This window comes from Eretmochelys imbricata, chromosome 1 (genome assembly GCF_965152235.1).
Source record: "Eretmochelys imbricata isolate rEreImb1 chromosome 1, rEreImb1.hap1, whole genome shotgun sequence".
NCBI lineage: Eukaryota > Metazoa > Chordata > Testudines > Cheloniidae > Eretmochelys > Eretmochelys imbricata.
In genome coordinates, this window is record NC_135572.1 from 213,098,307 (window position 1) to 213,168,826 (window position 70,520).

The 70,520-nt window shown below is 54.9% G+C and overlaps 1 protein-coding gene across 1 annotated transcript; it reads left to right on the forward strand.

The window, feature by feature from the left end:
* The first annotated feature begins 13,318 nt into the window (after positions 1-13,318).
* On the forward strand, positions 13,319-32,601 carry LOC144266665 (syntaxin-binding protein 2-like). The gene is made up of 19 exons (XM_077820157.1): positions 13,319-13,355; positions 15,812-15,861; positions 16,817-16,898; positions 17,499-17,575; positions 18,147-18,228; positions 18,973-19,064; positions 20,208-20,356; positions 20,680-20,764; positions 23,679-23,809; positions 23,953-24,060; positions 25,057-25,114; positions 25,623-25,688; positions 26,415-26,495; positions 26,832-26,970; positions 28,361-28,467; positions 28,984-29,073; positions 31,338-31,423; positions 31,829-31,986; positions 32,522-32,601. Exons 1-19 carry the CDS (start codon positions 13,319-13,321, stop codon positions 32,599-32,601), a joined length of 1,758 nt encoding a protein of 585 aa, XP_077676283.1.
* Positions 32,602-70,520: the final 37,919 nt, after the last annotated feature.

Consider the following 70,520-nt stretch of genomic DNA (forward strand, 5'->3'; position numbering starts at 1 on the left):
GTTCAGATATTGCTACGTCACTGAGCATAATCTTTTTTTGATCTGACCAGCCCAGTTTCTCATGCAACTTTCTTGCCCCCGCTAACGATTCCGCGTCCGTAGGTTTATGGTTGGACATGACAGCCAAGAGTCCACGCGCAAAACACAGATGGGTACCCGTGTAAGTCAGGTCTACTAAACATTGTCTCTCTTTTTTTATGGATGATTTGACTACTGAGGATAGAATTTAAAACTCTATGAGCGGTCCCCACCCCTGTTTTTTTACAACTGTCACAACGAGGTGCAATGTCCCATTGACATGCAACTCTATTGCTCTGTGGCAGCTTTGAGGTCTGATTGAAGAAATCCTCAGCAGACAGCTCATCCCTAGTTCTTCAGACCGAAAACAACGGCTTAGTTAAATTACAGCTCTCTAAATGTAACTGAACATAATCATCAGGGCCTACCCTACCATTAACGTCATCGAGAACTAACTGTATCCCCCTGTGTATGGCTTCAACAACCTGCTGAGCTGAATTTATTCGCTCAAGATTGACAAAATGAAATTCCTCACAATACACCGACCCCCCAAATCTAGGTAATTCACGTTGCCAACTTCTCACTCTCTCCATACACACCTCTGCATTTTCAGGGTTACTTGGGGGTTCCTCTACGGGACCATCAGCGGCATCTTCTACATCAGATGCTATTTGAGAGTCAGACTCTGAGGCGCCTCCGTGAGGGTCATCGGGAGAAGATGGGGACCCATCATTCTAGAGAGCCCTCCTGGGGAATTTTCTAAACCAGACTCTGTGCGAGAGTCTGATTCCACCTCCCCATTTTCAGACATGCCAGTTTGAGAGCCTCCAGTCGAGGGCATCTCTTTTTGTCCCCCCTCCCCATTACCTCTTTAGCTCTTTTTAAAATTTTTACAGTGATCCTGGCCTGGAACTTTTTGGCAACCATTTGTTTGTCCACCAAGTGCTATCCCCCCTTTTGTTTACACCTGAGCTGATGTGTATCCTTGCGGGTGCCCCTTTCCATGACTAGTCACACCTGCGCAGAGCCAAAAATTGAAATATTTTTCAAAAAGTCACCCACCAAAGCTTTTGCTTTGTTGATGTGCTTTCCAGCCCTCCGTTCTTTTAGACCCCCTGAAGATACACCATTCACCGGTATTCTGAACGAAGCATCATATTTTCCCAAACCTTTTTTAGAATACCATTCTTTTAGAACCCCCGAGGATACAACGTCCCTCAGTCTTCTGAACGAAGCATCGTAGGTGGGCGTTTTCACTCACAGTTTTCTCAGGGCTTGGTGTGGAGGTGGCCGCTGAGGAACTGGCGTTGTGTTTGCGTGGTTGGTTTTCACCAGAGTTTTTTGTTTTGTCCTTGGCTTTGACGTAATTGAGGTTTGGACTGCCCTGATGCTTCATCTGCACTCTTGTGCTGTTTTGAGTTGTTAAAGGTCTCAAAGCAGATTTCTGGTTCTTTGGCTGGTCTGGTGGAGCTGTCCCTGTAGCTTTGACTACAGCATTGTCAGGAGAACTGCACATACCCGATTAGGGGGGAAGGGACATATTACAAAACTTAACTTTACCATCTTTCTCACCCACACCGATGTATTTACTTAAAATACAAAACCTCATAACCTCACAAACACAATATATTTACTGGGCTTCATCCATCCATCTGGGGAATTTTTCTTTTCAGCTGTCTCTTTTCTTTTTCTTTTAAGCTTGTTTACCCTCTGGTCTAAGGGTCTCTCATGTTTTCACCGTACGGTGGAGCAGACAATATTATGATGATGATTATGATGATTGATTATTATTATTATTATAAATCACATGAAACTGTCTTGTAAAGTTAAAAATAAAATATTCATTAGGGTGTTTTTCTATTTAAAAAGTCAGAGATTTCAAACAAAATAATCCATTTCAGGCTGCACAACAAACAGGAGTTTTGAGTTTATTTCTACCACTTTAAAACAAAAAACAACAAACCCGCAAACATTTTTTTTAAATACACCTCATTTTGCAAAATAAAAACCAAACTGCTTTTAAAATCAACTTTTAAAATCCAGTTTAAGACACATTTTGCACAGTAAAAAAACACCCTGTTAGTTTGAAACACACCATTACTATTAGTTTGCAGCCATATACTTTAAAAAAAAACCACCTATGTTTTTTTTACACAGAGAGAGAGAGAGAGAGAGAGAGAGAGTTTAAAACACAAAAAGAAAAGGAGTACTTGTGGCACCTTAGCAACTAACCAATTTATTTGAGCATAAGCTTTCGTGAGCTACAGCTCACTTCATCGGATGCATACTGTGGAAAATACAGAAGATGTTTATATACACACAAACCATGAAAAAATGAGTGTTTATCACTACAAAGGGTTTTCTCTCCCCACACCCTACTCTCCTGCTGGTAATAGCTTATCTAAAGTGATCCCTCTCCTTACAATGTGTATGATAATCAAGGTGGGCCATTTCCAGCACAAATCCAGGTTTTCTCCCTCCCCCCCCAAAGAAAAACAAACCCACTCTCCTGTTGGTAATAGCTTATCTGAAGTGATCACTTACCTTGTAAGGAAACCTGGATTTGTGCTGGAAATGGCTCACCTTGATTATTAATGTGTGTGGTGGGGTTTTTTGGTTGGTTGTTTTGGGTTTTTTTGGTAAATATAGTATTTTAAACTTTTAATGGCTTTGAATTGCTAGAAAGAGTGACCCATAGCATTCAAAACCACTCCTGGGTCATATTTAAACTGTCCAGTAGAGTTCTGACAGTTCCTGGGTCCTTTTAAACTGTCCAGTAGAGTTCTGCCAGTTCCTGGGTCCTTTAAACTGTCCAGTAGAGTTCTGCCAACTCCAGGGATTATATTTAAACTGCCCAATAGCATCTGCAAATTCCTGAGGTTTTATTTCATTTCATATTAATCCGAACTCACCCACCCACCTCCCTTACTATGGGTGCACACCCATCAAATTTATCCCTATAGCAACAAGGGTGAGGAATCAAAGTTACCTTCACTATTCAGTGGGGGTGTGGTTAAAACCATTCAGTTCAACAGGATGAGTCAACTCTGTTGTACTCAAACACATGTCTGAACCATCCCTGTTTTGTTTTCGTGTTGTAAGCAGAGGCGGGATGAGCTCTACCCTGACATCTGGTGGTGAGTTGTGGAAAAGGACTTCAGGAGCTGATCTCGTTTGCACAGGCACACCCACCCCGCCTAGCATGAGCCCACAGGAGCCCAAACGGTCGCTTTGGCTGCTGTGGGATCCCCAGTGTCTCTGTTATTGGGGCAGGAAGAATAAAGTGTTGTTATCCTGATTATGTGAATCAAGGACAGTGGAACTGTACTTGGCCTTTTATGACGGAGGGACTCGCCATCAACTAAGTAGCACTCGCTAGGCAAGGGACAAGGATTCCAAAACCCAGTGAACTGAGAGAGTTTGAGGATGGAGGTTTGTGCCTAGTGGTGTGAGCCCCCTTCTGAGGGCCCTAAACACCAATTGCACCTTCTCTCCATTATGTAATATCAGAGAGAATTTTGATTCTATTAGGAGTTTGGTTACAGACTGCAGAGCTGAATTCACTTTGGGTTCATGGTGCCCCAGCTCTGAGCCCCACTACTATTTAACACAGTATTCAGTGATTTCAACTTGTCGTAGGGGAGCTTCAGTGCCCCACTGGTGGGGGCTTGACCTGGTTTTGCATTGTGTTACTGGAATGGAACTCCTAGATACTGAACCTAGACCCTGTTGTTGCCAACTCTGATGGGCAGAAGGGTTACACTGTAAACACATTTCTAGGATTTGTTCCCCTCCCACTTCACAGCTTGTTGCTGTAAATGGGTCTCTTTTACACAAAGACACAAGAGCTAGGTTCTCACAAACCATTTTTTTTTTCAATTTAAAAGTCATACAGCTTCTTGAAAACAAACCCAGATCTCCATTAAAACTTTTAGCTCACTAAAGGGCCAGAGACCTTCTAACAGAAACACAGATAATCACAAAGCCCTTTTCATTCGATTTTTTAAAATGTACAGCGACCAAGTTTGATATTGCATGTTTGTCCCCTCATCATTCTCTCAATTAATCCTTTTAGATTTCTTACAAATAGTCTTTTTCTTAAGCAGGGTTCTGTCAGTTTTTGTGTGGACCAGACGGTCAATGTAACACTGTAAGCAGGCATCTTCCATTTTGGACATTTTCTTTAAAACAGGGTCAGGGTCTCCACTGAATTGCACAGCATTTCTCAAGGTCACCGCTTGCGCTAAATGTTCTTGGGTTAGGCACAGATGTTGCATAACATAACCTATGGCAATAATAGTGTTCAATAAGCTTTCCAAACACAGCTCAGCACACAGGCCCCAGAGCTTGCAGTTTCTATCCATTGAAGTCCAAGTCACACAGGCATGGTGCCATTGGGCTGGGGCATTTATGACACAGCCCTCACCATTTTCAAAAAGCTTTTCCCTAAGACAGTGATGAAGAACAGCATAAACAGCAACGTGTACAATAGTCCGCATAACAGTTTTACGCTCGTGACGTGGCACTGGCTCAGCGAGTTCCATGCCAAGCCTCTCCTAAACTCCTCATAGCCGTCCTCCTCGGAGTCATCTTCAATAATTTCTAGCGGCGTTGAGCAAAAACAAGGCGGGCCTGGTTCACCTTCGCTGTTTGATGCAACGCCGTCCAGGGCCTCCGGGTCCTCTAGAAAGGCATCGTCAAGCTGTCGAGAGATTTTCAGACAAGAAACAAGCGTAAGTTCCCACTGCTTGTTTTTAGATTTACACAACCCCTGGTTCCTAACCCCATTACACCCAATCATCGACCGTCGCTTCTTAATCATTCATTTACCTGAGCTACGTCTTTTCCATTCACCTTGTCTGCCACTGCCTCCCCCACACCATGATGGCCTTCCTCCTCCAGGGTGGCGGATGACGAGAGGCCACCATGCTCATGGGGGTGTCTCATGAGCAGTTGGGCTTCAGGGTCGGATTCTGGCATATCCATCAATGGCTGGGCCAAAGGAATCCCCTTGGCTTCTCTCTCATCCTCTTCAGAACTGTCGCTGCTGTAGCGCTTTCTCCACACAACTCCAAAGGTCCTCGGGGCTAAAACAAAGTCTGAAGGTCTCACAGGAGTGGTAAAGGAGTCCACGTTTCCTCTCAGCCTTTCCAGAATTTCTAAAACACGTCTTCTTGGTAAGAGATGGCCTCCTCTTCCCAGAGTTGGGACTTATGAGGTGATGGTGCTGCACTCTGATTGACAGAGGACGTTGGAAGGGGTCCTTAGAGGGGTCACACGACCCTCTTCTGGGCGGTTGACCCCGTCCCAGAACCCACCCTATTTTGGTCAAATCTCCTTTCGGGGCTGTCCTCTGTGGCCAAAACCCATCACGATTGGTAGAGGGTGGTGGGAGGAGTTCTTAGAGGGGTCACACGAGCCACTTCCTGACGGGTCACCCCGCCCCAGAATTCCCCCCAATTGGACAAATCTCCTCTCGGGGTGGTCCCCAGCGGCTGAAACCCTTCCTGATTGGTATAGGGCAGTGGGAGGAGTTCTTAGAGGGGTCACACAAACCCCGGAACTCCCCCTGATTGGTCAAATCTTCTCTCGAGTCGTTCCTGTCAGGGCAAAATCCATCCTGATCAGCAGAGGACAGTGGGAGGAGTTCTTACAGGGGTCACATGACACACCTTGCTTCCGGACATGTGTCCGCCTTGACCCTGGAAGTAATACTCCCATGAGGTGGGACTTCCAGTGACCTGTGTGCAGGGCTTACAGGGTCAAGGGGTGGGGTTAACGTTTGATTGATGGTAGGGCCTTTATACTACTCGCTCCTGCGACCCAAAATTGGAACAAGAGAGACTATAATACTGGAGAGAAAGAAAGGAATGTTTTAAATGTTTTAAATCCTTGTACTGTGCTGTAAATTCTTTTCCCCAAATTCATTCAAAACATTCATTTGTATTTTTTATTTTTCTATTTATTTTGTTGTTTTATAGCACGATACAGCAACTATAATACTGGCCATTATTATACTTTTATAAATAGAATACAACAACCATAATACTGGCCCGTATTAGCCATTCTCCTACTGCTCAGATGCTGTAAGGGAGAGAAGGATCAGGCCCTGTAAAGTAGGCTGGGTTGATTTTTTATGACTCGAAGTGTTTTTATTACACATCAGGACCTCTAGTCATTCTGATTTAATTGGGGATTGGTCCTGCTTTTGAGCAGGGGCTTGGACTAGATGACCTCCTGAGGTCCCTTCCAACCCTGATATTCTATGATTCTGTGCAGCCTCTGGACAAGCTCAGTGATAAGCATGTACATTACACTGCTTGCTCAGGGGTCATTACTATAGAAACAGCCAAGTACTGGCCCAGATCCTCAAATACACCTGAGCTTTAGACTCTGGGTTGTTCTAACCTACTCTGTCTTGTAACAGCCATTGCTGTACGGGAGATTGCTGTAGCACCGAGGTCGGTAACGTTTGGCACGCAGCCCCCCAGGGTAAGCCCCCTGGTGGGCCGGGCCAGTTTCTTTACCGGCCGCGTCCGCAGGTTTGGCCGACCGCGGATCCCACTCGCCGCGGTTCCCCACTGCAGGCCAACGGGGGCTGCAGAAAGCCGTGGCCAGCACATCCCTCGCCCCGCGCTGCTTCTCGCAGTAAAACAGAAGGTTTATTAGATGAGAGGAACATGGTCTAATACAGAGCTTGTAGGTGCAGAGAACTGGACCCTTCAGCTGGGGGGTCCATTCTGGGGGGCAGTGAGCCAGACAACCACGTCTGCCCTTCACTCCATGTCCCAGCCAGCCCCAAACTGAAACTCCCTCCAGCCCCTCCTCCTCTGGGCTTTGTCCCTTTACCTGGCCAGGAGGGCACCTGATTCCTTTGTTCTCCAACCCCTTTAGCTCTCACCTTGCAGGGGGGAAGGGCCCAGGTCATCAGTTGCCAGGAAACAGGGTGTCGGCCATTCTCTGTGTCCAGACCCCTGCACACACCTGCCCTCTAGGGATCTGCAATGATCATACACCCTTACCCCACCACCTAGATAGTTAAGAACTGCATAGGGGAAACCGAGCAACCACGCACTATTCAGAGGAAACATTAAGAACAGTCCCCCTTCGTCACACTGGGTATGAGATCTTGCTGTTTGTGCAGGGAGCTGGGAGCCCCAGGGCGCCCTGTTTAACCCTGGGACTTGGTGCCTCTCCAAGAGGCCCTGCAATGAGTGTTGAACTGAAACCCAGCCAGCTTGGTTTACATCCGGCCCACAACAGCGTCAGATGGAGCAAACAGGCCAAAGTGAAAGCAGAGCCTCTCCCCAAGCCTCTGGGAAAGACCGACCTGCCTTGCGGGGTGGGTGTGCAATTCCTAGCTTCTCCCTCCCTCCCGCCTGCTGTTAACGGGAGGCAAACAGAGACTGCAATAAACCCCTCTGGTAGGAACGAGCCTGCGCCGCTGGGGAACGGAGCCACCCAGAGCGGATTAAAAGCCCTAGTCCCAGAGCCAGGGCAAGCGCTCTCCTCTGGACAGCGGTTGGGGACGTCATACAGGGCGGCTTTCGGGCCCAGGGTTCTCATCCTGGCGCTTCAGCTGCTAGTTACCTAGGGCCTCCCCTGGGGACTCCCCTCCCCAATCAATCAAAGCCCAAGACGGGGATCTGAAGCTCGACATGAAGTTACTCCTCCGCCAGCTGATGTAACCCACGCACCTTCTGGGTGTGGTGTTGTGTCCCATCGAGTGGCACCAAGACCATTTGAGAGAGAGATAAGATGAGTCTGCTCTGCAGCCGTCGCTACCAGCCAGGGGGCTTTTAGCTCATGCGACAGAGTCATGCACTAAGCTCCAGAGGCCCAGGTTTGATCCCCACCCGCCGACGACCAGGGTCTGTGGGAGTGACGCTGGCGTGGCTGGCAAGGGGCAGCAGGAAGGGTTTCCACTGAGCGTTAAGGGAAAGGAACTTGCTGGCTGTGGCACGGTGCAGCCGGCTGGTTGGCACACCGGGAAAGGAACAGGGAGAAGAGCTCCAGCCCTGGCTGCGTCCCCAGCTCTTGTCTTGGCCTTGTAAAAGGCTGACAGACGTAGTGCGAGGTTTGAAAGCGAACACACCGTGTTCTGGGCCTGCAGCAGCGGCTGGGAAGCGTTCCTAATAAAAAAAACGCCCCGGGATCCCTGTAATCCGCTCCAGAGTGCAGGGGGAGGGGAGGGAGCTGGAGGGCCTTTGAAAACACAGACAGCTTGATGCCAGCCTTCCCTGGCTGCATGAAGCTATTCCTCCAGAACCATGCCACCAAGGGCCCAGTCCTGCAGCGGGACAGCCGGAGGGTTGGTGTCGCTATCCTCCTGTTCTACAGAGGGGGAAACTGAGGCACAGAGCTGGGCCACGTCAGGGCGCGGCTGGGGATGGAGCCCGTCAGATCCTCACGAGCTGCTGTGCAGCGCTAGCCCTTGTGTCTGTGCCAGGTATAAACCCAGGCCCCTTGTGCAGGCCCAGCCGTCCGTCCCCTGGCGGACAGCAGGGCCCATGCAGGAGCCCCCACGCAGCCCCCCACCGCCCTCGGCTGCAAAGCAGCCCCAGCCCCACAGCTGGCCCAAAGGAAACACCTCCAGGGTCTTTCCAGGTGCCACCCAGTCCCCCGGCGCCTGCAGGAAGGTTTGGGGTAATCACGCACACGCTGGGTCTCCCAGTCACCAACACTTTGCCCGGAGCCTGGCTCGGAAGAAAGCGCAGACCCAGTCCAGCCAGCCTTGACGTCCCTCTCCGCGGAGCTCGGAACGCGCCTGGAGCTGCCAGCCCAGTCCTGTCTACTCAGCGAACGGCTTGCTGCTGCTCTTTCCCGGGTCTCCTCCTCCCTCCCCAGCCCTGGAGCCAGACCAACACCCACACACAGGCCAGGGTCACTACCCTTGATATCAGCAGATCTTTGATTGCGTTGGCTACTTGCATCACAGCAGCCCCCACAGTACATTTGCCCACTCCAAATTGATTCCCGACTGACTGGTAGCTGTATGGCATTGCAAGCTACCACAGGGCTATTGCCACTTGCTTCTCAACTGTGAGGGCTGCTCTCATCTTGGTATTCTTGTGCCTCAGGGCAGGGGAAAGCAAGTCACAAAGTTCCATGAAAGTGCCCTTACGCATGCGAAAGTTTCGCAACCCCTAGGAATCGTCCCAGACCTGCAACACTATGCGGTCCCACCAGTCTGTGCTTCTTTCCCAGGCCCAGAATCGGCATTCCATCGCATGAACCTGCCCCATTAGCACCATGATGCCCACATTGTCAGGGCCCGTACTTTGAGAGAAGTTTGTGTCCATGTCCTCATCACTCGCGTCACCGCGCTGACGTCGCCTACTCACCCGGTATCGCTTTGCCAGGTTCTGGTACTGCATATACTGCTGGATAAGGCGTGTGGTGTTTAATGTGCTCCTAATTGCCAAAGTGATCTGAGCGGGCTCTATGCTTGCCGTGGTATGGCGTCTGCACAGGTAACTCAAGAAAAAAGGCGCAAAACGATTGTCTGCCCTTGCTTTCCCGGAGGGAGGGAGGGAACGGGGGCCTGACGATATGTACCCAGAACCACCCGCGACAATATTTGAGCCCCATCAGGCACTGGGATTTCTACCCAGAATTCAAATGGGCGGCGGAGACTGCGGGAACTGTGGGATAGCCACCCACAGTGCAATGCTCCGGAAGTCGACAGTTGCCTCGGTACTGTGGACACATTCCACCGACTACATGCACTTAGAGCATTCGTGTGGGGACACACACAATCAACTGTATAAAAACGCTTTCTACAAAACCGACTTCTATAAATTCGACCTAATTTTGTAGTGTAGATGTACCCTTAGAGACTAACCAATTTATTTGAGCATAAGCTTTCATGAGCTACAGCTCACTTCATCGGATGCATTCAGTGGAAAATACAGTCAGGAGATTTATATACACACAGAACATGAAAAAATGGGTGTTATCATACACACTGTAAGGAGAGTGATCACTTAAGATGAGCTATTACCAGCAGGAGAGCGGGGGGAGAAAACCTTTTGTAGTGATAATCAAGGTGGGCCATTTCCAGCAGTTAACAGGAACGTCTGAGGAGCAGTGTGGGGTGGGGGAAGACAGTGGCAAGAAGATTTTGAATGGCCCCTAACTTTGGGTGCCCACGTTGAGACACCTGGGGCCTAGAGTTCATAGGTGCTAAATACCCGCAGCTCCCAGGGGGGCTTGTGGGCACTTAGGGTGTGTCTACACTGCAGTTATGTGCCCACGGCTGGCCCGGGCCAGCTGACTCCGGCTAACAGGGCTCGAGCTGAGCAGCTGTTTATTTGTGGTGCAGACGTTCTGGCTTCGGCTGGAGCCCGAGCTCTGGGAACCTCCCACCTCGCATCGTCCTAGAGTCGAAGCGCCAGCCTGAGCCCCAAAGGCTACACCGCAGTTAAACAGCCCCTTAGCCCGAGTCCCGGGAGCTGGAGTCAGCTGGCCTGGGCCAGCTGCAGGGGTGTAATTGAAAATCAGCCCCCAGCCGTCTCTGGGTGGGCACCAAAACCTGAAGCATCCAGTGCTGGCCATTTACTCCCTACTGAATCCCTGGACCTGAACTCCATGGGCGAAGCCACCTTGCCTGGCCTGCGTTTGGCTCTAGGCTACATCTACTGGGAGCTTAGCAGGTCCTCTAGATTGGATGTATCGTGAGGGCAGCACCCGGCTCTGGGAAGGCTCAGTAATTGGATGAGTCTGTTCAATTCCACGGATCTGCTTCTAGCCAGGTTGCCGCTTGCGTTTTGCTTGGGTCTGTAAAAGAAAACAAAATCAAAGTGGCTGGTGGAAGCAGCACAATGAACATTTAAAAAGAATCAGTGGCAGAGCTAATAGCGGGCCGGGGGGCAACTGCCCCCCTCAGCAGCCATTAGGTATACGTGTGGTGCCTTTTCAAGCCAATAGGTAGAACTGAAGGTGGAACCACCAATGACCCAGCTGCCTCCTGGTTCCACCACTGCTCAAAATGTAGCTCCGCTGATGCTAAGAATCCAGAGTCTATTGAGCAGGAACATAGGACAGACAGCACCCTTGCTTGGAGAACCCATGCTTTGCAAAATGAGACATGGACTTTCATTCACCCTGCACTGAACTGCAGCCACGTCTGGAGTGGAGCATAGTACCTGCATAACAACACACGGATTGCTCGCTCAGCACGGAAATGCAGATACCTCTGGGGTGGAGCGCAGCAGCGTATCATAGAACATGAGGGTTGGAAGGGACCTCAGGAGATCATCTAGTCCAACCCCCTGCTCAAAGCAGGGCCAATCCCCAATTTTTGCCCCAGATCCCTAAATGCACCCCCCTCAAGGATTGAACTCACAACCCTAGGTTTAGCAGGTCAATGCTCAAACCACTGAGCTATCCCTCCCCCCCACAACACAATACAGGGATCACTCACCTGGCATTGAAATGCAGACAGCTCTGGATGGAGCATAGCAGATGTGCAACAGCACTCAACAACACTACACAGGGATCACTCACCCAGCACTGAAATGATGCCACCTCTGGGGTAGGAATGCAGCAGCTGTTGAACAGCCACAGAGCGACACTCCTCACAGTTTAGAGCAGGATGTGAAGAAGACTCTCACTTCCATTCGAAAGCTCTGGGGGAGTTCACAGAAACAGACCATGCTGTTAACCTGAGCTGAATAGCAGCCAGGACACAATAGATTGGGTCTGCACTGCGGGTAACCAGACAACAGCTCTGCCATGAGGGATTCGTTCTGATTGACGGAGGGAGGGATGGGGCAGGGAGCCAGTCAAGCTTGGGGAACAAATTCCTTCTCCAGGATGCTTTGCTCCAGGATCTTAGAGCCCAGGCTCTACGGCCATTAATTCCTGCACCACCCAGCCGGAAGGGAAGGGCTGGGGAAGGTCTTTGCGCTCCACATGTCACAGGACGACAAGGCAGAACGAACCATGTCACAGAATGAATCAATTGCATAGCCTGGACTAGAACCCACGAATCCTACCTGCCAGCTCTCTGCTCTAACCATTAGACCCCACTCCGCTCGCAGTCAGGATAGACCCCAGGAGTCCTGATTCCTAGACACACACACACACACACACGTTTCTCTAACCCAGTGGTTCTCAACCAGGGTTACGGGTGCCCCTGGGGGTACGCAGAGGTCTTCCAGGGGGTACACCAACAGGCTACACAAAAAGCTTTAGCGAAGTCAGGACAAACTAAAATGTCATACAGACAATGACTTGTTTATACTGCTCTGTATACTGTTGGATGTGTTTTGTTATAGGATTATAGTCTGTTAAAATATGTGTATATTAAATTCAATATGGGGTTTGTAAAGACAGAGCAGCAATCCAAGATGGCTTCTGAACGGCCATCTTGTGACCGCCATCTTGTTGTTTACGGTGATCATGGCCCAGTCATAACTGGATCCAACCGGTTTTTCCCGCCATTGGCAGCTCCCAGGACAATTTTACCTCAGACTGTTTCCACCCCGGCTGGGACTGTACCATGTTTTCCCGCCACTCCGTGCAGGAAGGGCCGGGACTGGCTGAGCAGTGGTACAGTCCGTTCCCTCCGGCCCTCCCCGCCCCCGGCAGCGCTGAAGGACGCCATTCCCGACGGGGCGAGACGGGCAGAGGCCGTTCGCTCCATTCGACCTGCTCCTGTTCCTGGGTACAACACGGGGCCTGGCTGAGGGGGTCTGGGTGGAGGGGGGGCGAGGGGCCTGGCTGATGGGGGGAGGCTGGGTGGAGGGGGGACTTGCAGCTCACTGCGGGGCCCTGACTGGAGTGGGCTGAGGCCCCACTACCCCAACCCGGTCCTCGCTTTAACGCTGCCCGAGGCCCCCGCCTCCCTCTGCGCCCCACGTGACCAGGTGGGGGTTCAGTGGGGACCTCCGTGGCCCTGTCACCGGTCGCCTGCCCATTGGTGCCCAGGCCCAGCCCTCGCAGCGCCAGAAGTGGGGGGCTGCGGCGTTCGGCCGTCTTCAGCCTTGCAGACATCGACCCGCCAGCACCCCAGTTGCTTTATACTGAAATCAGTCACTGGGGGGGCTGGGCCCGTCCATCAGTGACACTAGGGGGGGCTGGGCCCGTCCACCAGTGACTGATTTCAGCGTCGCTAGGGGCTGTCGCCCAGTGTCACAGACGCTCCCCAGAGCATGGCAGGGAGAGGCCAGGGCGTGCCCAAGGTCAGGAGCAGAGCCGGGGCAGAGCCCAGGAGTCCTGACTCCAACCCCACCCCGCACACAGCTGAGTCCCACTTCTACCCACAGGGCTCGAGGGGACGTGGCAAGAGGCGGAGATGGCCCCGTCCGGGCTGAAGGCGGTGGTGCGCAAGAGTGAGTGCGGAGCCGGGGGGTCTGAGTGCGGAGCCGGTCGGGGGCAGGAATCTGGTTGGGTGTGGGTCTGGGGGGGCAGGGCCCAGTTGGGGGGCCCTGGGAGGGGCGCTCCTGGGGGTGTCTCACCCTCGGAGAGGATTAGGAGTCAGTCGGAGCAGAGAGCTCCCCCCCACCTGCCTGTCATACACCAGGAAGGGGAGGAGGCTGTCTGCCCCACCCCCAAGGGCTGCCCCCTCCCATAGGAGCTGCACTTTGCGGGGGCGTCATCGTCGTCATCTCTTTCCATCAGGATGACTCCCACCAGGGCCGGTGCAAGGATATTTTGTGCACTAGGCGAAACTTCCACCTTGCACCCCCCCCCGACAACCTCTGAAAACTAGTAAAGTTAGCATTATAAACAGCCTGTCAGAACGGGTAACGGCTGCGCGCGAGGAGAAAAATGACATCATAGCCGCTTTGTAACGTAGTGAAGCAGTACACTTCTGCCCGGCCCCAACACAGAGCTGGCGTAGGCGATAGCTGTAATGTAGGAGAGAGCAAGTTAAAGCCTTACACTTCAGAAGCCCAACCCACTTCTGTTACTTCAGAAGCCCAGACCCACTGCTGAATCTCCAGCCCAGGCTGCAGTGGACGGGGCCTGTGGCTAAATCCAGACCACAGACTTGGGGTTTAAAAGACTCTTGGAAAGTGGATTCAGTTCTGATGTTCCATGGTTGCCCCCAGAACTGGGACAGAGCAAAAGTGGCCCACAGTTCAGGATGGCCGGTGGTGCTAATAACCCTTAGCTCTTCTCTTAGCTTTTCCTCACTAAATCGCACAATTAGGAGGGCCTGACACGTGACTTTTGAATACTTGGGGTGGGCCATACTGCCCTGGTTCAAGAGGGGTCTCTGAACAGGAATAGCAGGGGGCTGCGGGTCAGGAGTGAGGGGCATCTGCAGAGCCGTGGGGGGGGGGGACCCAGGACTGGAATAGCTGCGGGTCAGGAGTGAGGAGCACCGGCGGAGCTGGGAGTGGGTGGTAGCCCAAGGCTGCCATAGCAGGGGGCTGCGGGCAGGAGTGAGGGGCACTGGCAGAGCTGGGAATCGGGGGGGAGCAAAGGGCTGGAATAGCAGAAGGCTGCGGACAAGAGTGAGGGGCATCTGCAGAGCCGTGAGGCGGGGAACCCAGGACTGCAATAGCTGCGGGTCAGGAGTGAGGCAGAGCTGGTGGGGGACAGACCAGAGCTGGCATAGCAGAGGGCTGTGGACAGGAGTGAGGGGCACTGGCAGAGCTGGGAATGGGGGGGAGGAAAGGGCTGGGATTGCAGGGGCTCCAGTCAGTAGTGAGGGGCACTGGCACAGCTGATGGGGGCAGCGCAGGGCTGGCGTGGGGAGCTGTAACTGCAGTTCAGGGTCAAAATGCCTGGGCGGAGTTGCGTGGAGAAAGCAGGTTCATGTCTGCCTTCACCATGTCTGGATCCAGGCTGTGCTGCCGGCCCCTTACCTTGCACTAGAGCTCCACGTGCCCCGCTGAACGGGGTGTCTGCATGCCACAGGTGTAAAGGAACTGCAGGAAAGCAGCAGGGAGGCCAGTGCGTCCTGGTGCAGAATAGCCCCTGGAGCCTCATTAGGACCGAGCAGCCAAGTCCTGATGGGCTAGAGGTGGGGTAGGGAGAGGCATTGCTTGAGTTATGGTGGAAACATAGTGTGTTGGGCAGTGCACTCACGCACACCAGTTACCGGGAGTGGGAGTGAGAGTGAGAGCACAGGTCAGGGTCGTGGGGCTATTGCCCTACAGGGCCAGCCAGAATCAGGTGCTTCGTAGGGGTAAAACAAACTGATGTAGTATGGTAGCACCCAGGAGCCCCAGACATGGACCAAGGCCCCATTTTGCAAGGCGTTGTACATTATTCATTAGGTGTATTACGGTAGTGCCCAGGAGCGCCAGTCATGGGTCAGGGTACCATTATGCGGGGCACAACAAAAAGATGGTGCTTGGCCCAAAGAGCTGACTATCTAATTGCTTAGCTGGGCCGTGGAAGGTGCCCAGGAGACAGGCCGGTAGTTCTCTGAGCGGGGCATGCCTTGGAGGGGTTCTATGTGCAGGACTCAGGATTTGAAGTCTTTGTTGTGTTGTTGTCCCCCACACACTGTAGAGGGTCCCTGGATCCCCTCCAGTCCAGAGGTGCTGGACAGGATCTGTTCTCTTGCTGCACGGGGCCAGATCCTTAGTTCAGCTGTGCTCGTATCCAGCCTGGCAGAAAGGAAGGGGGATCAGACCCATGGCCCATCTAGCCTGTCACCCCACCACGATCGCCGACTGGGGGCTCGGCTAGGAGCACATCGCTAGCTGGCCTGAAAGCAGCCTCTGAGCCACTTCCCTGAGGGGTCCTTCCACCAGCCAGTGGGTCCTGGCTCAGGGCACAGCCGTCCCATCCGAGCCCCACCACTGATCCTCATCTCTTTCACTCGCAGAGATCCTCAGCGTTGTCCTTCACAGCGTGAAGAAGGAAAGAGAATGGAAGGTAAGCAGGCCGAACCTGTTGCCCTGATGTCCCCCTGGGGATATGCTGTATCCATATATCATGCTCCTCCCCCTCCAGCCTCTTGAGATTCCTTAGGAACCTGAGCTTTTCCAGGCTGGATCAGATCCCTGCTCTGTCTAGCCCATCATCCGTCCCCAGCTAGGCTTGGGTATGTCTGCCTTCCCACCGCGCTGGATCAGACCCAGCTTGTCCAGCTAGCCCCATATCTCCCCCCCACACACACCGGATCAGACCACTGGGGCCAGTGAATCAGCCTGGGTGGGAGGAGGAGCAGGAGAGTGCCAAGCATGGGGGCAGTATGCACCATTGGGCAGGCAGGTTATTGAGCCCCCGGCATGGACTGGGCTGGGGGATGTGGAGCAGCGGGTTAGGCCGGTGCGGCAGAGGGAGCATTCGGCATGGCAGGAAGGTGGTGGAGATGTTGGGCCAATGGCCTACAGGGCTTTCCTAGGGGAACACGGAGACTCCCCTCGTTCCATTTCTCTGTGCCCTGATCCTGGTTCTGTCCGAGGGCTGGGGAGCGGATATCTGGTGGATCGGAGCAGGGGACTGGGAGCTAGGACTCCTGTTCTGTGCCTGCCTCTTGCACTCACCCTGTCACCTGGGCGAAGAGGCTGATCTCCTCCAGTCTAGGAGGATGGAACCATTCTGAATGGCCGGGTGTCCCAGGTTTGTCTCCTACATCTCGTACCAGCCACTCTGCTCGGAGCCGCTCTCCCTGTAGCTCCTCACGCAGTCCTTAGCACGGTCAGCTCAGCAAAGTGCAGGCTTGGTACCGGCCCTGCTGCTCTGCTGTGAAAGGGCTGTGGAAGGGCTCTGCCATTAGCAGTCGCTCTGCTCCCTTGGCTGTGCTGTGGATGATGATGGTGGGCAGCTGGGCTCAGGGCAGTGACTAGTTCATCCGAAGTGGAGCGCTCCCCTCTCGCTACCCCAGGTGCTGATCATGGACCACCCCAGCACGCGCATCCTCTCATCATGCTGCATGATGTCCGACATCGTAGACGAAGGCATCACACGTGAGTGGCCCCTCCCTCCCGTCTGCTCCCCCCACCAGGGCTCCCCTCCCTCTTGGATACACCTCACAGTCAGGGAGTTGACTTGTCTACATTCACGTTTGCATCTAGTTTCCCCGCTTTGCAGCCCCCTAGACGCCCTCCTTGCTATTGGTACCTTCCCAGCCAGGTCTAGTTCCCTTAGCCCGGCGCTTTCAGCCCGTGGAGCCTCTTCACCGCTTTTCTCAGACTCCTGCTAACTCCTCGCTGCTCCTCCCCAATGCTGTGGGCAGGGTCCTGGCTGGGGAGGGCGAATGCTGGCTCCCTGCTTTAGGGTGGAGGAGCCCTTGGGGTTGAGGGGCACAGAGCTGAGCCAGCACTCTAGCGGGGTGCCCCCAGCACAGTACAGAGGGCCATTCCTTCCCTGCTCCATACTGTGGCAGCATCGCAGCCCACGGCCCCACATCGAAGCGGCTGCTGCATTGTTGCCTCTGGAATGCCCCGGCCTGCTGCCAGCGAACATCACTGTGCCCCTTGGCTTCCCCTCCCCACATCCTGGTGGAGAGCGGCTGGGGCGGGTGGCTAGGACACACTGACCCGCGCCCAGTGTCTGCTCTCTCGTAGTTGTGGAAGATATTAACAAGTGCCGGGAGTCAATCCCCAGCCTGGAGGCCGTCTACCTGCTCAGCCCAGTGGAGGAGGTAGGAGCTCGGGCCTGGGGCAACTGGATGGGGAGCAGGGGAGACCCCGGGACAGCTCCTAGTGCTGCCTGGAGGTGGCGCTGTCCGGGGGGGATGCGCAGCACAACGTCAGGATGGGAAGGGCTGGTCGAGGGGTCTGAACAGGTTCCAAACACCCTGCCAGGCTAGCTGGCGTGGCGAAGCTGCAGGTGCCCAGCATGGCGCCCGGGGAGGGAGGGGGCCCTGATGGTAGTTGCCTGGGATTGCTGCTCGGCCGGCTGTTCCCTGGACACTGCTCAGAGCCCACTTAGTTCAGCAGCAAGGCAATGCCAGGCCTCATCTGTGGCCGGGCATGGACACTTCTGTGCCAGCAAGAGATGTGGCTGGGCCCTGAGGATGTCCCGGGCACATGGGCACAAGCCCTGCTCCAGGCAGGGAGGGAGCCCAGAGCTAGGGGGGTGAAAACCAGCCCACCTCCCGATGGCATCATGCTAGGCCCTGAGTCCCCAGGGCCTGGGCATGGGCTGGGCCATTTGAGCAGCAGGGAGGGGCCTCGGCAGGTGCTGACAACCCCCCTCTCTCCGCTTTGCAGTCGGTGCAGGCTTTGATCAATGACTTCCAGGGCACCCCCACCTTCAACTACAAGGCAGCTCACGTCTTCTTCCTCAGCCATGAGTATTGGGGGTCGGAGGATCCCCCAGCTGGGAGCCTGGGCAGCAGCACACTGGAGCCTGTGGGTGGGGGGTCTCTCTCTGCCGGCAGGCCAGTGCGCAGCACCCTGATTATGCTCTGCCCTCCTGCAGGGGGATGCAGCCCCAGCAGGCCAGACTGAATGACCCCACCTATCCCTTCCCCCGCCTTCTCCCCCACGGGCCTGCCTCCAGCCAGCAAGGCTCACAGACACCTGCAGCGTGTGCCCAGAAAGGCGGCCTCTGGCTACCATTCCCAGCATGCATTGCTCCATCAGTCCCAACTCGGTGGGGGGATGGGACACCACCAGAATACCCAGTGTGTCAGGGTCATATCTGCTTCTCCCCATTACAGAGGCAGGGGGAACCCAAGTCCCCGTTCCTCCTTGTGCATCATCCTGAGTTGTACACTCTGGTCACTCAGCCCTGCGGGCAGGCTGAGGGCAGGGTGTGATACAGGGGCTGTGTCGGAGAGATTGTGGCTCCCCCTCGCTGCTGATGCTGCAGAAGGCGAGAACCCGGCATGACTCTGGTTCGGGGGGGCTGGACTCATCGTTGACTCCTGTGTGGCCCTGCTGGCTTGCCCAGGTTCCCCACAAGCGTGCAGCACTACTGCCCCTGCTGTGCCCGTCCTGGCCCCGTCCGTGGGGGCTGGCGCTGTGCTGGGGGTCCTGAGCCCTGTGCCTGTCACTCCCACCCACTGCCTTTGCCTTGCAGCCTGTCCTGAGCCTCTGTTCAAGGAGCTGAGGAAGTCACGGATCACCAAGGTCATCAAAACCCTCAAGGAGATCAACATGGCCTTCCTGCCCTATGAGAGCCAGGTGAGGGGTGGCCGGGCTTTGGAGGAGCAGGTCCACGGGGCGGATGGTGACGTACGACACCACACCCTTATTGTTTCATGTGATTTGGCGGGGGAACCTTTCCCTTCTAGGGCCCCGGGTTTGACGCCAGCACAGGACAGCAGGAACTAGCTGGCTGCTCACACCCTGTGAGAGGTGGAATCGCTGGCTTGCACCTGGTGGGGATGGTAGATGTATGGGGGAGGAGGGCCCTGCCTCCCTGGCTTTACCAGCTCTTACTGATGGTTTATACTAGGCCTGCAAGACAGCCCGATACTCCACACGCCTGCCCTTTACCCAACCACCCCATCCCCTCCTTCTGTCATCAGTGGATTTCGCCCCTCCTGCCCCTGAGGGGCAGGACTGTGGTGTCAGCCCCATTGCATTGATGGGGAAACTGAGGCACAGAGAGACATGAGCCTGGGCTACACACAAAAGCTTTGTTGGTATGGGTTTGTTACAGGGACATGAGAGAAAAAATCCCCCCTGTAACGGATGCAGCTGTGGTGGCAGAGCCCCTGGGTAGATGCCGTTACGCTGGCAAAGCAGTCCTTTCGCCACTCTAGCTGATTTCATCTGGGGTACCGGTGCCAGCTGTGCCAAGAGAAGCTTTGGCTGGTATAAGCTGAGTGTCCTTCAGGAGGCTTTGCTGGCTCACCCGTCCCGTTGCGCCAGCAAACCCTTCATGGGCCGATACTGTTTATTGGTGTCCAAGCACGTTTGTCCCAATGGCTCGTTCTGTTCGGCCAGTGAAATAAGCGACAGCGGCAGACGCGCCTTGATGCCGGGTTTGCCAGTGGCTATGCTGGGGCTTTCGCCAGACTAGAAGCGTCGCCAAGCCCCCTCCCCCAACATTGAGGGCACCTGGGGGTCTGCAGCCAAGTAAGGACCTGAACCTGGGGCATCTTCATCCCAGGCTGGTGCATGAATCTCTGGCTCGCTATCCCTCTACCACAACAGGAGTGGCACTGGCAAAGGGATCTCTCCCTCACTAGGGGCTCGCTACAGCTCCACCAGGCTGGCCTGATCCAACAGCGCATCTTAGGGGCGCGGTATGGGACACAGCTGGCCTGGCTGCAAGCAGTTGGCACCGGGGTCTGATCTCTGCTCTCCCCCGTCCCCAAGGTGTACTCCCTGGACAAGCCAAAGACCTTCCACAACTGGTTCAGCCCCTACCGCTTTTTCGAAAAGAACAAGCAGCTGGAGATGCTGGCAGAGCAGATTGCCACATTGTGTGAAACCCTGGAGGAGTATCCAGCCATCCGCTACAGGAAGTGAGTGTGCCCAGGGGAAGGGGTACCTAGCTATCCCCTATAGGAAGTGAGTGTGCCATGGGGAAGTACCCACTTCAGGAAGTGAGTGTGCCCAGAAGGAGAAGGGTACCTGGCCATCCGCTACAGGAAGTGAGTGTGCCCAGGGGGAGGGGTACCAGCTATCCCCTATAGGAAGTGAGTGAGCCATGGAGAAGTACCCAGCCATCCTTTACAGGAAGTGAATGTGCCCAAAGGGCGAGGGTACTTGGTTACCTCCTACAGGAAGTGCGTGTGCCCCTCGGGGAGGAGCTGTTTCTGACCCACAGGGTTTGTCTTTGCTGCAGGGACCATGAAGATAACTTCCACTTGGCGCACGCTGTGCTGGCCAAACTCAAGGCGTTCAAGGCATACGAGCCCAGCATGGGAGAGGTGAGCGAGCTGTGTCGGCCACACCCTTGCCATGGGACAGAGCCACGGGGGAGCACATGAGAAGTAGAAGGAAGGAGGAGTGATTTAGAACCTGCTCGGATATCCTGGTCGGGGGGGAGGGGTGGGGTCTAGACACCCTTGGAGATCCTGAGGGGTTGGCAGAACAATAGCATTCCTGTGTGGCTGGACTAATGGCCCCAGCCCTTCTCTAACACTGGCTGTGGGCAGATCTCAAAGTGCTCTACAAAGGCTAGTGTCCTTATCCCCTCTGTATAGATGGGGAAACCGAGGCACCAACTGGGGAAGTGTGTGCCCAGCACAATCTCTCTGTTTATAAACAGGGCAGTTCGGTCAGAGAACTAAGCTTCGCACACAGAGCCTCTTCCACACCTGGACACTCCTGTCTGTGTGTGCTCCTACACTCATCACCATGGTATCAGAATCTCACTAATGAATTCAGCCTCCCAGAGGAGGCAGGGTGGCCTGTGTTACAGATGGGAAACTGAGGCATACAGGGAGTCTGCCAGAGCAGGAATAGAACCCAGCTCTCCCGAGCCTTAACCACAAGTCAGCCCTGGCCTGTGGGCTTCCCCTAGCTCCTGCCATCCCCGTCCCACCCCCAGCAGAGGGGAGCTGCAAACCCACCCTGCCCTGGATTCTCACACGGGAAACCCAGTAGCTCCTACCCCCCTAGGAGAAGCAAAGTGATGTAAAATCCAAGGCCTGCCCAGATCTCTCCCTCCTGTTGCCTCTGCTCTTGCTTCCAGCCTTTGCTGAGCTGCTGGGAGACTGTGCACCTGTGACCAACTGGGAATGTTTGTAATATCTTTTATGAATCTGATGCGTGCCTCAGTTTCCCTATATATTTCCTGGCTTCTCTGGCAGGGGGTGAAGGGGAAGGATTCTCGGGGAAGGGAAGAGTCATGCCGGGGGTGGGGGGTGTCACCTCCCTGTCTTGGTGAAATGAAGAGAATCCAACACAGATCAGCCTGGGGGCCAGAAAGACCATGCCGGCTCCAATGGCTCCTGGCTGGATGCTCCCAGCAGGGAATTGGAGCAGGGCCCCCAGCTCGAGAACACAGGGTTGGGAAGGTTTGAGCTGGGGGATGAGTGCGGGAAGCTGGGAGCTCTCGCCTGAGAACTGACTAAGGTCAGGCCGAGGCCTGGTCTACATGAGGCAATTGGGTCGGTGCCGCTGCGTCTCTTGGGGGTATGGGAAAGGCGGAGTCACTGAAGCGGAGCAGCGGAAGTGGTTTACATGTAGACAGGCCCTGAGTGAGAGACCCGGAGCTGAAAACAGGTTTCTCTGCAGCTCGGCCAGGCTCTGGGCTGACCAGAACGGCCTCTTGCTTTAACCTTCAGTGGGCTGGGCTGCCCAGGCTGGGGTCCAGGTGCCTAAGAAACCCAACTGTTCTGGTCTCCAAAGCCACCCAGCCCGCGGTCCCGGCACCCTGGGGCCTTGTCTGCACTAGTCCCTCTTGCCTTGATGTTTCCCAGCAGCCAGCCCTGAGGGGTAGCTGGCACAGGCAGTGCTGTGGCACCCACCAGTGCACTAACCACCCCTCTGCTCTGGGCAGGGTGGGGTGACTCGGTGGTTACGCCAGCCCCCATCTGCACTCGGGGATCCCTCCAGCAGAGCTGAACTGGCAAAGGGTGTGAGTAGAGTCCCGTGGGGAGTGGGGGCTGAGCATAGCAACCCATCCAGGCTGGGTAGGGCTAGAGGGGAATGATGGTGCCAGCTCTGGGTTCATGTCCCTGCTCTGCCACAGACTCCCTGTGTGACCTTGGGTGAGTCACCCAGCCCCTCTGGGCCTCCATCCCCCTCTGCAATGGGGTGACAGCCCTGCCGAGCTCCACGTGCATGGGGGGGCAGGATGCAGCAATGATAGTGCTACAGTGGTGGGGGCCAGATACTCCTCCAAGAGAGGCGCTCCCCCGTCAGCCTCAACCCATTTACCCAGAGGCTGTGGAGACCTGCCAGGCGGATGGGTGGTGGCCGGTCTGACGTTCTGCTCCCGAGCGTGGCTGAAAATCGGGCCACGTACTGAGGTGGGACAGTTGGGATAGCATCAGGGGCTGTACGTCCCCACCCCACCCACCCCTGACTGTCTGTGCTACCCAGCAAAGAGCAGACGCAGCCCCTTGCCGAGGTGCTCCTGGGTGGGCTTGGGTTCCACTGGGGCTGCTGGAGCCGGTTTCAGAGCCGTCTGCCATGAGAGCGTAGGGCTGGTCTCCTATCGCCACCTGCTGCGCAAAGAGGGCAGTGCATGCTGATCAGGCAGGAAGCGGGGGCTGGGCCAGCCCCCCCATGATGTGGGTCTGAGATGCTGACCATTTGAGTGGTCTCTGTCCAACTGGATGCTGGGGGGCCACACAGGCTGGGACTGGGGAGCTAGAGCTTCATATGGGGTCCCAGCTCAGATGCAAGGTGGGGCATAGGGATAATGTCCTGTCGTCCCCCTCTGGGACCTTGTGTCAAAGAGTCTCTGGGCCTGGTGTTGGTTAATGATAGACTAGCCAGGCCCTTCTGGTGTAGTTCCCCCCGTCCCCACACAGCATATGGAGCAGGGGGCAGTCAGGGAGCTGCCTTGTAAGGGGCATGCTCCCATTGGTGGAGAGGCACGAGCAGAGAGCATGCTTGGGGGAGGGGGGCATTGCTATTTGCATGAGGGGTAGGTAGCCCGTCCCTGCAGGGGGCGTTGCAGTGCAGCTGGTCAGGGCAGGACCCCAGGGCACGTCCCAGCTAGCTTGGGGGGTGTCTCTTGGCTTCCCCCTGGGGTTGGGGGCTGGGCCACAGAGAGGGTGGGTAGTGAAGTTTCAGGCCACCAGGGCCCATTGGATTGTGCCGTGTAAGCCAGGCCAGGAACCCTCTGCCAGAGCAGGAGGTGACGGGTTTCTCTCTCCTTTGCCCCAGGGCCCCGACAAAGCCCGTTCTCAGCTGCTGATTGTGGACCGAAGCTTCGATCTGGTGTCCCCACTGCTGCACGAGCTCACCTACCAGGCCATGGCCTACGACCTGCTCAGCATCGAGAAAGACACCTACAAGTAGGGCCTGGCTGCCAGCAGGGGGCGCCCCGCACCCCTCCTCAGGAGGGCTGGGGGGGATGTGGCCCAGGCACCTGCACTGCTCCGCAGCCCCCACGCTGGGGCGAGGGGTGCCGCAGCCTGACCCCATCTCCCCCCTGCAGGTACGAGACGACGGGCATCAGCGACTCGCAGGAGAAAGAGGCGCTGCTGGACGAAGACGACGAACTCTGGGTGCAGCTACGCCACATGCACATCGCTGACGTCTCCAAGTGAGCGCGCTCGGCCCTGCCCCCTGACGCACCCCTCCATGCCCCGCCCATCCACTGGACATACCCCTCCGTGCCCCACCCAGGGCCAGGACCCATCCCCCCCCGGACACACCACTCCGTGCCCCACCCAATGCCAGGACACCCCTGGACACACCCCTCTGTGCCCTGCCTAGTGCCGGGTCTCGCTACTCCCCCCCACCTTTGGCACACCTCTCCCCTCCCCACCCAATGCTGGGACCCCCTACCCCCACTTTGGCACAGCCCTCCCCTCCCCGCCCGCTGCCAGGACTCCCCCCTTGGACACACCTCTCCCACCCAGTGCCAGGACAGCCCACCCCGTTGACACACCCCTCCCCCACTTTTCCAGTGCCGGGACTTCCCCCATCCTCCCCTTCAGACACACCCCTCCCCTTTCCTTCCCACCCAGTGCTGGAACCCCACTATCCCTTGGATACACTCCTCTTCCACCCAGTGCAGGGACACCCACCCCCCGCAACACACCCCTCTCCTGCGCAGTGCCAGGGCCCCCCCTCCCCCTCCCACCCAGTGCTGGAGCTTGTCCCTCAGACATACTCCTCTCTGAGTGCTGAGACCCCCTGGACCCAGCCCCTCTCCCCAAAGGACCCCTGAGCGCTCCCTTCCAGAGCCACTGTCCACATCTCCTCTTGGGGATCCGCCTGGACACTGTCTTCCCCTGATCCCAGGGTCTCCCCATGCACCTTACAGCTCCCTTGAGTGAGTCCCTCACCGACCTCCTGCTGGGCCTGCCGCTGCCCCCAGGCCCCCCCAGCAGGGCGCCAGGAGCCCCCAGAGGTGCACTGAACTCTGCCTTGGGGTAACTTAGGAAGAGGGCCTCCCCCAGCCTGTCTGAGGCTCTTGAGGCAGAGAACCCTGGTGCCTGTGGGGCGGGGGCTCCATCCCCTGTAGCATAGGACAGGGTACCCCCTACCTCCAAGGCAGTGCCTGGCTCCGTCCTGACCCCTCTCCCTGCTGCAGAAAGGTGACGGAGCTGCTGCGCACCTTCTATGAGAGCAAGAGGCTGACTACGGAGAAGGTGCGGCAGGGGTTGGGGGGAGTGATTGGGGAGTTCAGGCCGGAGGGACAGGGGGACCCATCCCACTGCCACTGATGGGGAGGGGAGGCTTCCCTGCTGCCCCAGGAGGGGTTGGCGGGGGCGGGGGGGCTGTCCCATTGCTCCCAGGGTTTGCCTGTAAAGGGCTTAGAGGTGTATGTGGAGTCCCCTGCCCCCCAGCCAGAGCTCTGGAGCTCCCCACAGTGGGGGAGGGCAGAGGCCCATGGGGCGGGGTCAGACAGCAGGATCGGGACCGCGCAGGGAGAGCTGCAGGGAGCCAACGCTGGCATCTCCCTGGCCCACTGCTGCTTTACACCTTGAGGGGCGCTCGGGTTGCGGGGCTCCCGTCTCGTTCCAGCTGGCCTGGAAAGGGCAGGTCTAACCTAAGCCGCAGCCACGCATGGCCTGAGTGACCCGCCCTGCTGCCTCTGCCCTGCAGGGGGCTCCAAGCGCTGGGAGCGGCCGGGATCTCACCACCGCCTCCCTCCAGGCCAACATCGAGGACCTGTCCCAGATCCTGAAGAAGATGCCCCAGTATCAGAAGGAGCTGAACAGGGTAACGGGGCTGGGCTTTTCGTGGGCAGGGGGCAGGCCATTCAGTGGGGCTGATGGGAGGGGCAGGGTGCTCTGTGGGGCTGGTGAGGGACAGTAGGGACTCTCTTGGGGGGCAGGGCACTCTGTGGCACTCCGCTTTACTGCCTGATGAGAGCTGCTGACCTGTCCCGTTGGGCAGAGCCATTTTCCCCCCAGGTGCTGTGTGGCACCATGGGCAGCAGCCTGCCTGTCAATGCCCAGAGCTGCCACGTTAGCCCCACCCAGGGCAGCCCTTGGGTAAAGCCCGTGCCTTGCTGCTGCAGCTCTCGGGAGAGGGCCTTGGTGGGCTTCCAAACCAGCCTATTGGAGCCACTCCTGGTGCCACTGAGCCATGTGCCAACAGAAAGCTCCTGGCCACTGGCACAGGTACCCCGACACCTGCTGATCTCCAAGCCCCCAACCTCGTGGTGACTAACAGAGAAGCCGTGGGCTGTTTTGGAAGCTGCTCCCTCCTCCTGATCCTCCCCTCCAGCTGCCCCACTCCACCCCAGAGGTGGCTGCACATCAATCCCTATATGGCAGCCCTATATGGTGGCTGGGCAAAACAATCCCTATATGCTCGGCTTCGACAGCCAATTGGGGCTGCCCCTCTGGCCGAGGGGCCCTCCTTGTGGGTTGGGAGGTGCAGGTGCTCTGGACCAGCCAGTGATACGGTGAACTCGCCCTGTGCCCCGGTCTCTCCCCGCAGTACTCCACGCATCTGAACCTGGCCGAGCACTGCATGCAGCACTTCAAAGGAAGAGTGGAGAAGCTGTGCAGCTTGGAGCAGGTGGGTCTGTGGGCGGAGCCTGGCTTGGGGCAGAGTCTGGCTCATGGACTCAGCCCGGAGAGAGGGGTCTCAGAGCCGCAGGCTCGCTGGAGCCAGGGTCAGCCCCACCATGCAGCACCAGGGGTGCAGAAGGAGGACATGGGGCTCGGGTTACTCCCTGGGGGCCAGTTGCTCACCCCAGAGGGAGCTGACCCCAGGGAGGAGGGGGCCCTGGCACGGGGTAGGCGAGCTGTGGGTCAGGGGGCCGTCACATCTCCCATCCTGCTGCGTGGACGGGAGGAAGCAGAGTGGCCTAACCTGGGCCTTGTGTGTGCGCCCCCTTCCCCCTGCCCCCAGGACCTGGCTACGGGGACGGACGTGGACGGGAAGAAGATCAAGGACCCCATGAAGATCATCTTGCCTGTCCTGCTGGACCCCAGCGTGCAGGCCTACGACAAGATCCGCATCATCCTGATCTACATCTTCCTGAAGAATGGTAATGCCACAGGCCTGCAGGGGGAGCACTGCGGGGCCTGCTGCTGCAGAAGGGGGATCCTGGAGGTGGGGCCCAGGCCTGTGGGGCTGGTGGGGAATAGCACTGCTCAGACTGGCAAGCCCTCCTGCTATGCAGGGCGCCCCCCGGCCAGCCGCTTCCCAGGACCTGTGTCCAGCCTGGCTCTACAGCCCTGTCTTCCCTCTGCCCACCTCTCGGTGCCTGCAAGCCTGCCAGTGCGCCACGCCCATGCTCCGATCTGGGGTCAGATCTGGGGTCAGATCTGGCGGCCTTTGCTCTCTGCTACTGCCTTCCGAGCAGTGTCCGCCCTCCATGCTCCCCCAAGCCCGTTCTCTGCAGGGAGGGAGGGAGGATGGAGACATACACCCAGAGCAGCCCCCCAGCCCCTTCTCTGCAGGGAGGGGGGATGGAGAGACACACACCTGGAGCAGTCCCCCGGCCCGTTCTCTGCAGGGAGGGGGGACTTCCCTCCCTTCCTGCAGGCTGTTCAGATACCATGTTGTGTCTCTGAGCCTCCTGCAACCAGTCCCCTGCCCACCCCTTGTGTCATCCCTGCAGCAGCTCCCTGCTTCTTGCTGCATCCAGCCCCTTCCCCAAACTCACCAGGGCCTGGGGAACCTCCCTGACCCTGACACTTGGCACAGTCCCTCTTCCCCCATCGGTTCCTATCCCATGCTGGCTCGGTGGGGCAGGGCCCTGCTCCGGGGCCCTTCCTGTAACCCTGCTCAGGCACTGCCCCTGTGCCCATTGCTCAGGCCAGGGTGCCCTCATGGGGCTCCTCTGGCTGCCTGGCTGCCCAGTTTCCTGGCCAGGGGGTGCTGTGGAGTTGCCAGGCCTCCCCGTCTGCACTAAGCAGCAGTAAATGGTTTGGGGGGGCAGGGGTGGGGCACGTTGCCCTCCCTCCAGCTCAAGGCCTCACAGCCTTTAAGAGCCAGGCCTCGGCTCTGACTCTGCACCTGACTGGCTGCAGAAGGGGGAGCCCAGATCAGGGGGATGGGGGCTCCCATTGCACTGCCAGGGGGAACTAGAGAGACCCCTGACCCCAGCGCCCGAGAGAACCTGTTGAGGGAGGAGCAGCAAGAACCTAAATTTGATCATTAACTATGTGGGGTCCAGTGGGTTAGAGCGGATGGTGCTGGGAGCCAGGACTCCTGGGTTCTATCCTCAGCTCTGGGAGGGCAGTGGGGTCTAGTGGGTTAGAGGGGGGCTGGGAGCCAGGACTCCTGGGTTTACCCCCAGCTCTGAGAGGGGTGGGAAGAGCAGGATCTCAGGATCTGATCAGGGAACTAGGACTCCTGGGGCCACGGACTCATGTGCCTGGGCTGTGGGTGCGTCCCGGGGTTCTAGCGCTGACCTGTCTCTCCCCATGAAGGTGTGGACAAGGAGAACCTCACCAAGCTGATCCAGCATGCCAACATCCAGCAGCAAAGAGACATCATCAACAACTTGCAGTTCCTGGGCATCTCTCTCACGCCTGGGGTAAGGGACTGGGGCCAGGGGCCAGCAGCTGTACCCATGCCAGGGGGCAGATCTGTGCTGCACAGGGGAGCCCAGGCCATCCTGGAGGTGCCCCTCTATGGCAGTGACCTACTCCCAGCACAGAGGTGGCCTCTGCCCCTGTACAGTGGGGTGACGCCCTCCCCATAGGAGGGTGACCCCAAAGTTACTCCCCATCTGGGGTGACTTCTTCTGCCCTGGCAGAGGATACTGGAAGTCAGGACCTCAGATCGCCAGCGAGCTGGAGCTGGTGACCACTGCTTGGGGTGGCCATGCGGCGAATGGGGGGAAGCAGCTCTGTTCTCCCATCAGTCTCTCTCTCTCTCTCTTCTTCTCTCTCTCTCTCTCGCTCAGTGATCCATTCTGTTCTTTTCTCTGCCTCTCCCCTGCCAGCCTGGCTGGCGCGACTCAGGTAGGCCGCGCTCTCCCTGTCTGCCCCCGTTCCCACCCCGCACCTCCTCCCTGCTGCCTCTCACCCCCTCTACCTTCCTCCCCCAGAGCGGGCAGCTGCGACCGGAGAGGAAGGTGCGGCTGGAATCCAGCTACCAGCTCTCCCGCTGGACTCCCATGCTCAAGGACATCATGGAGGTACCGGGCCATCTGCTTCCCGGCCTTGGGGGTGGGGTTGCAACTGGCAGGCTGGGCCCAAGGGGGAGGGGTTGGTTTGGGGTCAACAATGTGTAGAGCCCTGCATATCTGCGCACCATTTCTGTGGATAGTGGATCAGCTGCAGATACAACCATGCAGGGCTCTACCCCCCAGCAGCACCTGGCCCGTGGCGTCCGGCTCAGGCAGCCTGGGGGACGCAGCGTGCTCGGGGCCGCTGGCCCGCAGCCAGTGGCTGGGCGACAGGTCGGAGTCGGGGCTGTCCGGCACCCACTCGCTCCGCCGCGCTGCTTCCTGTCCAGCAGCTCGAGCAGCACCAGTGTCCCCACCAGCTCCTGGGCAGCAGGATTTGGGATTGGAGTGGGTGGGGCCCCAGCACCCCACCCCTCCACCCCACTATGATGCAACATGCTCTGCTGCTGCTGTGTACTGTTACTCGTGACCCCCCAAGAGGGCACGTGATGAGACACCCCTTCACCCAAGCCCCCACCTCCTCCACACTGCCCCTTCTCCTCAAGACCCCGCCCCCACACTGCCCCTTCTCCTCCAGACCCCGCCCCCTCCACGCTGCCCCTTCCCCCAGCCCCCAACCCCTCCATGCTCCCCTTCCCTGCGAGACCCCTTCCCCACCCTCGCTAGCTGCTGCCGGTGAGGATGCGGATACAGGTAAAAGGCGGCTTGTGGATCGCGGGCTGATGCACATCCACACTTTTGTATCTGTGCAGGGCTGTAGCCATGTGAGGGGCTCATCAGAGAGTCCTCTCCTGCTGCCGTCCTTAGGGGTCTTAAATCATAGACACGAGTGCAGGGGAGTTGTCTTACTCGGTGCTGAGATGCTGCCACCTCTGGGGTGGGCCATGGGCGGTTTATACAGCGGTCCCTCACCGGGGCTGAATTCTTCCTAAGGAGTGGCAGGCAGCTCTTAACAGCCGCCCAGCAGCGCTGCCCGAGAGTCTAGGGCAGGAGGTGATCAGTGTGTGGGTCTGGAAGTGCAGGGGATCCAGGCAGCACACTGTCATGACTGGCACTGGAATCTGAATGGCTGGCAGGGTCCTTGGCCTAACCTCCAGTGAGGAGCAGCTGTTTGACACTCATCTAAAGGATGAACTCCTGCAGCACAGTACTGGTCACGCCCCCTGCAGACCCCCGCCCTGCCTGCTCTCTGCAGTACAGCGCCCCCTGGCGCCGCACTGGGGTAGCACTGACTGCCAGGGGAGAGTGCCCCCTGCTGAGCCCTCCGCCTGCTCCCTGCAGTACAGCGCCCCCTAGCGCCGCACTGGGGTCATAGAGCACCCTCTGCTGACTCACTCGCACCCCCCAGCACCCAGTAGCTTTTCCTTAGAGGTCTCCTATCCAAGCACTGCCTGGGCCCAAACCTGCTTAGCTTGTGAGAGGTGACATGGTCACTCCATCCCCTAACCCTTGCAGGGGGCTGATACCCTCATTGCCCTGTCCTGTGGGGCACTCCTCAAGGGGGTGGGGGGGCACACTTAGTTGCCTTCAACCTACTGGCTTGGGGCTCCTCCAGGCCAAGAATTAACCCCCTGACCGGAGCTCCTGTCCCTGGCAGATCACAGGTAGGAGGCTCCCAGGCCCTTGTTCCAGCGTTGTGATGGTTCCTCCTGTGGGATTTTGGGGCAGGCAGTTGCGGTAGCCTCAATCCCACGGCTAACCCAATGGGGGTACCCCCTCTCTGCGCCAGCCACAACTTGGCAGGCCTTAAGCTTCCCTGTACAAGTCAATGCAGCAGACTAATGTAAAAGCCCCTATTATGTGGCATTAGGATGTATCATATCCTGGGCCCCCTGCGTGCCTGGGACACACCTCATGGAGCAAGAGGCAGGGCCTGGATCTGCCCGCAGCAGGAAAGGGGCACTGACGGCAGCCCCCTGCCTCTCCCCCCCCACCCCCCAAATGAGGGGCCCTGGATCTGGCTGCAGGAGGTCTCCGCCCTCCTCATAACGGTGGATGGGTGGGGAGTTCACAGCAGGGCACTGAGCAGCTGAGGGGGATGTGGGGAGATGGGGGGGCATCACTGGAGGAGTCAGCGTGTTCTTTGCTGGCTCCCCATGCCCCCCCCGGAAAGGGGGCCCCAGGCTGCTCCCCCCAGGGACTGTCAATCATTCAGTGAGGAGCCGTCCCAGCCCCTCCACCCCAATGGGGCCTGGCTTGGCCACCAGATCCGAGATTCCTGCTGCTTGGCCCCTGCTGATCTGTCCTCCCTCCACCCCCCCACCCCCTGCCAGGACATCATTGAGGACAAATTGGACAAGAATCTGTGGCCCTTTTTGTCAGACCTGGTCCCTACCACCAGCTCCCAGGCTGCTGTCAGGTAAGGCTGAGCCTGGCTGGGCTGTGGGTGGCAGAGCCCTGACACACACACTCCAGAGTGTAGGAGCCTCTGTGGCTGGGAGTGTGTGGTCAGGACCCTGCCCTCTACGGGGGAGGGGATGTCCAAGAGCCTGGAGCCCTGGAACCCTCCTACCATGTACCCCGCACCCCAGCAGTCCCTCAACACAGCAGGGCCCAGGATGGAGGAAAGGGACTGGCCGAGCTTTAGACAGACCCCCAGCCCAGCGCAGGTGCCACCCTCCCCTACTCCCTTTTGCCTGCTTTGGGACTCCTGTCCCACTCCCTTGGGCAGGGCCTGCCCCGCAGCCTCCTCCAGGCCCTGCCCTTCCATCTGGCATTCCCTCAGCGAGCCCCTGGTATCCACACTGCCCCTCTCTCCCCCCAGCGCCCGCTTTAGGCATTGGCACAAGAACAAGCCAGCGGCCGAGTACCAGACGGGCCCGCGCCTCATCATTTACGTGCTGGGTGGGGTGTCCATGTCTGAGATGCGCTGTGCCTACGAAGTGACCCCGGCCATCAAGGGCAAGTGGGAGGTGGTGATCGGTGAGTGGGGCGAGTCCTGGGGGAAAGGGCGGCTGGAATGCCCAGGTCAGGGAGAGTTGGGACCCCCTGGGAGGGGGAGACCCTAGAACTGCCTGCCCAGCACCCACAGGGCTCCCATGCTACCCTCTGTCCTCCCACACCCAGGGGCCTGGGAACAGATGTGCTTGCCCCACATGGCCTGTATCTAGCCGCCTGATCTCCTGGCCTCTGTCTCCCCAGGCCTCTCATTGCCCAGGGACCATGTGTGGGGGCCCAGTCAGACACCCCCAGTAACTCCCATAGGGATATGGCTCACCCCCTGCACACACCCCTCGAAGACCCAAGGGTGAGGAACACTGTCAGCGCGTGGATTCTTGCCTGGCTGTGCAGGGTACAGCGGCACGAGGGGTGCGGTGCCAGGCCAAGGGGGTAGGAGACAGTCCCTCCCCCCCTGCACTAGAGCAGGGTCCAGCTGCAAAGATGGGGGTGATGGTGATGCCAGCCACATACCTGCCTCACTGTGCCCACCACTGCCAACCACCTCTCTCTCCCCCAGGTTCTAGTCACATCCTGACCCCCAAGCGCTTCCTGGATGACATCCAAACCCTCAACCAGCTGGACCCCGAGGAGGCCTAGAAGCAGCCCCCTCCCCCCAGAGACTCTGCCCCCCACAATTTGCCGCCCGCAGCTCCACCTGCTCTTCTCAACAAGGCATCTTCCCCCCTACTCTTGGCTGCGGTGTCAGTTCTTGGGCGGGGGGAGGACCCCCAGGCTGCTTGGCTGTTCGGGCAGGGGGCAGGCCAGGCTTCCTCCCTCTGGCACAGCCTCTAGGGCCGTTACCCTTTGTGCCCCGTGGCCACCCTGCCCCCGATGGGGTAGGAGAAGAGTCAGGCTCCATTATCTACCAGCTTCAGCCATTCCTACCTCCCCTCCCTGGGATCCAAAGCACAGCCCCTCTCCCTCCCCGTCCTGTCACCCCTCTGCCAGTGATGGGGGGCGCACAGAGGCTGCTACCAGCATCTGGCTTTGGGGGGGGTGTGTGACCCAGCCACTGAGCCCCAGGCTGTGTCTGTCCAGTCTGCAAAGAGTTAAAGAGACCCCCCCCTTCTGCCCCCATATCATCCCCATTCACCGCCTTGAGGTGCTGGCCCAGCCCTGGCTCCCTGCACCCCTCCCATCACAGCCTGGCACCCTGGCCTCTTGGCCCTGTCCCCCAGTGGGGACCTCGGCTCCTGAAGGGGGGAGGGGTCCTAGCAGGAGTTGCAGTCAGAGTGCCCAAGTAAGTGGGGGTGGAGCCAGGACTGCGTAGGAGGCGCGTCCAGGGTTGGTCAGCAGCAGGTAGGGTGACCAGATGTCCCGATTTTATAGGGACAGTCCTGATATTTGGAGCTTTTTCTTATCTCGGCTCTTATTACCCCCCACCCCTTGTCCCTATTTTTCACACTTGCTGTCTGGTCACCCTAGCAGTAGGGCAGAGCGGGCTCGCCACCTGATGGGCCTGGATCAAATGCCCCTGCCCAGTGGCAGACACCTCCCCACTGCCTTTCCCTGGGTATCAGAGCCACGCCCTGGGCACCTGGAGCCCCAGCTTCATCTGAGGCAGCCAGCTCCAGCCCCCTTGGGTCTGATCAAGCCCTGAGCCAAGCCTCACCCCCTGAATCCCACGGGCCCTAGAGATCCTCTCCCTCTTGCCTGCCAGGCGGGCTGTGCTGGGGCAAGCGCTGGCAGGAGTGATCCCAGGTAAAGGCAGTGACCTCCTTTACTGGGAGTGACCTCCAGGGGGTGGGGGGCGCAGGGGGAGAGTTTGTTTGTTCGCAGCTCTGAGCCCCCCCCCCATTATCACAAAGTCAGTTCTGGCCCTGCCCCCGGCTACTGCCCTGCTGGGCATGTGCCTGGGCCAATGAAGTGCATTGCCAAAGGCTGGCCGAGGTCTCTGCTGCTGTTCACAGGCAGGGGAAGGGAGGGCACAGGGCGGGGCGGGTGGCTGAGGGCCCAGGGAGCGGGATCTCCCCAACTCCCCCTCCAGCCCTGCTGCAGGTCCCAGGTGTCCTGGCTCCGAGTCACCAGGCCAGCGCTGCCTCCCCGCACCTGGGAGCAGGGTGGGGCAGTGGCTGCTCCTTTCACTGTTGGACCAGGGCCTGGGGGCAGCTCTGCTCTGGCCTGTGGTCGCCCCCTGCTGGTGCAGTGCTGGCTCACCCAGCCGTGCCCCAGAACCTACATAGTTCCCTGTGGGCCCCTGCTCCTAGTGCCTCGTTCTGCCTCTGGTCCGTGTGCCAGAGGGACCAGGAGGGAGCCTCAGGAGTCCCCTCAAGCCAGCTATGGGGTCCCCATCAAGTGTGGGGTTGGGACAGGCACTGAGCGAGCACCAGGGCCCAGCCCCCAGGCTGGCCCCCACAGGGAACCATACCCACCCAGCCCCTGCCCCTCCCAGAATCAGCACTGGAACCCAGCCCTCTGCGTCCCAGCCCCTGTTCTAACCACTAGCCCCTGCTTCCTGCTCAGATGTGGGACACAACACCTGCCTCCTTGGTCCCCCTCTAGGGCTTGGCCTTTGCCCCAACCCCCACCTCCTCCATCCTCCTGTGCCTAGAGCTGCCCCAGGGTCCCACCACCCTGGCTGCTGCTGGCCCCCAGCTCTTGGGGCCCTATTCCTGCGCTGGCACCTGCATTGTGTGAGCAGCTGTGTAGGCTTGTCCCGCCAGCCAGGCCAGGGCTCCCCTCTGGCACCCTCTAGCCTGTGCCAACAGCTGGGGGTGCAGTGGCAGTGTCCCCAACCCCCCCCTCATTGGAAGGTGAAAGGAGACAAGGAGGGGCTGTGACAGAGCCCCATTCTCCTACCCTTCCCGCACCCTGCTCCCCCGGCTCAGCTCGGAGACTCGTCCTGCCTCTGTAGTCACTGGGCATGGGGGTTAGCGCCCTCAGCAACCCCACCCCCACCAGCTGGAGACAGTGAGAGACCAGTGCCAGGTCAAGGACCTGCCCCAGGTCCCGGAGGAGTATGGGGGATCAGGGCCCAGAGCAGGGGTGACCGTGGTGGAGGATCAGACCCATCACTCATGAGGGTTGGGGGTTGTCTAACTTCTCCTCTCAACCTGCTCGCAGGCTGTGACTCCTCCTGCCCTCTCCCAGCCCATCCCCTGCTCCCTTGGTGCCCAGGGGGCACTCAGTCAGCCACACATGGTCGCGCACCCCATGAGGTGGGAAGGAGGCTTCGGGCCTGTGAGCTGTGCTGTGCCAAGGACCAAACCTGCCTTACCCAGGTGCTGGGAGATTTTCGTGATGCACAGAGTCACTGCTCTGGTTGCCTGTGACCCCTCCCGTCCTGACCTGCGGTGTCCCAGCCAGGCCAGTTGGGGGGGCGGGGGGGGGAGAGCAGCACGGCTATCGCAGGCATCTGGGGAGGGCGGGGGGCTGGAGGGCACTGACTTGGCCATGCAGCCGTGGGTTGGGGCCTGGGCTGAGCCAGGTTTGGCGCAGGGATGGCCTGGCTGGGCGCGCCCTGTTTGTGATCATCTGGGCCTGGCCTAGGCCATGTTAGGCTTGCACCCCTTCAAGCCCAGTGCCCCTGGCTGGTTCACGGGAGGGCAGGCGGCTGCTTCCCAGCCCAGCGGGGGGCTGCCCTGGGTGGGAGACAAGCAGAGGGAGAAAATGCAGTTCCTCTCCGCAGCAGGAGGGGACCAGCCATTTCAGACACTCTCAGCCTATGTGCCCCCCTGCAGCCCAGACTCTGCATTGCACCCCTCCTGTGCCCCTACCCTTCTCACCCTGCCATGGCTCCCCAGCACCTGCCAGCCTCAGAGTGCCCCAGGCTTGGCAAAAGACAATCCCAGCCCCCCAGGGGGCTTGGAAAATGCCCAGCAGCACCCATGTGACACAAAACCTCAATAACAGACTCCCAGAGCGGGAGTGACTCACATGGATTTGGGGGGCAGAGCTGGGCATGGAACCCAGGAGTCCTGCCTCCCAGCCCCTGATCTAACCCCTAGACCCTACTCCCCTCCCAGAGCTCAGCACAGAACCCAGGAGTCCTGCCTCCCAGCCCCCCTTGCTCTGCCCATCCTTCTCTCCCCTCATACTCCTGCTAATAATTGCAGACAGCTGGCCATGCGCCTGGTCGATGCCAGGAGGGAGGGTGGGTCCAGCAGACAGGCCCAGCCCTTCTGCCCTGGCTCTGCCATGCTCTGCCCCAGGCCCTGGTGAGGGCAGCTGGAGAGGGCTGCACGCATCAGCCCATGCAGTGGGCCTGGGGGAGCTGATCACTGTGCTGGTCCCAGCCCTGGGGGCTGGTGGGAATGGGGTGCCAAGATGCCCCTGTCTCCCAGTGCCAGCTGTGCCAGGGCCCCCAAGCCCTTTGGGCCTGGATTGGGGGGATCATGACTCGGGCAGAGCTGGGACCCAGGGACAGGTGAAGCTGCACCAGGCTTGCAGAAGAGCTCATCCTGCAGAGACCTGCATGCAGACCCTGCTGGAGGGAGATTGTTTGGGGCAGAGCGGGGTGACTTGGGGGGCTTACAGCAGAGCTGGGGGGAGGCAGTGGGGGTAGCAGGGAGGGGGAGAGGTTTACAGTAACTGCAAGCTGTATACAGTGCATGGGTGGAGGGGCCAGGGGGTGATTTGGGGTGGGGCAGTGGGAGGCAGGAGGTGCGGGTGGGTGATACCCCCATGCAGCAGCAGTGCCCCCTGTAGGCAGTACGGGTGCATCTAATGGGCCCTAGAGGAAATATTGTCTAAAGATCCGAGTTCACCAAACCCAGGCTGAGCTAGCCCTGTCCCCAACCTGCCCATCCCTTGTGGGTATGGACTTCTGGGTCCCTGCCCTGGGCCAGGCCATGCTGGGGACTGAGCAATCCCAGAATGATGCCCAGCGCACACCCCTTCTCCCGGGCAGGGACCCAGCATCTCGTCCCCCAGCCCTCCCCAGAGTCGGCCTCCAACCTCCAGGGCTGGGCGGGGGTTGGGGAAGGCGACCGGCCTGAGCCAAGTTCACAATTATGCAACCAACCAGCCCGTGTGATGCTGCTTATCATTTTACCTCACAGCCCAAAGCCGGCTCACCCGCCACTTCCGTGGCATTTTGTTGCCTGAAATTAAATCTCATTTCCTAATTACTGGGTGGGCTCCAGCTGCTGGGCTGGGCTGGGCTGGGCTTTAAGAAGGGGGCAGCGTAGTGTGATCAGCATCAGTTACAGAGACAGCCTGTTGCAGAGAACCCCCCCAAAGCCCAAGACCCCCTCACCACAGTCAGCCCCCCAGGCTGCATCTAACGAGGCCCACTCACCTCCCTCTGCCCTGCAGGAAACTCAGCCTGGCTGGTTCCTACAGGGCCCATCCAGCCCAGTATCCCCTCTCCCTGCTGTGAGCAAACGTCAGGCTCTGCCCACTTGCACGTTCCCAGAATCTGGCCAGCCCAGCGCTGATCGTGCAGAAACGCGCAGTCCTGGACAGTGCTCGGCACAAAGGACTCACACAAACACATTCCAGAAGCGTGGTACAAAAACCACAATATCAAGAATGGCACAAAAACATTCCCCAAGGATAACAGGAACACACTGAGCCCTCCTAAAAGATAAGGTCAAATAGCAACATAATAAATACAAATGTTTTAATCAAACCAACATGTACCAAAAAGTGGACAATAACTAGCCAGGTCAGAGGGCAGTATCTAAGTCAGAGGGGCAGCTTGTTTGTATCAGGGTATCTCTGAGAGAATGTGTTGGTCCAGCCAAGGGGGCAATGGAAAGTCCCGCCATTCACTGAGCTGTGTCCATTGTCACAGGCATACGTGTCTTAGTATCCTCGTAGAATCTGCCAGGTGCTATTAGCATGCCTTGTTAACAATAAACCTGCCCAGGTGCCTTCGTCCCTTAACGGATCTTGTGGTCATTGGGCGGTTCACTCAAGGTCTGCTGTGCTGGCTGTCTGCACAGAGCTGGGGCAGCACACAGGGAGAACACACACACACGCAGTGAAATATCTAACAACAGAGGCAATCAGTAAGGATGTTTTGTAATGGCTCGTTTGGTTTCAATGGGCAGGCCCAGCACTTTACACTAATTCATGCTTCTCCCCTGTTGGGGGAGTTACACAGGCCACAGCTACACTACAAAATCAAATCGCCCTGCATGCAGCCGCCACAGTAGTTACAGCACTTGTGTTTGTGTACACCTGGCTCCTTGTGTATGTGGTGTGTGGTATCGATTGTACTGTCAGTGTGGGGCATTGCGGGACAGTCGATGTAAGCAACGCAGTATGTACACTGACACTGCATTGACCTAACTACGCTGACTGGGGGAAGTGGCATGATTAAGTCAGCAAAGCAGGTGAGTTACATCAGCGGGAGCCAAATTTTAGTGTAGACGCAGTGTTAGGTGGACGCAAGCTGCCTTGCAAACTCAGTGGTGTAGAGCAGTTACAGAGGTTTGCGATGCAAACATTCATTCTAACTTTATACCACGGGCTACAGAGGTTATGGGAGAGATCAGTCCTGCAAGCAATTCCACAAGTCGAAACACTCCACACACGCTGGCTGATCAGCAGCTGTTTTAACACGGCTAACACACAGGCTGGGTCAAGCTGTGCATTTGTCAGTGTTCAGTGAGGCCTGGGCATGAGCTGGCACCTGGTCTGCTAGCGTCACAGGACCCATCTAGCCCCGTACCCTGCCCTCTCCCTGCTGCCTCCTTCCCCCAATCAGATCAATGGAACCAGCCACCCCAGCACCAGCTACTTTCGAGGAACGTGCAAGAACCCCCTCTAGTGGCTAATGATGACATAACCAGTCGGGGGGGGGGAGGGAAGGGGGGCATATCCCCCTCATCCTGACAGTCAGCAGTGGCCTTGTGCCCTATTTTCTAAATTCTGTCCTGACACCCTTGCTCCCCCACCCCCACCATCCTTGTCTGAATCCTGCCAGGCTCGCAATGTCAGTGACATCTAGTGGCAATGAGTTCCCCTGGCTAATTATGTAACTTCCCTTGACATTTGCTTTCACAGAGCGTCCCATTGCCCTTGCAACACTGGGGCAGGTGAAGGGGGGGGCAAATAGGAGCACCCCCCTCCTTTCATTATATTCTGTAGCTATTTCAGCCCTGCTTCTTTCGCTCCTCTTTTGACTAAAGCCTGAGCTTTTTTGTTGGTAAATTGGCCTTTTTCTTGACAGTGTTGTAGAAAAAAAATTGCTTCTTTCTAAACATTTCATGTTTTTGATGAGCAATTTAAAAAAAGCCTTCGAAAAATTACCCCTCCCTCCCCCATTTCTCTGCCCTTTGTCCTTTTCTCATTTGCCACTGGAAAGTGGATGGGAGGGGATGAAAAAAACCACACACACACACACACACACACACACACACATATACATTTTTGGCTTTTGAAAATTTTTTGCAAGGGGTGAAAACATAAGGGTTCCACACACACCCCCAAATTTCCAAGGCAGCTCAATTGTGGGGCTGCTGCTCTTCCTGCTGCCCTTCTAGTGCCAGGGTAGACCAACACCCTGTCACACTTTAACCCTTAAATGACCAGCGTTGCCAACGCCCATCATTGCATGGTGAGCCCAGCAGTGGGTGGGTGGGTGAGTTGGAATGGGAACAGTAACGAAGAATCTTCGCTTTCGTTCGATAAAGTGCCCACCCTCGGCGTGGAGGAGAAGCCCTAGACCTCGCACCTCCCAAACACAGCCACGCCAGAATGCAAACAAATATTAAAATCTTGTGATTTTTTAAGCAAATCTCATGATTTTGAGGCCTGACTAGTGACTTCTGAATGTTGGGGGGCAAGAGGGGCACCAAAGCTGATGGGCCCGCTCGGCTTCGTGCCATCTGGACAGAGGCACCTGTGTGGGACCCGGGGTGGCTCGTGCCTCCCCACACTTGGGACAGACAATACTAAACATCTCATGGCTCCCCCTGGCAGTGTGTGGAGGGAAAGCCGCTCCCGAGCTATGGCCACAGAGTCTTCTTCTAGAAGATGACAGGACAAGGAGTAGTGGTCTCAAGTTGCAGTGCGGGAGGTTTAGGTTGGATATTAGGAAAAACTTTTTCACTAGGAGGGTGGTGAAACACTGGAATGTGTTAACTAGGGAGGTGGTAGAATCTCCTTCCTTAGAAGTTTTTAAGGTCAGGCTTGACAAAGCCCTGGCTGGGATGATTTAATTGGGGATTGGTCCTGCTTCGAGCAGGGGGTTGGACTAAATGACCTCCTGAGGTCCCTTCCAACCCTGATATTCTATGATTCAAGGGAGTCAGTGTGGCCTAGTGGGTAAAGCACTGAACTGGGATGCAGCAGGCTGGAGGTCTATGTCTGGCTCTGCCACTGGGTGACCTTGAGCAAATCCCTTCCCTGCCCTCTGCCTCAGTTTCCCCATGTGTACAGTGGGGACGATGACACTGACCTCCTTTGGGACGTGCTTTGCTGGACAGTGCTATGTAAGATGAATAATAATATTCTGGGCTGGCGGGGTAGGGGGCGTCTCTCCTCTCTGGGGCACGGGTTCGAATCTGTCCCAGGGGAGCAGTGTCTGACAGTGGGTGGTGGCTGTGGAGAGGGGCTCAGTCCAGTTCCTGTTGGGGCAGCACCCGCGTTGCCTGCCGGCTGTGGGACTGGCACGCTGGGCCTACAGAGCCTGAGCTCTGCTCTGCCCCTAGATGGGTCCCTTCAGGGCAGGGCCGTTGGCGTGGGGGATGGGGGTGTGACGCAAGCCTTGGGCTCTGGGGCAGTTGAGCTGGCCCTTTCCCCAGTGCTGGAGTCCCCTCCACAAGGCCCAAAGCTCCCCAGGCCTGAATCCTGGCCCCACAGAGCCCGGCTCGGGGCGGGGGAGAGGGGGGCGGTTTCCTGCAGCTGCCCTGTCTCTCCGGTACAGCCAGTGGCCTTGGCACTCTGGGGCAAGGCAAGTCACTTTCCAGCCCCCACCCCTGGGGCCAGGGGGCACAGGCCAGCCCAGGGCTCTGAGGAAGATGGGGCGCGCCCTCCGCCCCTCTGGTTTAAACGTCGCTCTGTCCCATCCCCCCGCTCCATGGCCCCGTGCACAGCTCTCCTCTTTCTGCATCTTCCCCTCCTGCTCTTTAGGATCTGGCCCCTGGGGTACTCAGGTGTCAAGGAAACCCGCTCCCGGCTGGGGAGCCATGGTTGGCTTTTGGGCCCCAGGCGTCTGCATGGCCCTGGCTAATGAGCCCCCTGGGAAGGCAGCGCTGCCCGGCCTGGGCCCTGGGGCCTCGGCAGGAGCTGCCACAGAGCGCCAGCCGCAAAGCTGCCAGTGGAGGCTTCTCCAGAGCCCTGCAGAGTGGGGGAACGGGGCTGAACTGGGGCCAGCGTCAAGGCCGTGGGAGGGACCAGCCAGGTAAGGGGCTGGGTTCCCCACTGTTGGGCCCTATGGGGGGCTGGCTGAGGGTCCCTGTGCCCATGGCGGTAGAGGGATCGCAGGGACGAGGCCCTGGGGGCTGCTGGGAGTTTGGAGAGGGGTCCGTGTTCAGCTCCCATCTCCCCACACACGCTTCTGATCCAGAATGGCCTGGGTGCGAGACCTTCCCCTGGCTGGTGCCGAATGGCCAGTGTTTGCTGGGATGCTTTGGACCCGGCAGCTGCTCCCTGCCCCTGGGGGAGGTTCATCGCTGGGGCAGTGCTGCCAGCCCCAGAGACTGAGGGCCTGGGCCCCACAGCAGATCACTCTGTACTCCACCCCTTGCCCTGCCCGAGAAGGCGGGGAGGGCACTCTTGGCCAGTCCTTGGCTGTCAGCTAATCCCCGTCAGAGCATGGACCCATCCCTCTAGGGACGGGGTTGAGACCCCCAAACTCATGTCACACATAGGCCTGCTGGGCGCTGGCAGTGGGGCAATCCCTTCCCTGCCAGGGACTGCAGGGGGAGGCTTTTGGGGCAGAGATGGGACCAGCGGGGCATCCCTGGCACAGCGGGGGAGCAGGTCTTAGTCCTGGCCTGGAGAATCAGTTATCCACCGCTCCTTACCCGCTGCCCAGTCAAGGCACCGAAAAGAAACCGTGTGATTGTAGGTGACCTATCGAGTGGCACCTAGTGCGACTCAGAGCGACATGGCTGGCACGAAGGGCTCGGTGAATGGGGAGGGCTGGCTGGGAGCAGGGCACTGACTGAGTCACTGGGCTCCCACGGCCAGAAGAATCTCGGCCCCGGCCTTGCACCACCTCAGGGCCCCAATCTCTTGCCCACCTCCCTGGCAAGAGGCCCAGCAGCCCTGGTCACTCCCAGGATTAGAGTCACTTGTATTCCAGTCACTCAGTTCATCCCTGGGGTTGAGATGCAGCCACCTCTGGGGTGGGACGCAGGGGCTATTTATACAGGGATCCTTTGCCCAGCACTGAGATGCAGCCACCTCTGGGGTGGGACGGAGCAGCTGTTTAACAGCCACACAGCACAGTAGATTAGAACAAGTGAAGAATCCCACATCTAGTTGCAGTGCGCTGCACAGAGCGTAGGGATCTGGGCCAGGGAGCCAGGGGGGAGGGATAGCTCAGTGGTTTGAGCATTGGCCTGCTAAACCTAGGGTTGTGAGTTCAATCCTTGAGGGGGCCATTTAGGGATCTGGGGCAAAACTTGGGGATTGGCCCTGCTTTGAGCATGAGCAGGGGGTTGGACTAGATGACCTCCTGAGCTCCCTTCCAACCCTGATATTCTATGATTCTATGACCAGGCTGCACTGCACATGGGCTCCTTAGTGACAAGCGCTCAGGAGCTTAGATTTACAACCCCCAAAATAGCACAAATTGAGCACTATGCTGGGGCCGGCACAGACTAGAAGGGGCGAGTGCCCCCTACTGGGTCCTCCCACCCCACTCACTGCAGCCCCTAGCACCCCATAAGCTCCATCCATTCAGAGTAAGGGGACTGGCACATGCAATTGCAAGCCCAATAGCAAGGATTTCTGATGACTGTAAAGTCGGGGCGGGGGAGTGGAGAATTGCTAATATAGTTTCTATTTTTAAGAAATGGAAAAAAAAGTGGTCCAGGTATCTACAGGCCTTTTAATTTGACCTCAACTGTCTGCCAGGTCTTGGGACAAATTTTGAGAGAGAAAGTAATGAAGGAAAAAGAGGTGAACGGTAACTGGGATAAAATACCACCTGGTTTTACAATTGGTGGGTCCTGCCAGGCCAACCTGATCTGTTTCTCTGCGAAGATAACTGAGGTTTTAGACAAAGGAAATGCAGTCGATCTAATCCAGTGGTTCTCAAACTTTTTGTATTGGTGACCCCTTTCGAACACCAAGCCTCTGAGTGCGATCCCCCCCCCTTAAAAATTAAAAACACATTTTTGATATTTAACACTATGTTAAATACTAAATGTAACCCTATGGCTTAAAATGAATTTACCTTTACTCACTGCTTTTAAATTAAGACTAAAACACAGAGGGTGGCGGGGCTCGGGGCTGACAACCCTGTGTGTGCTCTCGGCTGATAACCCTCAGCATGGCCGGGCTCCGCCTGAAACCCCATTACAGGGATCGGGGCTCACAGTGTCCTGGATGCCCCAGCTCAGGGCTCACAGCCCCACTCCTGGTTGGGGTCAGGACTTGCAACCCAATGTGGCAGTCGGACTCAGGGATCACAGCCCCGCTGCTGGCCAGGGCTGGGGTCTGGGCTTGCAGCCCTGTGTGGGGGTTGGAGTCGGGGCTCGCAACCACGATTCCCTGTCGGGGTTGGGGCTCACAGCCCAGCCCAGGGGTTGGGGTCAGGACTCACAGCTGCACACCGGGGTCGTGGCTCACAGCCCGGTGCAGGGGTTGGGGTCGGGACTCACAGCCGCACACTGGGGTCAGGGCTCACAGCCTAGCACAGGGGTCGGGACCCACAGCCGTGTGCCCGGGTTGGGGCTCGTAGCCCCGCTGCTCCACACAGGGGTCGGGGCTGACAGCCTGGCGCAGGGGTCGGGGCTCGCAACTTACAGCCGCGTGCTGGGGTCGGGGCTCGTGACCCCCCGCTTAACCGGGTTGTGACCCCCAGTTTGAGAACCAATGATCTAATCTACCTGGATGTCAGTGAGGCATTTGATACAATTGGGAAATTATTCGTTCAATTGGAGAAGATGGGCTTTAATCTGAGAATTGAAAGATGGATAAGGAACTGGTGCAAAGGACCTGCAGAAAAGGACCTGGGGTTACAGCAGATGAGAAGCTGGATATGAGTCAGCAGTGTGCCCGTGTTGCCAAGAAGGCTAACAGCATATTGGGCTGCATTAGTAGGAGCATTGCCCACAGATCGAGGGAAGGGATTATTCCCCTCTATTCAGCACTGGTGAGCCTCATCTGGAGTATTGCGTCCAGTTTTGGGCCCCCACTACAGAAAGGATGCGGACAAATTGGAGAGAGTCCAGCGGAGGGCAATGAACATGAGTAGGGAGCTGGGGCATGTGACTTATGGGGAGAGGCTGAGGGAACTGTGGTTATTTTGTCTGCAGAAGAGAAGAGTGAGGGGGGATTTGATAGCTGTCATGGAGTCCCCGGACGATGCTCTGGAACTGCTCCCCATGAAGCCAGTCAGGACTCTGGGGAAGTCTCCTGTCTGTGAGCAGACTGTCTGCAGGACACACAGCTCACACAGCTTCCTGGGTCTGACCTCGGAGCATTCAGCATCCTCTGCCCCTCCGTGCGCTTCCCACAGCGAGTCTGCTCAGGCGGGGCTCCTGGGGAAGCCAGAGGGTCCTGCACCCCAACTTTGCAGTCAGATGTGACTCTCAGCCAGCCAGTAAAACAGAGGTTTATTAAACGACAGGAACATGGTCTAAAACAGAGCTTGTAGGTGCAGAGAACAGGACCCCTCAGCTGGGTCCCTTTTGCGGGGCAGTGAGCCAGACAACCACGTCTGCCCTTCACTCCATGTCCCAGCCAGCCTCAAACTGAAACTCCCTCCAGCCCCCCCTCTTCTGGGCTTTATTCCTTTCCCGGGCCAGGAGGTCACCTGATTCCCTTGTTCTCCAATCCTTTAGCTTTCACCTTGCAGGGGGGAAGGGCCCAGGCCATCAGTGGCCAGGAAACAGGGTGTCGGCCATTTTCTGTGTCCAGACTCCTGCACACACCTGCCCTCTAGGGCTCTGCAGTGATCATACACCCTTATCCCACCACCTAGATACTTAAGAACTGCATAGGGAAACTGAGGCACCCCCACACTATTCAGAGGAACCATTAAGAACAGTCCCACTTCGTCACATCAGCGCCCCCCCAACTTGTCTAGAGATTTTATCGGTGGTAGGCATCGGACACGGTGATTGCACTGAACTTCCCATATCCACACAGAACCGGATCGACCCGTCCTTCTTGGGGACCAGCACCATGGGAGAGGCCCAGGGGCTGGAGGACGGCTGGATCACCCCTAAAGCCAGCATGTCTCCAACCTCTCTCTCCAGGTCCTGGGCTGTTTTCCTAGTGACCCTGAATGGGGAACACCTGATGGGAAGATTGGCTCCTGTTTCCGCCCGGTGAACAGCCAGGTTAGTGAGCCCAGGCCGGATGGAGAACAGCTGCTTGTGTGAAGGCAGCACCTCTCTGATCTCTGCTTGCGGGGCAGGGGTTAGCTGGTCTGAGAGGAGAATTGATTCCAGCGAGGGGTCAGCCCCCACCTCAGGGAGGAGTCCCACCAGGGGATCCTCTCCCTTCTCCTCCCACTGCCCACACCCAGCCAGCCCCAACTTCTCCCTGGCCCAGTATGGCTTCATCATGTTGACATGGTGCACCTAGTGGCGCTGTGCCCGGATGGACAGTTCCACTACATATTTCACTTCATTTACCTGTCTGATGACCTTGAAGGGGCCGTCCCAGGCAGCTTGCAGCTTGTGCTTCCTCATGGGGATGAGAAGCATCCCCTGCTCCCTGGTAGCCTAGAAGCAGGCACGTGCTGAGCGGTCGTACCAGACCTTCTGCTTCCTCTGTGCCCTGGCTAGGTTTCCCCTGGCCAAGCCCATGAGCTCCACGAGCTTTTCCAGAAAGGTCAGTATATACTCCATCGGGGGAGGTCTTCCCCCTGCACTCGTCCCTCATCAAGTCGAGGGATCCCCTCACCCTCCTCCTATACAACAACTTGAAAGGGGAAAACCCTGTGGATTCCTGGGGCACTTCCCTGTATGTGAACAGCAGGTGGGGTAAATACTTCTCCCAGTCCTGTGGGTGCTGGTCCATAAAGGTTTTCAGCATCATCTTTAGGGTCCCGTTGAACCTCTCCCCCAGCCCGTTGGACTGAGGGTGACACGCCGAGGCCCAGGTGTGTCGGACCCCACACTTCTCCCACAAGCACTGGAGCAGGGTTGACATGAAGTTGGACCTCTGGTCTGTAAGGACCTCTTTGGGGAACCCCACTCTGCTGAAAATGGTGAGCAGCGCGTCTGCCACGGTGTCTGCCTCCATAGACGACATGGCCACTGCCTCGGGGTAGCGCATAGCGAAATCTACCACCACCAGAATGCATTTCTTCCCCGACCGGGTTGCCCTGCTGAGGGGCCCCACTATGTCCATGGCCACCCTCTGGAAAGGCTCCTCTACGATGGGCAGAGGTCTCAGAGCTGCTTTACACTTATCCTGGCCCTTCCCCACTCTCTGGCAGGAGTCCCAGGCCCTGCAATACTGTTGGACGGCGTCAAAGGCCCCGGGCCACTAAAAGTTCTGCAGCAGCCTCTGCCTGGTGCGCCAGATGCCCTGAAAGGGGAATGTTGTGGGCCAAGTACAACAGTCTGTGGTGATACCTCTGGGGGAGGACCACCAATTCCCTCCTGGCTTTCCAAGGTTCAGTTGGCTCTGAACCAGCCCATTCCCGGTACAGGAATCCCTTCTCCCACAGGAATCTCTCCCAGCGGTCCTCCCCCTGGGATCCTGCACCATTGTGGCCAGCAAGGGCCCTCAGCTTCTCTAAGGAGGGATCCTCCTGCAGCTCCATCTGGAATTCGGCTGCTGGGTTTGAGGGTACAGCCCTGGTTGGTGGTGCCTCAGTTTCCCCACCTTGGGACAGAGGCTCTGGCCCAGCACTGTCAAGCCCTACCCTCGGTGCTTCGGTGTGTCCCCCGACCCCAGCATAGCCCTATCGACTGCGGCCCCCTGGACCCGCGGTGCCCCCTCTCGGTGGGCTTCCACCCAGTTGACACCCCGTGGGTTCTGCTTGGCTGCCATTTCCTCCATCTTCAGGCATTGAGCCACCTTGTGTCCTTTTTGGCCACAGTAATTACATTTCAGGTCCCTCAAGTCCCACGGGGGGTCGGCCTGCCCCGGCCTTCAGGGACACCTGTGAGTTGGGCTTCCTGGAGTCCCACCCTGGAGAGGTTTCTGTGTGAATCCCCTTCTGAGTCCCTGATGTGGGTCTCCCTCCTGACCCCTATCTGCTGTTCACAAACTCATCCACTAGTGCCCCTGCACTGCGCAGATCCTTAGGCTTCCGGTCCACTAACCACATCTTAAGGTCTGGAGGGCAGATGTCATACAGCTGCCCCAACCCCACCGGGTTACACACCTCCTCTGCGGTAGTGGCCCCTGTGCCCTTCCCCCACCTATGGAGATATTCCCCCAGCAGATTGGTGACCTCCTTGTAAGTGACACCTGGGGTCTTGCGTACACCCCGGAATCGTTTCCTGTACGCCTCGGAGGTCAGTTCAAACTTCAGCAGCAAAGCCTGTTTGAACAGGTCATAGTCCCCCATCTCAATACCATCCATTTGGCTGAATGGCTCTATGGCCTTGGGATCCAGCAGGGGGGTCAGATAGTGTCATAACCATACAGCTCAGGGTAGCCTAGAATTCCTCCTTACCTTGTGTTGGCCCATTCCCAGCTTCTGGCAAACAAAGCCTAGGTACACTTCAGAGCTTGGTTTTGCATCTCTGCTCATCCTGACTAATTCATGAACTTATCTAGTTCTTTTTTAAACCCTGTTATAGTCTTGGTTTTCACAACTTCCTCTGGCAAGGAGTTCCACAGGTTGACTGTGCATTGTGTGAAGAAATACTTCCTTTTGTTTGTTTTAAACCTGTTGCCTATTAATTTCATTTGATGACCTCTAGTTCTTGTGTGATGAGAAGCAGAAATAACACTTCCTTAGTTACTTTCACCCCCTTAGTCATCTCTTTTCCAAGCTGAAAAGTTCCAGTCTTCTCTCTTCTTATAAGGAAGCTGTTCCATACCCCTAATAATATTTGTTGCCCCTTTCTGTATCTTTTCCATTTCCAAGATATCTTTTTGAGATGGGGCGACCACATCTGCACACAGTATTCAAGATAGGAATGTAGTGTGGATTTATATAGAGGCAATATGATATTAATTCTGCTTATGCTCAAATAAATTGGTTAGTCTCTAAGGTGCCACAAGTACTCCTTTTCTTTCTGTTAATGTTGCATTTGTTTAATCACTGTACAGTGCCTAGCACAACAGATCTTTGTCCATGACTAGGGCTCCTGGGCACTATGCTAATACAAATAAATAATAACAATGATGATGCAGAATACACCTGAGCTCTCCCTCCTGTAGCTGGGCTGGCTCTGCAGAGTTAAGATGAGCAAAATGCTACAAATCCTCCCCCTTCTCATTTTTGTCACGACCCTCACAGCTCTGATTCCAATACACACACACAGAGCAGGCCAGCTAAGGAGATGCCATTTTTAGCCAGTCACGTTTCAGAGCAAAAGCACATCATGGGACTGAAGGGACAACTTGCCGGCGGGGTAGCAAACGTATTTTCTGATGGGCAACCAAATCTGAGATTCAGGTTGACTCTAGACTGTGCAGTCCTTTAAATTCTGTCTTATTTAAACTTATAATCTTGGGGGGAAGGATTTTTTTAGATGACTGATGCATTCAAATTGTGTGAATTGCAGTGAAGACAGGAGAGAATCTAACTCTTTACGTTTTTTGTTTGTTTGTTTTAACTAAAACATCAGGAACCAAGTTCTTCATGCAGATCATGAGCCACAAGGTAGGTGTAAACGTGTTGACCTCTCAGGCAGGTGGAGGGGCTCAGGATGGAGTATTACTTTGAGTGTGTATAAGAAAAGATAACTGAGCTCCCCAAATACATGGCTTATTTTTTCCTGGGAACTGGTTCTTTGAATCCTCTTAAATGTATTGGGAAAAGAGAATGTTTCAGACAAAAAGCTGTGGATTTTAGCATCTTGGAGGAAACCTTTTCTCTGTGGAGCACAAGAATACGTGGTTCCCGGTACCCTACATTATATGTGGGCCCCCAAGAATAACCTTGTATCCTATGTTTGCACAGCGTAGCTGTTAATTCTACCACTTGCCGTAGTGCAGTTGATCTTTGACACTTAATAGCTGTGATGGATAAATTGAAATAACTTTATAGTTATTTCCAGTGCCTTGAAGTTGAAGCTAGAAAAATGCAGAATGGAAATAAGGTTTATTTTTAACAGTGAGGATAACTAACCACTGGAAAAATTGCTAACTGTTGTAGATTCTCCATCAAATTTTAGAAAGACATCCAATTTTGATTTCAAAAAGATCTGCTCTAGATCAAATGGGAATTAATTCATGGCAGTCCTATGCCTTGTGTTCTACAGAAGGTCAGCCTAGATCAGTAGTTTTCCATTTTTCTTCATTTGAGGACTCCTAAAAATTTTTGAATGGAGGTGCAGGACCCCTTTGGAAATCCTACACATAGTCTGTGGACCCCCAGGGGTCTGCAGGTGACAGGTTAAAAACCGCTCCTAGATTATCATAACTGTCTCTTCTGGCCTTAGAAATCTGTGAATCTCCTCATTTTTCGTCTGTAGGGTTGATATTTTTAGGAGGAGAGTGACACTCAGAGACTGGCTCAAAGGGTCCTCCAACAAAGCTTCAGTTCTTTCAGCATCAGTAAAATGGATTTAGAAGGCAACTCTGGTAAGTATTTCTTTGCTGGCTTCTAATATTCATGCAGGGAACTGGACTAGATGACCTCTCGAGGGCCCTTCCAGTCCCACAATTCTCTGTTTCTATTCATGGTTCCTGCAAAGATACAGTGAGAGACCGCTTAGATCTTTGCAAGTATGAAAATATCTTAAACTTGGTTAAAGGAGGGAGTGGAGTAACTTTCCGCTATAGGCATTAAGTTTGGTGAATATATGCTTCTGTGTATTAGAGCAGCAGTTCACAACTTCTTTCATTCTGGGACCCAAAACCAGGTGCAGTGGTGGTCTTGCAATTCAAAACCACACAAACGTTAGAGGCAATAAAGGATGATGTGGGTCAGTATCACAGCAAGAAACAATACCTAGGTTTTGCAAGGTGGGTGTGAGACTGGCTGGGTAATATGTTGGGTTGGGAACTGGGTGTACTGAGACAAATGCTTCTAGGCAGTGTATTGGGTGCAGATACTCTACATCATGCCCCAACCTTTGTGAGCCAGGAGGGCTGGAGTGGGGGCGTAACTCAGCTGTGTGTGGTTCGTTTTATTTATTTAGTGTTTGCAATCCGGCCAAGCCGCAGCCTTCTTATCAGTCATGTTCAAGGCATGAAGACCTCCAGGAAGTTGCCGTTTTGCAGTCCTCCACAGTGTGCATCATGGTTTGTGGGTTCCCACATTGACCTAGTGGACTATGTCCCCCAGCTGCAGCATGTCTGTGGTCTGGAGAAATGGAGGATCCAACTAGCAGATCAAATTTGCTGTGTGGGGTACAAACTGGTTATAAAGCTACAGTCATGTCTTGTGCACCAAGGGCCTAAATCAGTTTCCTGGGGATCATCCCAGTGAAGTGACTGTTCTTATTAAGGCCCTGTCCTTGCCATAATTCATAATTGACTTTATTACCAGTGGCTGGCTCCAAAATGCGTTTTGCTACAGACGCAACATGGTTAATATCCTGTTAGTACTAGGGCTGTCAAGCAATTAAAAAATGTAATCACGCACTTAAAAATAATAGAATACCATTTAAATATTTGTGGATGTTTTCTACATTTTCAAACATATTTATTTCAATTACAACACAGAATACAAAGTGTACAGTGCTCACTTATATTTATTTTTTATTACAAATATTTATACTGTACAAAAAAAACAAAAGAAATAGTGTTTTTCACTTGACCTAATACAAGTAATATAGTGCAATCTCTTTATCACGAAAGTAGAACTCACAAATGTAGAATTATGTACAAAAAAATTGCATTCTCAGACAAAACAATGTAAAACTTTAGAGCCTACAAGTACACTCAGTCTTACTTCTTGTTCAGCCAATTGCTAAGACAAACAAGTTTGTTTCCATTTGCAGGAGATAATGTATCCATGCTGATGATGAGTTCTGCTCAATAACGATCCAAAGCAGTGTGGCCCACACATGTTCACTTTCATCATCTGAGTTGGATACCACCAGCAGAAGGTTGATTTTCTCTTTTGCTGGTTTGGATCTGTAATTTCCACACTGGAGTATTGCTCTTTTAAGACTTCTGAAAGCATGCTCCACACCTCGACCCTCTCAGATTTTGGAAGGCACTTCAGATTCTTAAACCTTGGGTCGAGTACTGGAGCTATCTTTAGAAATCTCAGATTGGTACCTTCTTTGTGTTTGGTCAGATCTGCAGTGAAAGTGTTCTTCAGATGAACAACCTGTGCTGGGTCATCATCCGCGACTGCTACAACAGGAAATCTGTGGCAGCGTGCGGGTGAAACAGCGCAGGGGGCGCACCGCTCTCCCCCAAGGAGTTCAGTCACACGTTATTTAACCCATTATTTTTTTAACAAGCGCCATCCGCATGGAAGCACGTCCTCTGGAACAGTGGCCGAGGCATGAAGGGGCATACGAATGTTCAGCATCTCTGGCATGTAAATACCTTGCAATGACGGCTACAAAAGTGCCTGTTCTCACTTTCAGGTGACATTGTGAATAAGAAGTGGGCAGCATATCTCCCATAAATGTCAACAGACTTGTTTCTCTCCGTGATTGACTGAACAAGAAGTAGGAGTGAGTAGACTTGTAAGGTCTAAAGTTTTACATTGGTTTGTTCTTGAGTGCAGTTATGTAACAAAAAAATCTACATTTGTAAGTTGCACTTTCACGATAAAGAGATTGCACTTCAGTACTTGTATGAGGTGAATTGAAAAATGGGATTTCTTTTGTTTATCATTTTTACAGTGCAAATATTTGCAATAAATAGAATAGAGTGAGCACTGTACCTTTTGTATTCTGTGTTGTAACTGAAATCAATATATTTGAAAATGTAGAAAACATCCACAAATGTGTAATACACAATAGAATACCAATTGAAATGTAACTGTGCGATTCATTTTTTTAATAATTTTTTTTGAGGTAATCGCGTGAGTTAACTGTGATTAATCGACAGCCCTAATTAGTACCATGGTCAGGTAAGGGTGCTGCCCTCTCCAGAGGCATAGCCAGGTATACGGTGTTGGTTTGAGGCATTGGGGACTTTTTCCCCCCATAGTAGTTCATGGATGCACGGGCTTGGTGCTCTGGAACCATTGAATGAAGTTCAGGGATTGTCTACGCTTCCGCTTAAGTTGATGTAACTTATGTCGGTCACGGATATTAAAAAGCCACCCCCCGAGCTGTCCGCACCGGCGCTAAGTCAGTGGGACACACTCTCATTCTGTCATAGCTTCCACCTTTCGCTGAGGTGGAGTAATTATACTGACAGGAAAGCGCTCTCTGGTCTTCATAGTGCGTTTACACTACTGCCCTACATTAGCGCAGCTGCAGTGAGTCTGGTGAAGACTAGCCCCCGGACCAGGACCCTCTTGCAGTGTGACTACCCCTCGGGGCACACTCTCACTAGGACAAGCATCCTGGGCTTCAGCTTCTCCTTGGTCTGACCTCGGAGCATTCAGCATCCCTGTCCCACGCCATAAGCTCCCTGCAGTGAGCCACCTGAATAGGACACCTGGGGAAACCTTACACGCCCTCCAAAGGGGCCATGCACCCCCGACTTCAGCAGTCAGGAGTGACTCTCAGCCAGCGGTGTAAAACAGAAGGGTTTATTAGTCGTCTGGAACACAGCATAGAGCAGAATCTTGTTAGCACAGAAAGCAGGAAGTTACAGCAAAGTGCATCTTGAGGAGACCCAGAGCCATGGGCTGTCCTCCTGAGTCCCAAACCAGGAGTCTGACCAGCCTCCAGCAGCCCACCTTCAGTCACACCCAGTTGCCCCTCCTCCATCCTGTATGCTGTTCCCCAGGCAAACCGGTCACCTGGCCTCCACCTCCCTTTCTTCTCCAATTCCTCCAGCTGGCTCTTGCAGAGGATGGGGCCCGGCAATCAGTTGCCAAGATACATCTATTGTCTGGGCCCAGGGAGCTAGAAGGCACTTGCACCTTCCCTCTCGGGGTATCTGCAAAGGTCACACACCCTTATCCCACCACCTAGATACTTGTGCAACACAATGGGAAAACTGAGGTGTGAACAGTATTCATACAAACACTAAGACACTTTCCACTTCATCACAAGTAGCCATTTGTCCTAAGTACCTGTGTCAATCTTTCTCAATGGCCTGTCCCTCAGATCTCCCTGACACTGTTAGAAAGGCTGCAAGCTTTGGATTCACCAAGGGAAAGTCATGCCTGACAAACCTGATTGCCTTCCAGGATGAGAGAACTGGCTCTGTGGATATGGGGAAAGCAGTGCATGTGATATATCTTGACTTTAGCAAAGCATTTGATACGGTCTCCCACAGTATTCTTGCCAGCAAGTTAAAGCAGTATGGATTGGATGAATGGACGATAAGGTGGATAGAAAGCTGGCTAGATTGTTGGGCTCAACGGGTAGTGATCAATGGCTCCAAGTCTAGTTGGCAGCTGGTATCAAGAAGAGTGTCCCAGGGGTCATTCCTGGGGCCGGTTTTGTTCAATACCCTTATTAATGATCTGGATGATTGGATTAATTGCACCCTCAGCAAGTTTGCAGATGACACTAAACTGGGGGGAGAAGTAGATACACTGGAGGGTAGGGAAGGGTCCAGAGTGACCTAGACAAATTGGAGGATTGGGCCAAGAGAAATCTGATAAGGTTCAACAAGGACAAGTGCAGAGTTCTGCACTTAGGAAGGAAGGAAGGAAGGAAGGAAATCCCCTGCACTGCTACAGGCAGGGGACCAACTGGCTAAGCAGCAGTTCTGCAGAAAAGGACCTGGGGATTACAGTGGATGAGAAGCTGGATAGGAGTCAGCAGTGTGCCCTTGTTGCCAAGAAGGCCAATGGTATATTGAGCTGTATTAGTAGGAGCATTGCCAGCAGATGGAGGGAAGTGGTTATTCCCCTCCATTTGGCGCTGGTGAGGCCACACCTGGAGTGTTGCGTCCAGTTTCGGTCCCCCCACTAGAGAAAGGATGTGGACAAATTGGAGGGAGTCCAGCGCAGGGCAATAGAAATTATTAAGGAGCTGGGGCACATGACTTATGAGGAGAGGCTGAGGGAACTGGGGTTATTTAGTCTGCAGAAGAGAAGAGTGAGGGGGAATTTGATAGCAGCCTTTAACTACCTGAAAGGGGGTTCCAAAGAGGATGGAGCTAGGCTGTTCAAAGTGGTGGCAGATGACAGAACAAGAAGCAATGGTCTCAAGTTGCAGTGGGGGAGGTCTAGGTTGGATATTAGGAAACACTATTTCACTAGGAGGGTGGTGAAACACTGGAATGGGTTACCTAGGGAGATGGTGGAAACTCCATCCTCAGAGGTTTTTAAGGCCCGGCTTGACAAAGCCTTGGCTTGGATGATTTAGTTGGTGTTGGTCTTGCGCTGAGCAGGGGGTTGGACTAGATGACCTCCTGAGGTCCCTTCCAACCCTGATATTCTATGATTCTAAGCTGGTCCCTGGTATCAAAAAGGTTGAAAAACACTGATTTATGTAATCAATCTGGCCCATCCTCCTTACTTCCAGCTATCTAGAAAACCTCCCACAGTCCGTTGGCCCATGTTCCTTTCTGTGCATGCCCTCTGTACACTGATACAAACGTGGATAAATAGCATGGAAGGTGTGAGGGGAGACACATTTGTGATGGCAAGAAAGCTGCTGCACGGACACAAACTGAATCCTGAAGAAGCGGTCTATGTATGCTTGAAAGCTTGTGTCTCTCACTATCAGAAGTTGGTCCTCCCCTACCTTGTCCCTTCTGTGTAACTGTTAAATGATTAAGGTGATTCGTGCCTGTCTCTGGGTCATAGTATGGACTAGGAGGGAACATTTTCACAAAGTGCCTGTGACTTAGCCCCTCACTATGTTCAGTGAGTGTTGGGCTCTTAAGCACCTGCCAACCTCTGCACTTTCCAGGGCCAAGTGCACTGTCGTGCAAATTGCATCCTTAACTCCAGACATGTTTGTTTGAGTTTGATTTTTTTCTTAATCCAGCAGAGATGGCCTTGGAGTATGAAGGTAAATGCAAAAGGATTTACTTCAGAATGCCGTGCTTCTGCCAATCCTTAGCATGTCACTGCTGTACAACTAGCTAATTTGGTAGCTTCAAGGGTTTTTATAGTAATGTTTATTTCCAGCTCACTGTTCTGCATAAGTATAGTCATTAATATGTACTGGCCACTCTGCCCTACTGATTGCGCTTTCCTCATTTTTAATTGAACATTCCACTCACCCAAAATCCGCAGTGAATTTGGTTGGGTACACACAGTGAGTGCCAACTTCGCAGTTTAGCATTTTTGTCTCGGCTATTAAAAATTGATGGCTTAACCCCGTTAGAGGGCAGCTCCAGTACCTAGTATGTTTCCACTCTTGTTAATTGTGTTGATGATGAACTTAGATCTTGTTTTACAGAATGTTTTCTTTTGTCTTTTTATTCCTTCTCTTCCAGTTGATGCTTTGGATCCAGAGAGGTTAATACAATGTCCCTATGATAACTATCATCAAATCAGGGCCTGTCGGTTTCCCTATCATCTTATAAAGTGCAGGAAGGTAGGATGGGATGTTAAGGTCTCTAATGCACTTGGGAAATCATATTTTTGTAAATGCTAATGCATGGTGAGCTCAGTACGCTGTGCTGCCTTTTGCTAGAAGGATGCATTCACTTGCTATTAGGCTGGAAGAAGCCGTCTTTATTTCATATTTATATCGCTCATCCATTTACCACTTCGTAAAAGCATCCAGTTCATATTTAGTAATGCCCTTCAGATCAGTGCATTTACCCTGAAGAAAGGCGAAACAGGTTCTTCAGAATACCTAGCTCAGTGATGGGATCCTATTCTCTTCCAAGAGTTCACTCATGGGACCAGGGTATTTACTTCCCACTTCAGGCCATGGAGCAAATGCAGCCAGTGTTAGATGGATGCCTTCTGGCTGGCCAAAGCAGAAGTGATCTGATGTTGCAGTTAATTCTTTACTTTGCAATCAGAGCAGGAGAGCTGCTAAGCCATCTTTTTTTTATATTGCTAATAACTCTATTCAGTGTACATCTGTCTGCAAGTCCCTCTTCTCAGTCTTCTATCCTGGGGGAGAATGCTGTATATTTAAGAGGAGAATCTGCTCCTTTCTTTTGTCCTCTCAGTCTAGTATCTTATTTTAAGCTCTCCAGTGCTAGTGTATATTAGTTGTACTGGTATAAGCACACTTATACCAGTATAACTGCATCCACGTGTTAAGATGATGTCCTGGTATGATTGTATTGGTTAGGAATCACACCCCTAGCCAACATTGCTATAGTGATAGAAGAGCCATGCAGAGCAAGCCTGAGCAGTGGGTTCGTCATAGAATCATAGAATATCAGGGTTGGAAGGGACCCCTGAAGGTCATCTAGTCGAACCCCCTGCTCGAAGCAGGACCAATTCCCAGTTAAATCATCCCAGCCAGGGCTTTGTCAAGCCTGACCTTAAAAACCTCTAAGGAAGGAGATTCTACGACCTCCCTAGGTAACGCATTCCAGTGTTTCACCACCCTCTTAGTGAAAAAGTTTTTCCTAATATCCAATCTAAACCTCCCCCACTGCAACTTGAGACCATTACTCCTCGTTCTGTCATCTGCTACCATTGAGAACAGTCTAGAGCCATCCTCTTTGGAACCCCCTTTCAGGTAGTTGAAAGCAGCTATCAAATCCCCCCCTCCTTCTTCTCTTCCGCAGACTAAACAATCCTAGTTCCCTTAGCCTCTCCTCATAAGTCACATGTTCCAGTCCCCTAATCATTCTTGTTGCCCTCCGCTGGACATTTTCCAATTTTTTCACATCCTTCTTGTAGTGTGGGGCCCAAAACTGGACACAGTACTCCAGATGAGGCCTCACCAATGTCGAGTAGAGGGGAACGATCACGTCCCTCGATCTGCTGGCAATGCCCCTACTTATACAGCCCAAAATGCCATTGGCCTTCTTGGCAACAAGGGCACACTGCTGACTCATATCCAGCTTCTCGTCCACTGTCACCCCTCGGTCCTTTTCCGCAGAACTGCTGCCTAGCCATTCGGTCCCTAGTCTGTAGCGGTGCATTGGATTCTTCCATCCTAAGTGCAGGACCCTGCACTTATCCTTATTGAACCTCATCAGATTTCTTTTGGCCCAATCTCCAATTTGTCTAGGTCCTTCTGTATCCTATCCCTCCCCTCCAGCGTATCTACCACTCCTCCCAGTTTAGTATCATCCGCAAATTTGCTGAGAGTGCAATCCACACCATCCTCCAGATCATTTATGAAGGTATTGAACAAAACCGGCCCCAGGACTGACCCCTGGGGCACTCCACTTGATACCGGCTGCCAACTCGACATGGAGCCATTGATCACTACCCGTTGAGCCCCACAATCTAGCCAGCTTTCTACCCACCTTATAGTGCATTCATCCAGCCCATACTTCCTTAACTTGCTGACAAGAATACTGTGGGAGACCGTGTCAAAAGCTTTGCTAAAGTCAAGAAACAATACATCCACTGCTTTCCCTTCATCCACAGAACCAGTAATCTCATGATAAAAGGCGATTAGATTAGTCAGGCATGACCTTCCCTTGGTGAATCCATGCTGGCTGTTCCTGATCACTTTCCTCTCATGCAAGTGCATCAAGATTGATTCTTTGAGGACCTGCTCCATGATTTTTCCAGGGACTGAGGTGAGGCTGACTGGCCTGTAGTTCCCAGGATCCTCCTTCTTCCCTTTTTTAAAGATTGGCACTACATTAGCCTTTCTCCAGTCATCCGGGACTTCCCAGGTTCGCCACGAGTTTTCAAAGATAATGGCTAATGGCTCTGCAATCACAGCCGCCAATTCCTTCAGCACTCTCGGATGCAACTCGTCCGGCCCCATGGACTTGTGCACGTCCAGCTTTTCTAAATAGTCCCTAACCATCTCTATCTCCACAGAGGGCTGGCCATCTCTTCCCCATTTTGTGATGCCCAGCGCAGCAGTCTGGGAGCTGACCTTGTTAGTGAAAACAGAGGCAAAAAAAGCATTGAGTACATTAGCTTTTTCCACATCCTCTGTCACTAGGTTGCCTCCCTCATTCAGTAAGGGGCCCACACTTTCCTTGGCTTTCTTCTTGTTGCCAACATACCTGAAAAAACCCTTCTTGTTACTCTTGACATCTCTCGCTAGCTGCAGCTCCAGGTGCGATTTGGCCCTCGTGATTTCATTCCTACATGCCCGAGCAATATTTTTATACTCTTCCCTGGTCATATGTCCAACCTTCCACTTCTTGTAAGCTTCTTTTTTATGTTTAAGATCCGCTAGAATTTCACCATTAAGCCAAGCTGGTCGCCTGCCATATTTACTATTCTTTCGACTCCTTGGGATGGTTTGTCCCTGTAACCTCAACAGGGATTCCTTGAAATACAGCCAGCTCTCCTGGACTCCTTTCCCCTTCAAGTTAGTCCCCCAGGGGATCCTGGCTATCCGTTCCCTGAAGGAGTCGAAGTCTGCTTTCCTGAAGTCCAGGGTCCGTATCCTGCTGCTTACCTTTCTTCCCTGCGTCAGGATCCTGAACTCAACCAACTCATGGTCACTGCCTCCCAGATTCCCATCCACTTTTGCTTCCCCCACTAATTCTACCCGGTTTGTGAGCAGCAGGTCAAGAAAAGCTCCCCCCCTAGTTGGCTCCTCTAGCACTTGCACCAGGAAATTGTCCCCTACGCTTTCCAAAAACTTCCTGGATTGTCTATGCACTGCAGTATTGCTTTCCCAGCAGATATCAGGAAAATTAAAGTCACCCATGAGAATCAGGGCATGCGATCTAGTAGCTTCCTTGAGCTGCCGGAAGAAAGCCTCATCTACCTCATCCCCCTGGTCCGGTGGTCTATAGCAGACTCCCACCACGACATCACTCTTGTTGCTCACACTTCTAAACTTAATCCAGAGACACTCAGGTTTTTCTACAGTTTCGTACCGGAGCTCTGAGCAGTCATACTGCTCCCTTACATACAGTGCTACTCCCCCACCTTTTCTGCCCTGCCTGTCCTTCCTGAACAGTTTATAACCATCCATGACAGTACTCCAGTCATGTGAGTTATCCCACCAAGTCTCTGTGATTCCAGTCACATCATAGTTCCTTTGTCCTCTTTGTATTCTTGCTCTTTTCTAAGGGTAAAGGCTCTTCATTAAGTGGGGGACAGTAGTGCTCTTCTATGTCCACACTAGTTTACCTGTACTGGCAAAATGCTCCCAATATAGACGTGGCCTCAGCTGGAACATTGAGTAACTTCCCTCCTGTTTCAGAAGGGTTAAATTAACTGCAAAGACTTAAGCTCTAGCACAGGCAGAGACTTATCATAGAATATTGGGGTTGGAAGGAACCTCGGGAGGTCATTTAGTCCAACCCCCTGCTCAAAGCAGGACCAATCCCCAACTAAATCATCCCAGCCAGGGCTTTGTCAAGCCTGACCTTAAAAACTTCTAAGGAAGGAGATTCCACCACCTCCCTAGGTAACCCATTCCAGTGCTTCACCACCCTCCTAGTGAAAAAGTTTTTCTTAATATCCAACCTAAACCTCCCCCACTGCAACTGGAGACCATTACTCCTTGTTCTGTCATCAGCTACCACTGAGAACAGTCTAGAGCCATCCTCTTTGGAACCCCCTTTCAGGTAGTTGAAAGCAGCTATCAAATCCCCCCCTCCTTCTTCTCTTCCGCAGACTAAACAATCCTAGTTCCCTTAGCCTCTCCTCATAAGTCACATGTTCCAGTCCCCTAATCATTCTTGTTGCCCTCCGCTGGACATTTTCCAATTTTTTCACATCCTTCTTGTAGTGTGGGGCCCAAAACTGGACACAGTACTCCAGATGAGGCCTCACCAATGTCGAGTAGAGGGGAACGATCACGTCCCTCGATCTGCTGGCAATGCCCCTACTTATACAGCCCAAAATGCCATTGGCCTTCTTGGCAACAAGGGCACACTGCTGACTCATATCCAGCTTCTCATCCACTGTAACCCATAGGTCCTTTTCTGCAGAACTGCTGCCGAGCCTTTCTGTCCCTAGTCTGCAACGGTGCATGGGATTCTTCCCTCCGAAGTGCAGGACTCTGCACTTGTCCTTGTTGAACCTCGTCAGATTTCTTTTGGCACAATCCTCCAACTTGTCTAGGTCCCTCTGTATCCTATCCCTACCCTCCAGCCTATCTACTTCTCCTCCCAGTTTAGTGTCATCTGCAAACTTGCAAACACTAATCCACGCCATCCTCCAGATCATTAATGAAGATACTGAACAAAACAGGCCCCAGGACCGACCCTTGGGGCACTCCACTTGATACTGGCTGCCAACTAGACATGGAGCCATTGATCACTACCCACTGAGCCCAACAATCTAGCCAGCTTTCTATCCACCTTAGAGTCCATTCATCCAGCCCATACTTCCTTAACTTGCTGGCAAGAATACTGTGGGACACCGTGTCAAAAGCTTTGCTAAAGTCAAGGAATAACACATCCGCTGCTTTTCCCTCATCCACAGAGCCAGTTATCTCATCATAGAAGGCAATTAGTTTAGTCAGGCATGACTTGCCCTTGGTGAATCCATGCTGACTGTTCCTGATCACTTTCCTCTTGTAAGCAGAATCGGGATGAGCTCCACCCTGACATCTGGTGGTGAGGTGTGGCAAGTTGTGGAAAAGAACTTCAGGGGCCGATCTCATTTGCATAGGCATACCCAGCCCGCCTAGAATGAGGCCATAGCTGCCCAAATGGTCACTTTGGCTGCTGTGGGATCCCCATTGTCTCTGTTATTGGGGCAGGAAGACTAAATTGTTATTACCCTGATTATGGGAATCAAGGACAATGAAACTGTACTTGGCCTTTTGTTATGATGGAGGGACTCTCCATCAACTAAGTTTCACTCGCTAGGCAAGGAACATGGGTTCCAAAACTCTGTGAAGGGAGAGAGGCTGGGGATAGGTATTAATACTTGGTGGTATGCCCCCCCCCCTTTCGTGAGGGCCTTACGTGCTGATTGCACTTCTTCCTCTTTCCACTATAATTTTGATTCCATTAGGAGTCTAGTTACAGGCTGCTGAGCTGAATTCACTTTGGGCTAATGGTGCACCCACACTGAGGCTCCCCTACTACAAGCTGAAATCATGAAAGAGCTAAACTTACTAAGAGCTGAAATCACTGAGTGTTGTGTTAAGTAGTGGGGGAGGCTGAAGATATATGGTGGAGCAGTTGCGGGATGGCGAGCGGAGCAGAGCGGCTCGGGGAGCAGAGCAGTTTGTTGGATGCCTAGAGCAACTCATGGGGTGGCTGGCAAAGCAGAGCCCCATGGAGAGGTGGGGCCATCAGCTTTGGACCATGTAAGGTGCCCCTTAATCCCAGTCTCCACCCAGGTCGGGAGGTAAAACTCTGCAGATAAACTTTTGAACTCTGGGGCTGCCCTGACCAGGGACAGAGACTTTTGGGTCGTTGGACTTTCGGGACTTTGGGTGATTTTGAGTTGCTGAACTCAAGAACCAAAGGGAAAGGACATGCCCCAATTTGCTTGGGGTGGGTTTTTTGCTCATGGGTTGTGTTATGAATCCTGTTGGTGGTGTTTCCCCAACATAATGCCACATTGTTTCTCTCTGTTATTAAAAGGCTTTTTGCTACACTCAGACTCTGTGCTTGCGAGAGGGGAAATATTGCCTCATGGAGGCGCCCAGCGGGGGTGGTATATAATGGTCCCAGGTCACTGGGTGGGGGCTCGAGCCGGTTTTCCATTGTGTTATTGGAATAGAACCCCTAGATACTGAACCCGGCCCTTGTTGCTGCCAACTCTGACAGGCAGAAAGGTTACACTTATGTTCTTAAGATACAAAGGCTGACTTTAGAGAACTGGCCTGGCGAGCAGGCCCCCGCTGCCCCAGCAGCAGAGCCCTTGCCCCACCCGCAGAGTTCATTCTCCACATCACAGCGTAGAGACCCACCTTGTGGGACTCAAACAGCTGCACCGATTTGGCTCAGACATTAGAAGAAAACCACTCGCCACCTTCAGGCGAACGCCAGGTGGCGAAGCTCCAGGCCCAAGGTGACAGCATGAAGCAGAGTTCAAATCAGAGTCCTGGTGTTACCGTAACACCGGCATGGCAGTCGGTGGCAGGTTGCCAAAGCTCAGGCTCCAGGCCCCGCCCTGCCCTCACCCTCGAGCCCCCTTATCGGCCAGGAAGAGGCCACAGAAACAAGGGTGAGGGATCAATGAACAGCAGCCGCCCTCTATCCCACACAGGCTCACAGACGAGCCCGTGATGATGTTAACAGCCACCCAAGGGACAAAGGGTGTTGGATCAATGGGACCCAGATTCGTGCCAGGGCAGCCATCTCCTCTCACCCCAGATTCCTGCCAGGGCAGCCATCTCCTCTCACCCCAAAGCTCTGGCACAGAAGGAAAGGCTGCCTGGGAGAATGCCTTGGCAGGGAGCTTTGCTAAGGACGCAAGGGTCCCTCTGCCGGCTCTCATGCAGGATGCCCACTGAGGCATGGAGCAGAAGCAGTCAGGTTAATCCAGCTCTTGATTGCCTTTGCACTGCAGCAACAGCCTCTGAAGACTGATCAGCAAGCGAGGCCACGCCCTGATAACGGGGCTGGACAGACAGATGCTGTGTGGAAAGGCCAAGCAAAGTGCCCGTGGCCTTCCCCACCCCACCAGCCCAGCCTTCCCTGCCAGGCATCTGCCCGTCCCAGCCGAGCCTTTGCGCCTCCTAGCCCACCGCCCATGCCCCCCATGTCTCAGCCCCCCAATTTTTCCCACCCAGCACCTGCTTCCCCCAACCCAGCCTCCCGCAACCAATACCCCCTCAACTTCCCACCCAGTGCCTGCCACCCTCCTTCCAGCACCTGCTGCTGCCACCGCCCCACCCCCTTCCCCACAAGCCTTCCCTGACACCCTCAACCAGCCTTCCCTCCCCCCCGCCCAGTCAGTCTTCCCCACTTGCCACCTCACTCTCTCCAGCCTGCCCTGCCCCACCCAGCATCCCACCCCACAACCCACCCTTTCCCACCCAGTGGCTCAGCTAAGCCTTGCAGCTCCCCTCATTAACACTGTCAGCTACTTCAGAGGACATCTCTGTGCTGGTTGTTGCTAGCGTACTTTGGAGCTAATAGGCACATAGAGCCCACCATCTATGCAGCGTCACCAGCTTCAGAGCTCAGAAGTGAGGCCCCCAAAATCATGGGATTACAAAACTGATCACTTTGGATTCTTTATTCATCCCTCCATGGAGCTGCTGGACTGTGCTCCCCAGCCATGAGCGCTAGACACTGACTTTATTGGCTAAGGAAAAACTGGAATTCTCACAAATTCACATGACTCCAGGAGCTGGGACTTTAAGAAAGCCACCAGTTCTCCTGAGAGTCAGTGACCTTGGCTGTGCTCAGGGGAGGCTCAGCTCTGTTCCCAGGTGCCCAGCTGTGCCCTGCTTAGGAGCACTCTGTCACAAGTGTGATATTGGGGAGAAAGGAGCACACAAGGGGCATGGCCCATGCCTGAGAGACAGTTGGACACATTTCCATGTGCAGCATCAGGTTTAAAACCTACCAGAGCATAATAAAGTGGGAATTTTCTGTAATATTTTTAATTAATTCTATGCATGCCTCAGTTTCCCTCTGCACTTCACACTGTTACCCAATGGGTCCAGAGGGTTAAAATGCCCATGGGTCAAAGCAGGAGACATGAGGTTCCTGGACTTTCAGAAAGCCTTTGACAAAGAGCCTTTGGTGGGGGTCCTAAGCAAAGTAAGCACTCACGGGATAAGAGGGAAAGTCCTCTCATGGATCAGTAACTTAAAAGACAGGAAGCAAAGGATAGGAATAAATGGTCAATATTCAGAATGGAGAGAGGTAAACAGTGGTGTCCCCCAGGGATCTGTACGGGGACTAGTGATGTTCAACATATTCATAAATGATCTAGAAAAGGGGGTAAATGGTGATGTGGCAAAAAGTGCAAATGATAGAAACTTACTCAAGACAGATAAGTCCAAAGCAGACCGTGAAGAATTACAAAGTCATCTCAGACAACTGGGTGACTGGGCAACAAAATGGCAGATGAAATTCCATGTTAGTAAGTGCAAAGTAATGCTCATTGGAAAACATAATCCCCACAATACATATAAAATGAGAGGGGTTTATCATATCAATGATGAGCTGTTACCACTCAAGAAAGATCCTGGGCTCACTGTGGATAGTTCTCTGAAAGCATCTGCTCAGTGTGCAGCAGCAGTCAAAAAAGCGAACAGAATGTTAGCAACCATTAGGAAAGGGATAGATAATGAGACAGAAGATGCCATAATGTCTCTATATAAATCCATGGTATGCCCACAAGTTGTATACTATGCACAGATGATTGACCCATCTCAAAAAAGGTATCTTAGAGTTGGAAAGGGTACCGAGAAGGGCAAGAAAAATGATGAAGGGGGTAGAACAGCTTCCCGTAGGAGGGGAAATTAAAAAGACTGGGACTTTTCACAAGCTTGGAAAAATTGACAACGACGGGAGGTCTATAAAATCATGAGTGGTGTGAAAAGAATGAAGAAGGAAATGTTCGTTCTCTCTTCACATGTCCGAAGAACCAGGGGGTCACCCAATGAAATTTATCGGCAGTGGGTTAAAACTACCATAAGGAAGTACTTCTTCACAGTGCACAGACAAGCTGTTGAACTCATTGGCAGGGGATGTTGTGAAGGCCAGAAATACAGCTGGGTTCCAAAAGAATGAGAGAAGTTCCTGGAGGACAGGTCCATCCATGACTATTAGCCAAGATGGTCAGGGATGCAACCCCGTGCTCTGGGTGTCCCTAAACCACCGAACACCAGAACCTGGGACTGGATGATGGGGACGGATCACTCGAAATTGCCTTCTTCTGGTCATTCTCTCTGAAGCGTCTGGCACTGGCCACTGCTGTAGGGGCATTGGCACCATTTTTATAGTGGAGGTGCTCAAAGCCACTGAACAAAACTAAATGCACTATATGAGGGAAACCACTTCAAGCAAGAGGGTTCTGCCACACCCCCAGCACTCCTAGTTCCAGCACCTTGGCACTGCTGGAAGACAGGACACGGGCTGGATGGACCTTTGGTCTGACCCTGTATGGCCGTTCTTAAGAGGTGTTGGGTCACGCTGTCTGAAGTTGAATGAATGGGTCATTAAGGACTGGTTGAAACTGACCCGTGTCAGTGGAGGATCTGAAAAGACAAGGGGAGGCCCAAAAGCCAGGGCAGTCACACCTAGCAACCGAGGAGGAGATTTCCCCCACCTCTCTGCAGGGAAGCAGAGCACAGGTCCCCCAGCCAGCAGTTTTATAGCCCCTCAGACCAAGTCAGCTGACCCAGGCCAGCTGTGGGGTTCACTGCAGTGTAGACATAGCCCCCCCCCCCACCTCCCACCCACCCACTCTCCCCGCCCGCTCCCAGAGCTCAGTGCAGAGTCTAACAAGTGCAGAACACCCACTCTCCTGAACCTGCTGCTGTCTAGGACCACAGGAACTGCCAGGTGGAATCAAAGCCAGGGTCCCTCTTGCCCAGCAGCTGGTGCGAGCCCCACGCTGATGGCATCTCTTCAATCGTGGCCTGGCCTGGAGCTGCAGGATCCAGGTCTTTGTTCACATTAGGGGCTGTGTCCACACTCAACACATTAGCTGAGAAGGGCAATGCGAAAAAGAGACTCCAAGTGGGGAGCAGCGACCTGTGAGGAGAACTGCTCAGGGAGTGACCTCACCCCTGCACAGGATGGCAATGCCCGGTGGGAGGCAGCGAGGTGTCAACTTGCTCCTGTGCACGAGGTTTGTGCCTTCGGCTGCAAGCTAGATGCAAAGGAGGATGCTCCAGAAGGCCAACAGACTTAGTGAGAGCTGGTGCCGGGCAAAGGAGGGAACTCAACGCCCCAATAAAGCAACCCCCACGCTGGGCAGATCAGCCACAAGACAACTGTGAGATGGACGCTGACTGCACCCCCAGAGGGGCTGACAGCATTGCATGCCGCTGTTCAGACAGAAGGGGGAGTTGGCCACAAACAGGCTTCTGAAGGCAGGAGATCTGCCACCCTCCTTAGCTGGAGTTGGGGCCCAGGCTGGCATTCCCAGAAGCACTGGTATCCGGCTTGGCATCCATTCTGCCATTTTCTCTTTTCAATTCGTTGCCAAGTACACTTTGCCCTGGTGACTGGCCCCAGCAGAACAGGCACTGCCGGATGCTCCCCATCAGGAACCAGCATCTGCCCTTCCAGCAGCAGCAGGAGCAGGCAATGCAGCTGCAGCAGGGTGTAAAGGCCGGGCTCCTGCTGAGAGCTGCGCAGGGCGTCTGGGTGGGAAGTGCCAGGCATGTCTCTTGCATAGCAAAGGAGGCAGCGTGTCCACACCAGCTGTGAGCAGCAGCCCGAATACCCAGGCTCTGCTCTCGCCTGGCCGTCAGTGCGTCCGCATTGCTGCCCATGCACTAGGACACAGGGGGCCTGGCACAGCCAAGCTGGGCTCCTCACACACAGCCGCCCCTAGGTTAGCTCCGCGGGCTGCACGAGTGCCCATTCCCGAGCACATTTCCTGGCCCTGGACCCACAGCAGAGCTCGGCAGCAGCACTGGTGTGACGCTGGCACTCAGGCAGCTCACCGGTATGGTGGGCACCTGTTATTAATACTCGGCCTTTCATCAGAGACGCCCCGGCCACCGCAAACCCGCTACTGGGTGCAGCTCTGCCAGACCTGGCCCAAAGCAACACGCTCAAGGGGGAGAGTTAGCAGTGGACACAGGGGAGCAGCCTCTCGACTCTCACCTCTCAGGCTCTGGCCTTCAATCCCCTTCTGCCCCACCATTACTCAGGGTAACAGATTCCCTCCCAGGCTCAGGGAATCCTGGCCTTTCATGCACATTGCCCCGACAAAGGCAGATGAACAGCCCGGCCTTCTCTGGAACCATGTAGGTCAAACCAGATAAGACACGGGGGGTTGTGGAGCACCATCTCCCCTGGTGGGCAGGGGACCAGGACTCCAGGTTGTCATGCTCAGCTCTGCCACCAACTCCCTCTGTGACTTTGGGAGAGTCATTTGGCCTCTCTGTGCCTCAGTTTCACAATCTACAAAACACGCCTAATACAAATCCGGGGAAGCGTGCTTTAAGGGTCAGCTCCCAGGCAGGAGAGGGGAGAGCCGCATTGAGAAGGCCAGAGGTTGTCATTCTCTGCAGCAGAATCACAGGGCACAGCAGGGGCTTAGCGCTCTCTAGGCCTACAGGACTCAGACCGGGGGTCATGCTGGCGTGTCTGAGAGCTGACGATGATCAGGAGCCACATGGCTCAGAGAAGCACAGAGATCTCATGGACCAGTTTCCAACTGGCCAGGCTGCGCCTTCACTCTCAGAGCCATGAGCCAGGCCCACTGTGTCACTAAGGCAGGGGTGGGCAAACTTTTTGGCCCGAGGGCCACAAGGGGTTGTAAAATGGTATGGAGGGCCGGGTAGGGAAGGCTGGGCCTCCCCAAATAGCATGGCCCCCACCCTTATCCACCCCCTCCCACTTCCCGCCCCCTGACTGCCCCCCTCAGAATCCCCGAACCATCCAACCCCCTGCTCCCTGTCCCCTGACCGCCCCCTCCGGAGACCCCCGCACCCTAACTGCCCCCGGGACCCCAACCCCCCCCACTCCCTGTCCCCTATCCACACCCCGGGGGATGGGAGGCAGCGGGGGAGGGGCTGGGGATTGGACAGGACGGTCCTGCGGGCCAGACATCGTTTGCCCACGTCCTGTCTGGCCGCCTGAGCTCCCGGCCAGGGAGCGAACCCCGGTCCCTCCCCCGCAGCCGCTCGCCCTCTGCCTGCTGCTCCTGCCATGGAGCGTTGCAGTGGCGGGACCGGCTCCGGCGAGCGGGGGGCGGGATTGGATGAGGGGCAGGGGTTTGCGGAGAGAGTCAGGGAGCCGGGGGCGGTGGATGGGGCAGAGATGGGGGGAGGGCGGTTGGGGGAGGGGCCGGGGCTCGCCTCCTTGGCCGGGAGCTCAGGCGGGCCGGACAGACCGGTCCCGCGGGCCCTAATTTGCGCGTGTTGGTCGCAGGCCGGGACTCAGAAGTGAGGGTTCCGGGTGCAGGGGGAATGGGACTGTGCAGGGGGTCCAGATGAAGGTGGTTGGGGGTCAGCAGGGGAGGCTGGGTGCTGAGGACTCAGCATGAGGGTCCAGGTGCTGGGGGGTTCAGTGGGATGGGGGGCTCATTTGGGATGGTCCAGGTGCAGGGGGCTAGTCAGTGCATGGGTCTGGATGCAGGGAGGGGGAGCTCAGCACAGATCCAGATGCAGGGGGGACTCTGTGGGGGTAGGTCTGGATGCAGGGGGTCTCCATCCCTGCTGAAGGCAGCAGAGAAGTGAGGGTGTCAATCCTGCAATGCCCCTAGAGCAGCCTTGCAACACTCCCCCATCCCCTTTTGGGTTGGGGCCCCCACTATTACAACAGCCTGAAATTTCAGGGGTAAACTTCCGAAAATGTGAAATTGTCTTATTTTCAAATCCTATGGCCATGAAATTGACCAGAATGGACTGTGAATTTGGTAGGGCCCTAGTAATAACAGAAAGTTTATCACTGCTGTACTCAGTCTCATAGTGTGCTCCATCGCAGACGTGACAAAACCCAATACAAGAATACACCACCAATTATGGGTTTTGCTCACAAGAGTGAAACAAGCCTAATCGAGGAAAGCATACACTCATGCCCACACAACCGTCTCAAATAGATAGATTACTCTGCGCTTCACCCCACATGTAGTGAAGGTTGCCAGACATGTTCCATCCAAGGCCTGGCTGCAATTCAGCAAAGGATAAAATAATACCATGTGTAAAGCACTGAAATCCTTCTGGATAAAAGGCACCAGATGATCATAAAGTGTTATCAAGAGTCACAACCACACATCTAAGAACCAGAGGACTAAACCTACTAACCAGAGTTTGCTTCAAATGATTCCTTTCCTACTCAGTGGAGTCCAAGGGCTGTGCTATGGTGGGAACGCCAAATCCCACCCCTTTTACTTCACTTCTGGTGGAGGAGAAGGGCTTCCTGCTCAGGTGTTGTCCCTGAATGTTATTTGAGACTCACACATTTTTCTGTTAGACTTGGCTACAAAGTGCCTCTTTAATTTGATGGTTTCCCAGTCTGCTGAGAAGAATGGAAACCGTCTTCTCTCCAAGACACAAACCCATCCCTGCTGTCTAGTTAGAGGGAACCAATACCATTCTCTCCATCCGTCCATCCCCATTCTCTCCCATCCCTATCAGCTGCTTCTTCCCTTCTCTCTGAGTTTTCTTTTTCAGGCTATAGATACATTACAGCTCAGTGCAGATGGGCAGAGTCCCTGCGTGTTTCTGGAGAGGCTCAGCCCTGGCACTGTGTCAGGGTCGGGTGCAGCCTCACCTCTGAGTCCATGTCTCAGGGGAGGCGGGGGGCTTCAGGGTGATCTCCCACCTCCATACAGCCAGTGTGCGACTCTTGCCCCTGTTGCTGCACCCGCCCTGCAAAGGTGTGGGGATGACACAAGCAGCTGTGGGGAAGCCATGGGAGCCGTGAGAGCCTTGGCCAGGACTGCCATTTAGGGAGGGTGGAGGGGCACCCCCATCTCGAGTTCCATACCAGAGGCCTGTTCGTGGCACATAGTCGGAGCTCTTACCTGCTGCGCCATGCAGGTGCCCTCCTCCAGCTCCTGCGGTCTATTTCCTCCACTGCACTAGGGTGTCTGGGGGTGGGCAAGCAAGGAAGAGGTCAGTCGAGGGGTGGGGGTGGGGAAGCACAGGGGCCCTGGGGATGGGGGAGGGAGAGAAGCAGAGAGTCCCCAGTGGTGGGACAGCTTCAGAAAAATCTAGAGAAATTCTGCTCCTAGGTTTGATATTGTTTTATCATCTATTTAGTATGAACATTTAATTGCATGGCATGGCTTGGGCTTTTTGGCAAGCAGCATATGGAATGCTTAAACCTTGATTATGTATCTTAGATTATCCTTACAATTGGATGTCTCTGAAGACCTTAGATTGAACTGCTACTGTACATAAGAGAGCCATGATAAGTGCATCTTTTGCTCCACTTTCCACATTTTAAAATGTGTCTAGATTAGGAAAAATTGTCAGGGTTAGGTAAACCTCATGTAGATGCAAGGGTGTAGTTTGTGGGGTGGGAGGGTTGACCCTCCTCCCCAAACTGCAGGGCTCGACAGTTGTGGAATTTGCGCATCCCCCTCCCCCCCATGCAGAGTCCTGTTGGCCTGACTGAAGCTGGCCCCCCAAATGTAGAAGTCAAAC

Coding starts and splice junctions, on each gene's coding strand:
- LOC144266665 (XM_077820157.1), top strand. CDS start 13,319: ATGGCCCCGTCCGGGCTGAAGGCGGTGGTGCGCAAGA. Junction 28,468..28,983: donor GCATCTCTCTCACGCCTGGG/GTAAGGGACTGG, acceptor TTCCTCCCCCAG/AGCGGGCAGCTGCGACCGGA. Junction 31,424..31,828: donor AGCTCCCAGGCTGCTGTCAG/GTAAGGCTGAGC, acceptor CTCTCCCCCCAG/CGCCCGCTTTAGGCATTGGC.